Source organism: Callorhinchus milii, unplaced genomic scaffold, assembly GCF_018977255.1.
Source record: "Callorhinchus milii isolate IMCB2004 unplaced genomic scaffold, IMCB_Cmil_1.0 Scaffold26, whole genome shotgun sequence".
In the NCBI taxonomy this organism is placed as follows: domain Eukaryota; kingdom Metazoa; phylum Chordata; class Chondrichthyes; order Chimaeriformes; family Callorhinchidae; genus Callorhinchus; species Callorhinchus milii.
This window is the reverse complement of record NW_024704767.1, coordinates 2,947,305-3,019,393: the sequence shown is the minus strand read 5'-3', so window position 1 is coordinate 3,019,393 and position 72,089 is coordinate 2,947,305. Positions and strand designations below refer to the sequence as shown.

General features: G+C 38.8%; 1 protein-coding gene and 1 long non-coding RNA gene across 2 annotated transcripts; both read left to right on the top strand.

Annotated features, from left to right (window-relative positions):
* Window positions 1-42,283: 42,283 nt before the first annotated feature.
* LOC103187337 (arrestin domain-containing protein 4) lies at window positions 42,284-49,850 on the top strand. Its single transcript, XM_042344102.1, has 8 exons — window positions 42,284-42,569; window positions 44,410-44,482; window positions 44,571-44,718; window positions 45,373-45,475; window positions 45,561-45,817; window positions 46,049-46,211; window positions 46,995-47,149; window positions 47,355-49,850. Exons 1-8 carry the CDS (start codon window positions 42,299-42,301, stop codon window positions 47,412-47,414), a joined length of 1,230 nt encoding a protein of 409 aa, XP_042200036.1. The 5' UTR covers window positions 42,284-42,298; the 3' UTR covers window positions 47,415-49,850.
* Window positions 49,851-50,460: 610 nt separating this feature from the next.
* On the top strand, window positions 50,461-58,569 carry LOC103187333. The gene is made up of 3 exons (XR_488878.2): window positions 50,461-50,983; window positions 56,150-56,230; window positions 57,961-58,569. It is a non-coding gene; the product is annotated as an uncharacterized LOC103187333 (long non-coding RNA).
* Window positions 58,570-72,089: the final 13,520 nt, after the last annotated feature.

Genomic DNA, 72,089 nt, shown 5'->3' with positions numbered 1-72,089 from the left:
AATCCTGAGACATTCTACACATAACCACATATTTGCAGTAAATGAATTAAGATAATAATAATCCTTGCATTTGGAATAGCGCCTTTCATGTCAGGAGGGTGTCTCAAAGCTCTTCACAGCACATACTGTAGAGTGGAGTAACTGTATTTGTAGGCAAATGTGGCAGCCAATTTGGCACAGCAAAGTCCCACAAACAGCCATGATGTGAGTGACCAATCTTAATTGGGGATTTTTGACCCTAAGAGAAACTCCCTTTTCTTTTCGAAAGTTGCTGCAGGATCTTTAACATCCCCCTGCACAGGCAGGCAGCATTTCGGTTAAAGTCTCCGCACAAGAGTATGGAAATGCAGCACGTACTTTGTATGACAGCACAGAGAGTTATTATTGAAGTAGAAGTAAACTTCATCCATGCAACCAAACAATAACTAGCAATGCCTGCTAAATTTAGTCACAATGCAGCTCTGAATCTTAGGCTACTAGTTCATTACACAATAAATCTTCAAGCACTGTGCATTTTAAATGAAGTGCTACTGTAAAATAAGAGGAGCAGATGTTTTGCCACAAGAACTGCCCTGTAACTAAGACCTATCTGTGAAAAGCCTGAAACAATATATGTCTGTTCGAATCAGTACAAAAACAGGCTGCAAGTCACACATTTCTTGCCACAGAGAATTTAAATGACCTACAGGACATCACTAAATATTATGTACAGTTCGTGCCAGAGACAGAAATCCGGAAACCACGGCAACTTGGAGTTTGAAACTATTCAGAATCAGAATTGCCTCATCAAGTTGTTTTAACAAAAGTGTAAATTTCATACCGGATGATAATTCCGCTGCTTTTATGAGTTGTTTACTCTCCGCATTCTCTTTTCACATAATGACGTGGGATCTTTAACGTCCACCTGAACAGACAAAGGGGATCTCAGTTTAATGTCTCATCTGAAGGATGGCACTCTAACAATGCAGTGCTCCCCCAACACTGCACTGGAATGACAGGCTGGATGATGAGTTCAAAGTTACTTTCTGACCCAGAGACAAGAGTGCTACCAACTGATAGTTTAAAAAAAAGAGTAAAGTCTGTTCAAGAAACATTTTGAAGCACAGATAATAAAATACACTAGGAATCCCCTGCATGCCCTCAATTATGGAAACAATATGTGAAAAGGGACTGAGAAGTTCATAAAACAGCCTGAACAATATGGAAGTTCATCACCTCAGAAAGGCTTTTCCAAAAATGCAACCCACGTCAATGCATCGATCTGTTTAATGCATCTTTCAGTCTATTATCTCTAATGTAAAGCATCATCGGTGCAAAGGCAAAACAAACAAAAGACGTGTAATGCACATGATAAAGTAAACAGGGATATCAAATAGCAATATCATAGCTGTAAATACATTCATGTGAAAATAATGGTGCATAACTGAAGCACGCAATGGAACAACTGAGCAATTAGACCCTCTGGCAACTGTCTCCCTGCCTACAGAGGCTAGTCTGCCACCAGTAGCCATTGAGGTACATGGTAGAGTTAGATTCTGCCAGGCATAGTTCAGCTACCATCTTTATTCATTATTTTTGCCGTGCCACAATGCAAAGCGATAAGCACATCTGTAAAGTGACAAAGAAAAATACAGGACAGAGAGGTGTACTAATTCAGTTGAGGGGGAAAATCCAACAGCGAAATTGTACAACATTGAATGGTTCAGCAATTTAGTGCTGTTTCTGGCATGCTCTGCACAATCACAGTCTTGTCGAGCTCTATGGATCGAGGTTCTGATTTCCAGCACTCCACGTGTATCAAACTCTGCTGCTGCAGTTCATTTGCATGTCAATAAAGTCTGGTGCAAGCATGTATTAAACTGGAGCAGAGGTTTGGGAATGAACAGCCATTTGTGGCATTCGACAAACTGCTGAATTCAGCCTCAACTTTGAAGTTGATTTTCTGTAGTTCTTGAAAGAAAGGGAAGCGAGAAAGGGAATGATTAACAGCAGCTTTGAACTGGGATTAGTGGTGTTAACTACAGCAAAGTCTCACCATGAGCAGTCAGGAAACAAAGAAAGAAGCAAAACAAATCAAGAATATAAGAAATCTTTGTTATTATCCCAGGGGCAATGTAATAATTTAACACAGTTGAGCATCATACAGTTATACAGCGTGACATTTTCTAAAGATTCCTTAGATGCTATCTGAAAATTAGTGAATAAATGTCGATGTGCAACTTGAAAGATTTTGCGCCTTTTAGGTAGAATCAGCTCATCAAATTAATTACTTGGTTAAGATTTATATTACTTAAAAGTGTTCTTGATACAGCCATTATATGGAACAGGAAATCTGGACCCTGTTGGGACCTTTTTGAGGACACCAGCAAGATATTAATCACTAAATATTTGCAGAAAGACACACAAACCTGCAGGTGTCCTGAAGCAGATATTTAAGGCTAGGCAATTAAAGAGCTAATGATAGTTTGCAGGAATTTCAAGCCTACCAGCATATTGATTCCCATAGTAAATCTACCGTATGTATCGGAGAAAGGAAACCTAACTCTTCCATTGTAAATTCCAGTGCTCTCTGGTATTTATAGGATTTTTAGAATGGTCGTGAGTCAGTTTGTATGAGTAACTTTACGAGTGACTGCAGTAACTTGTTCGGCAACTTTGAAACCAACGTAAGAATCGTTGAGGAAGAAAATGATCTGTCATTAGGATCAAAAAAGGGTTAAGCGAGTGCGCTCAATAGCTTAGCATGTAAATGCACTATACAAACCAGGAAGATTCTGTGGGTTTGATCAACACATTCAAAAACCTGACTGTGAGCATATGTACTCCTGCAGCTTGTTCACAATATTGTAAAGAGTAAAGAGCATTTCTCTTTAAAGCCAGGTAAAATATAGCTATGTTTAACTGATACGGTCCACAATACTTGCAGAAAATTAGTATCTGATATTTTGATACTGTACATTGAACAGTTCACATTTCTCCAGCAAGTACACTGAGCAATCTCACCGATACCTTCCCTGAAATGAATAAAGTAGCACAAGGTGAAAGTGTGTGGTTGAGGTTAGTACAAAGTGGCAATTTTCCATTTTCTTTTCACTGCCTTTAAAAATCAGCCAGGTTCAGCCAACAAATGTGAGCTGAGAGTGAACACTTTGACATTATTTTAATAGCAGAAACTTACTTCCATCACTGAAAGAAACAATACAGAACATTACCTCAATTACCCAGGCTTGGCTGCCTTATCCGTCCGTCTCATTCAGACTAAAGCACTTAACCTTCTATAGAGAATTTTCATGCTTCATTTTCCATTCCATCAGGAATGAGATGAGAGTAAACGAAGTGCGTTTCTGTATGAACGCTGTCATCTTCAGCAATATGCACCCATCTGGCAAGAATGGTGAAATATAATAATTGATTTCAACGGAGCAGGTGGGTCTCAAGTTAATCACAGAATTAAAAAAGAAAAATTGTCCACCATCAGCGAGCAACGATATCCAGTTGCAAATTCCAGAGCAGGTAAAATCTTCACCAATATTTATGCTCAAAGCAGTCGCTTTGTAGTATTCTCTTTTTCTCTTTTATTAATTTGATGTGGCTGAGAGGCAAAAACGCATAGAGCAAGAACTTAATTAAATAAGGAGAATGCAAGCAAAAGCTCGATTCATAACATTTGTGGATTTGTAAATGACTTAGACAAATTATCAAATGCATCTAACTAAGCTGATGAAACCTGAGGTGTCCAATTCGATATGATGTATACAGTGTCCTATTGCCTTCTTCCCCCGTTTAATCACATAAATAAATATGCACTGTCCTACCCTATTTCTGCATTGTTCTCTGGGCCTTTTGTAGCAGGACTCAGCTATGAAAGTATCGTTATACCCCATTCTCAGTCCTGAACCAACCTCTGTTCCTTGATGCATGTACCTTTTTTTTGGCATATTACATAACACAACCAGCCATTTCTGCTTCACCTAAAATTATGATTGTAGTTTGTGCTATTTTAAATTGTGAAAGGAAGCCGGTCTTGGTATTAATATTAACTTGCATTCTCCCCACTTTGGCGTTTCCTTAAATCTCAAATCAGTCCTTGTTGCCTTGTTTGTAATACACCAAAGCAAATCACGTTGCCTTTAGTCACATTTGCATGTAACAAATCTGATATACCAGTAGTGTAGCGGAATCTTCACTAAAAGCAACAGGCTGTTCTGTCGCTGTCTTGCAGGCAAATAAGTATTGTATATGTATTCATCTGTCACTAGTTCATTGTCAATAAATCTACAATAACAAAGAGTTTAAACAAGATAATGTCTGCAAGGAATAAAATATAACTGAATGACTTCCATTTGTTATTATGAAAAGACTAAGAGATAAATTATAAAGAACAGGTATATTTGGCAAACGTTAGGTCAATTTCATGCTCAGGAGATTGATTTGCTAAATATTAGGCTATATTGTAATCACAGGTTAGTATATTTTAAAAGCAGCAATAATAAGCTTATATTAAATATCATGTATGTAATATTCATGGATAGGGGCACTGGCAGGGCTAGTATTTATTGCCGATCCTGAGAAGGTGGCTGAGTTTCTCTTTAAACCACAGCAATTCGAACGACTGCTTAAAAAGCGAAGGGAATAAAAGTACCTAACTAACATGCCTTCCATCAACATATGGCTCAAAAAAAATACGTGTTGGATAACACTGCCAGTTAACGGTATTCATGGTGAAGATTGTGGTAACCTGCTCAAGACTAATCACTGCATATTTCATTGTTGCTCATGATACATTTCCTATTTCTGTTCCACTTGAGTCAATTACTGAATAGCCTTATAACTGCTTCCCACATCACAGCTGTGTTATTCAATGGAGCAATTCTATTCTTTTCCGGGATGCCTCTCAGTTGTCTTTCCAGCACAATAATGATGTTTTACATTTTAGCACCAGGTTTTTAGATGGGTAGTCATAAGGAAGTGGATGTCCCCATGACGTGAAAGACGCTATAAAATATAATTTGTTGTTGTTATTGGGTATGAAAAGTCTGAAATTTCATCCACTTTTAACCTATCAAACCATTTTGTCTTTAGATCTAAGGTAGAGCAGAATTGTCTTATATATTCTTAACCTTGGTCTTAATTTGGAAAGCGTAATTTCCGCAGTACTTAAAAAGATCTGGTTTCCAAATTCAAAATGGATTCTAAAATTTTGCGCAAAGACCAAGTGGAATGTCAGCCCTGCGATTTTGCACTCAATTGCTGTGCAGGACATGAATCGTCTCATGTTTAAAATCAAAACTTCTAGTTATTATCAGAGCAAGAATAATATTGGAAAGGACACAATCTGATGTTATAACTGATCATGGACTTTGTAGCTTAAGCATGGTGTTATAGCATCAGAGCCTTCTTTTATTAAAACCGTATTTAAAGAAAGGACAGAAAGTAATTCACATCTGACCCAAGTGAGCCTTTGGATTTGTTTCGAAATGAAGAGTGTGCAAAGTACAGACTTTGTACAGTATATTGTGATCAGCCATCGATCCCAGCTAGCTTGCTGGAAAATAGTACTAGCAATGTGAGAGCGGGAATAAAATAATTCACTACATTAAATATTTACAGGGTGCCATGAGGCAAAGGACCACAAGTGAATATTAAAATAAAAATTCAGGCTATCAACAGAATTTTATTTCAACATTACGCAAGTTTAGGCATCAGCAGTGAACACAAAGTCAAGCCCGACAAGTTTAATGGAGGCTTTTCATCCATTATGTAAGAACTGTTGATGATCTGTATTGACTTATACGGATGGGTTGGTAGAGTTGTAGCAGATCGTAGAGGTAGGGTATGGCATCACAAGGGGTATATCACTATCCTGTGTGCTTAAAAAAATTATTGTGGAACTTTATATAAAGCAACGCAAAGAGATTTCAAGCAGGAGTTTGGAGACCAAATGCTGATTTAAGCTTGAGATTAATTATCTAAGTTTGGTCTGGTGCAGTTTTTATAACTAATCCAAAAATTGTTTTCAAAATACAAGTGCTCAACCATATTCTGTTGTTCCAATGCACTGTATAAGCTGCCTGAGAAGTTGATGGATTATTATTAAAACATTAAAATACAATTCAACCTCTCATCCTGATTGCTTGGGGACAAATATGCAACAGTATTCCTCAGAGGAGTCAATTTCTCTATTTATTGACTCAGCCTGTCAGTGCTATTGAAAGTCAAGCATGTGTCTTGGCAATGAAATTTCCCTGGCAATCTTCCACAGCCCCACGTAACCATGCCACACGATGGGACATGACCCAGACATCGGTCTAACCTGAGGGTCAGAGGGCATTCAGGCGTACCAAGCAACTGGGTGCATTTCTCTGCATCCATGACTTCCTGATTTCTCATCAAAAGCTTGACAGGAGCAATGGCCCAATGGCTACCCCTGCAGCACCTGTCTGCTCATCAATACAGAGTCACAATGCAACAGACCCCAGAGCACGCGCCAAGTTGCCGTCCCAAGCATGCTCTGTAATGAGACACCTGCACATCATCTCATACTGTGAATCAAGAAACGCAGCAAAAACAAATCTTACAAACTTCACATTTGTCTGACTATTAGGACCAGTTCGTACCTGAACCTGCATTGGTAGAAAATTGCTGACATGTGTGCATCATAGACTGTTCTATGACTTCACTCGTTCCTGCTTATTGCGTTTTCAAATGAACTTGTGTTCATTACCAAACAATTTGGTAACCTCATGCCCTTATCTACCATCTTTCCCTTCACCCACAACAAGGTTAGGATTAAATAAGCTTTAGCCAGCAATGCAACCCATTTATACAAGCAATATTATTAATGATCTATGTTGTATCTGGAGAACACATGTCAGAGAATTGTGCTTCATGGAGAATAAATCATTCCCACCATTGAGGCATAACTATCTTGTCCCTGAAGTCCTGAAGGTTCTGCAGTCAGCACTGCTCAGTGATATTTTTTACCCTGATGCGTTTTCCTTATTCAGAAAATTAAGGTGGAGAGATTTTCTTTGAGATTTTGATTTTTTTAAAAAAAAACTCTTTGTGATAACTTCAATTTCAAATCCATCTTTGGATTTCAAATGTTTAAAAAAATAACAGTTCACAAGTGCAACTTGCAGCTCTTGGCTGTAACATTACAGTGGCAATGCACTTTCTCCTGCTTCGCAGTGCACATCAAACACTTTGCAATAAAATGTACGCTGCAAATGATGCTTTTGTTTTTTTTGCACTGTGTATCGCATGGATGTGAATGCAATAAATCCCATTATCTCTCTGGTTATACCTGGCAGCTCTTTGCTTGCATTGTGTTTTTTTCCTTAATATCTGTCTAATTGTTGTAGATTTTGGTTGGGATGTTTTGCTCGAATGTTGCATTTGACATGTCGGGTAATATTATTAATAATAATTTTTGCATTTGATGCACCTTCTATAATATCAATATGACTCAAAGCCCTTCACAAATAATTGCTGTATAATGTTGCGGCTAATTTGAGCAAACAAATCTTGCACAAACAGCCAAAAGAAGGACAAATTTATTATCTGGATAATTTTGGCCAACAACACCAGTGCCTTCTCTTCTGAAATTGTCTTACTGGATCTTTAACATTCACCTGATCAGGCGGAGGAGACCTCAGTTTATAGTTTGATCAAAGTACAGCACCTCTCACAGTGCAGTACTCCATTGCAATACCAGCCTAGATTACGAGCTTAAAGTTATGGGCTTGAACTCGCAACTTTCTGACCCAGAGATGAGAGCGCTACCAACTGAGCCAAGCTGACACTTGCAATGTGATTAGTAAGCTTGTTTCAGGCAGAGAGTTGCGCTCTTTTTATGAGCGTAAGATAATAACTCAATTACACAAATGGCTTGCTCAACACTGAGGAATACAATGTCAGGGTAGAACAAACATATTTTATGTTTCCTAGAACTTCAGAAACTGGTACACATAATCACTATGAACACGCCGAGACTACATCGGTGCAGGTCTGACTCTGCCACCATCACTCTCCACCACTATCCTGGCATTCCTGTTAACTCCCATTTTAGAAGGTATCATATAAGAGCACAATAACATTGATTTATAAAACACAGAGGCTTTGATATTCCCTATAAAATTCAGTAAAATAAATCCCAATTGCACAGCTTGTCAACTTGCATAGCACAATACCACTGGTTGACAAATCGCATGGCATACAAGTGCAAGGCTGCTGCCTATTGCAAACAACCGTATCTCTGTGCTTATTATTGCACTGGCTAAATCCTTCAATGTGTTACAATCAACATACTGTGAACTGTGCGTTATCCTGTCTATACTATGATTTTAGTTCATCAAGTACGTGAAAGGTTTTCAATGATTATATCACATCCAGTAAGTCTTCTTATTACCCCTCAGTCAAATTACATAATTTCTTATCCTTTAAAGCTACATATCCCACCCAGTCAAGATAAAGGAATCCTTAAAAAAAACAATAAGCACTTCTAACCTAGGTGACAATATATTGTAAAGAGAGAGTGAACATATGGAAGCAATCTTGAAGCAGTACTTTCATCTCACGGCTCAAATGATGGTTGTAAACCAAATCATGCTTCATGCTCATGGTTTATAGGTTCAGCAAAACCCTTCAATAAGATGAATGCTGTATAATCATTCCAGAGAATAGAACTTGCCAAAGGTTTAGAAAGATAAAAGGGACATTGGAGAATCAGATGACTGTTTGCTCACCCCTGACTATCCAGTGCCCTGGGACGTCTTTCTGACGTGAAAGGCCCTATACAAGTGTAGTTTGTTGTTGTTGACACAGAAGATAATCAGCAGCTGGATCAGGTTGTCGGGAAGAGTAGTTCATACTTGGAAAATGGACTCATTTAAGCAACCATTTGAGATGCTGTGATGGAAAACTGGTGGGTTTGGCATCTGTGTGCTCTGAAATAGTATGTAAATAGAATGCAGTAGGTACAATTTCTACCGAAGTGTACGAAATTCGTCACCTAGATGAGTCCAGATTGGTTAGGAGCATGTCTGCTTCCATTAAGACATGGACAATATATTGTGAGAATCCAAGGAATTACTGAAATTAGCAAACTTCAAGGATTTACTGGATCTACACCTTGACTGTACTCTGGGTTGAGTTCTTGCATCACACATGCAGAATATATATTCAAGAGAATAGTGTTGTTTTTAGTGCAAGCAGTGATGTAACATAAAATAGGTATTTAAATCCTCCTTAGCTGTTTTTGTGGTTTCAATAGGATAGTGCAGGAACTTCAATTCTATCATCTCTGATCTCCAATCTTGCCAACTGCTGTTGAAGGAAATCCTTTTGTTTAAAAATAGTTAAGCACTCCACATAAAAGCACATAGTAAAGGTGTGTTTCTACAATTTTCATTCATAGCAAATAAAAATATTTCTTGCTTCTTGGGCCAAAACGGGTGTGGATAAAAATAGTTTCAAAATAGAAATAAAAGAATCCTTTAACAGGCATCAACAATGGAGCCAAGTCATTTACAGTGTTTCTATCCAATTAAACAAGAATGCCCTCTGCAGATATAGTGCATTCATTATTAACCTATCAGCTATTTAAAAAAACATTATAAATTAAATTTTGAAAGAAAAGTCTTCCATTCGTTGGGCTAATGGTACTCTCTATTGTTGAGTCCCACAAAAGAAAAACTGGATTTTTTTTGTACCTTTTGGCTTTAGCTGAGGAACTTTGTTGACCTTAAATACCAATCAAAAATCTACAGACACTTTCTACAGGAGGAATTTTCATCATATGCTGAAATAAATAATACTTTTAGTCTTTTTGCCTAATTATTCAAACCAGTTCCATATGGCACTTATCTACAGCTTTTTCAAAAATGCCTGCTAAATACCAGCCATTGAATTGAGTAGAAAAGACTAAGTCAATTGTGCCTTTTCTTGGGTAGTAACAGAACCTTTATTGAGTTGAAAAATCTGTGATTTTGTTTTTCATTTTCAATATTTTACCATGAGAAGAAAAGACTTCATTTGAGTGTAAGATGGAGTGCGATTTGAGCAAATTCTCTGTATCTGTGGAATGTCTAGCCCAAGTCATAGATAGTTCTTCCGCCTGTTAATTCTTCTGAGATTTTATTCACATCCAGGAAGTAGCAAGAGTTCATTTACAGAATGCTAACAATCTCCACGAGTACAATTCATAGATGTGGTAACAGCAATTACATCCAAATAGAGAGCATGTCTTTTCATCAGAATCCTAAAACAGCTGTGATAACAGCAGAACACCAGAACAAATGAAAAATCATTGGAAGTGAATGCTGTAATGCTCTTTATATATTGCACTGTTAATTCACGTACATTTTCCACTTGTAAATAAATTACATTCAACATTCATTTTTTTCCTCATTCTTCTACAAATGGTGGCTCACATTGGAATATGAACCTCCTGTCCCTCATCCAAGGAACCATTCAACATGTCTACTTGGAAGAGGGATGTTTAAGGCTACTTGACTATAGAAGCCAAATAATGGAGGAGCGGGGTGGGGAGGATTCACCCCATTGACTTGGACTGGAAGATTAACCTTCATGTACACAAATTATTATTTCCAAAGGATGAGAGGAGTGGGGGGGTGATTGAGTAGTGGGACACTTTTCGCTAGATAATTTTCGCCTGAGATCACAAATATATATATAGATCACAAATTGAACCCCGGATGATCATGCTCTCTATTGCTCAGTCCCAATGTCATGTCTCCTCATGGAGTCATATCTCCTCTGCAATACAAAACTCAATCATTTTATGCATACAGTAGTTCTGCTTGATTTGGATGAGATGTTGTTCTAAAGCTGCAGTCGCATTATGTTTATTTTATGCTATGTTACATTGAACATTTTGCGGTAAATCCCTATGAAAGAAGAATATAAATGGGAGTTAAGCTGAAAGTGAATTACACCAGAGCCCAGCTGCTGAGACCACCTTGAAAAGGTAGTTATTGGTACAAATAGATTTGCACTGGAGGCACGGAGGATTGACTTGGGCTATCTTGCCTGTCAATTAGATGAGCCAATTTGAAGGGACTACTTTTTTAATATTATTAAAACGAGGTTATGCGATATCAGCTCACATCCAGCACTATGAATACGGTATTATTAACACCCAGGGTCAAATATGAGAGAAGTAATTTCCATTGAGATTGGAATGAAGCTTTAACTGTGGATGCCAAACTAAAGTTGGTTAATTTTACATCAAAGTTCAGCTCCAAGGAAAACTTCAGCTAAATTTCAGTACAATGCAAAATACATAATGACAACATGAGATATCTTAAAAGCACAGATTCAACCTTATGTTAATGTAGTGAAATGGCATTATGTTAATGTAGTGAAATGTCACAAAGATAGTTATCAGTAATTCTGTGTGATTGAGCTTTGCGTTTGAATTTATCAATGAAGGTATCACTCAGGATTTCCTTATTGAACTATAAAATTTACAGTACAGAAGAAGGCCATTTTGCCCATCATCTCTATCCTGGCTTTTTTTTTAAAAAAGAGCATTCCTTTTAGTCCAATTTGACTGCTTTTCCCCAAACCTACTCCTGTAGTTTACATGTTTATGGGTTTAAGAATTACATCAATTTTGTTGAAGTATAGCTATAATTTCAACCAAGCTTGGGGGTTGAGGGTATATGTTCAAATTGAGAAATTGCACAACTTGAAACAATCTTGAAAGGTAAGTGGGATAAAGCGAAGTTAACATTGTGTAACATTTTTGGAAAGCCAGTTAGTACCCTTTGGGCTCATGATTGATCTGTGCTACCTGCCATTCAAAACACCTAGCAAAATATCACAGTTTTTGATTCAACAGTGTCTCGAGATTGTTATAATCAATTTAGCTGGAGTTGGATTACTGTATATTCAGGAGTTGGGATATATGTTGACTCCATTATTCTGATGCTACCTACCAGATAGTCTTTGTTATGTTTCGTTTGGTATAAGGAATTGATAACAGTGAAAATGTGCTCCTTTGGTATCAATGTTCTGTTCTGTATATGTCACGAATGTTATGAAATTATACAAACATCTAGATTTTTTTCTGGAAATTGCAAAGAATAAGTGTCTCTAAAGAACAGATTCAATCAGCCTCCCCTTATTTGTATTTTGCTTCAAATTATTTACTATATCAATACAGAGTTGGAGAGGATCAAATGCAATGACTGTATCAATAATCATATCAGTCTGCTTTTGGATAAGGGACTTGGGATATCACTATGAAGTGGAATTGGGGATACAGGGTAATGGAAAACAAAGATTGGTCTGTTTTTTTCCCTATTAACCCAGGAAAAAATGACAGAAACATAACGCTATGTCTGAGATTAACTAACTCAAGACAGATAAAGATTCAGATCTGCGACTTGCCTGATGCACACAGTTCAGCAGAAGATCCTGAGGCACATTTACTCTCTGAGCCCTGGGGATCCCCATCAAACTCAGCAAGTTTAAGTTCAGCAATAATCTGTCCAGCAATAATAATACCTTGTGATCTGGGTTCAATTTTATCCAGAATATTAAGTGCATTAATAACTGCCTGATCCCTTAATATCCTAAAACACAGAAGTAACTCAAATCCCTATCTAACACCACTGTTGATGTTAAACTGTTCTGATAGCTGCCCTTCTGTTTCTAAATTCCCATTGGGATTGATCATACATGTTGTTAATGGTGAATGCAATATTCTTAGAAATCATATAAAGGCAGAGCATCTTTACCATTGGACCACTGTCCATTGAGTTGAAAACAGCTTCAAAATCAATAAATCTGTTCGAATATGACATCTGAAGTTTTGGTCTAGTTTATTGTGACTAAAATATCTTCTGAAAAGTTAACTTGCGTTTTCCGAATCCTACTCTGTCTCATTCAACTTGCCCAGAATAGCAAAATGCAGGTATGGGACAACAGTATTTAATTTGAAATATTCGCCAACTGGATTTCTTGTATAAATTGGGAAATTCATCAATGTATTTAAGAGGAAACATAATGGATACATGAGGGAGAAGTTAATAGAGGAGTAGATGAGAGGGGATTTTGAGGGGTGGAAGTTCGTGAGCCCAGCACAAATAATTGGGCAGAATGGCCTGTTTCTGTGCTGTAATATAATTCTATATAATTCGTGGCAAAATTTGCAGCACGCAATTTGCAAAGTCCAAAAAAATTAAGAGGCTGGAGAGCCAAAGCACAGTTTGAGAATATCACCTGTTAGACCCCAGGCATTTGGTTTGTTACTTCCTCAGGACAGTTTTGTCTCCTTTCATCGCAGTGAACTTTGCAATGGCAAGTCTTGTTCTGTACCAACTGCTGATGATAATCCTAATTAAGAATGAATCCCTTTTCAGGTTATCTGTTGTGATATTATCTGGACTCCAGGATCTCTCCCACCTCAGTTGTTTCACTGAATTTCTCACCTCAGGATCATCAGGGTTGATTTCCAACTCAAAGCTAAATGCTTTAACTATGCTTACCGCTATTTCTGATATATTGTAGTTTAAAAATTAATTGCCCCTTCTCTGAATTAATAATAATCCTTGCATTTGATATAGCATCTTATCACATTGTCAGAATTTACTGCAAAGTGTATTGACTGTATATTTGCAGACAACATGACAGACAATTTACATACAGCAATGTCCCACAAACAGCCATGCAGTGAATGACCAACTTATTTGGGGGATTGTTGGCCAGAATCCTGGGAGAAATGCCCTTCTGTTTTCAAACAGCGCCATGGAATCTTTAACATCTCCCTGAACAGGCAGACAGGATCATGGTTCAACATTTCATCCAAAGAACACACATGACAATATATATTTATAATAATAATAATCAAAACTGGAGCCACATAACCCTTCCTTATCACTTATTTATTGGTGGCAATGTTACAATGTTGTAATATAAAGTCGATATACTTTTTAAATTGCTAAATGAGCATCTGCAAGCAAAAAGAGTTTCAGTATGTTCGCAGTACATAATCAGCTATGTGGGAGCATCCTGTTAGGTAATCAAACATGTTGCACTTTTGGTACAAATGCAAAGACCTAATGACTAATGCATTGTCTCTAAAAGTTAGAAAACAGCTGTTATATTCTGCCACTTTTTTTGAATAATAAACATTTTCATTCCTTTAACGTTCATGGGAGATCGTTCATGTCATTAAGGATGCCATGTAAAAGTTTGGTGACACTTTTTCTCCATCTGCTTTAACTGCTACTCCATGGTGTCAGCGTCACTTAGTTTGTAGCAATCATGCCCTTTGGGTCAGCAAGTTGGAGGTTCAATTCCTGTCTCGGGCAGCTTTGAGCCGTGTAGTGTTGGGGAGAGTGCTGCATTTTAATAGTTTTCGCACCTTTTTTGTGCCTTCCCTCACAATAGAGGATGTATGTTCTGTGCAATCCTCTGCTCAGATAGTAATGCATTCACAGTATCAGATTAAAATAACAGCAGCCCAAGGAAAAAACTTCTCTGGAAAAGCAGTAGGAGCTTCTAATAGAGTGAACCTGCTCAACAGCTGAAGCATTGGGAGGCTGCAACTCAGACACAATCAATTCAGGCACCACAAGTTGTTAACTGAATTAGAGAGGATGGAAAATGGGAGGGCTTCAGGTGATGCTGGAACGGTCCTATTAATGCCCCCTAAACGCTCATAAAGTACTAAAGGTTCTTTGGATCTTTCCCTGAGAGTTTTTTTCTTTTTGTTCTGTCGTGTGTAATTATTATTGACCATTTTCACATTGAAGTGGCTGGTCAAGGTTCAGGAAAGTTGTTTCATAAAAGCCATCAAAAGCAACTTACATGAGGCGGTATTGAGAGGTCCAGAGTAACGAGAAGCAACCACCACTCAGCTTCAATGGCGATGCTTTGAGCTATTTAAGTATCTGCCTAGGGTTACTGTAATACCATTGCTAAGCATTAGTAAAGACATAACACAAATACGAATGCCCATTATCACTGAAATGAAATTAAAAAGAAAGAGCTGCCGTTAACTAATAAAATGATAGAGTAGTCAAACAGTTGAGTCGTCATTTACTACAATTTTCTCTTTCAACATAAAATTCAATTGGTTATCTAATTTCTAAAGTTAGTCCTTAATAAAATTCATCCAACTGGGAGCAGGGATTTCTCTCATTCAGCCCCTGTTCACCCCGGAAGGCAAAGCCATTTAATGGGCAGCATGGTCCCAACCGGACAAGCAGTGGGAAGCATGCCAGACAGTGCTCTCTATGGCAAGCTATGGAATTTTTAGCTTGTTAATTTCCAGCAGTATCCCAGCGCAAACTCTGGGGTCCCCAACCCTTGGCTCTCCAGAATTAAGTAAGCAGCGAGCGTCCCTCTGGTGGAGAGAATGCACATTCCATTCCAGACAAAGGGAATGTGCACGTGTTTCTGGCATGTGTACGTGTAACTCTTGGTTTGGATACTCTTAAGCGTGGTGATGGGTGTCCACATGTATCAGACACCAAACTGACCACCCCCCCTCCCCCCACCACCATAAAATCCTTAATAACTCCATTGTTAAATCCACTAGTGTGAAGCTGAGCATTAGAGACCTGGACGATTTCAAGTAGTGGTAAGAATGTTCCATTTGGGCTCAACACCCCTGTGTTATAAAAGTGAAAAATCAAAGTTCCCTCCTGGAAAGTGCTTGTATTAAATAACTGCCCATAAAGATGGATAGGATATAGAAAATCATTTTTGTATCTTCAAGCTTACAAATGAACAAAAAAAATCAGCTATAATAACTTTACAGTGATGAAAATTTTAAGTGGTCCAGCGAGTGGGGGATGTCAATCCAGCAACTCTATGTGACTGCTACCTATTTTTCTAAGACAATCCTCTTTTATTTATCCTATTCCCCCAACTCTTTCCCTGTATCCCTGTAGATAGAAACAGGTGGAAACTAAAACATTGAACGCCTACACGAGTTGAGGTGATTAAACAAGGTAAGAATAGCTTCAGTGTTTGCTACAGCAAGTTCACTTGCTGATGAGCCCTGAGCATATATAACTGCTAATGTCCTGGAATTCATTAGTTTTAATATCCTCTATATTTGGAGTTTTGCGGCAATTTAATTTGTTTTTCTCTCCTTAAAATTGAATGAAACTGGAAGAAGTGTGTAGTAATTATCACAAAGTGCATTACTGGCTGAAAATGGATAGTGAGACTGGACACAAGGGGAACAATAAGTGTACCTGGCATGGATTCATTTTAGAAAATGTACAGTAAATGTGCATTTGTTGTAATTTTTTTTAATTACAATAACATTAAAGTGAAAATCCAACACAAACACTGTTTAGACCCAGTATATTGTTGAATATGCACAGTACTTAGTGGAAATAGGTTACAGTATTAAAGGGGCATTGTTAGCAATTTCTGGCTTGCAAAAATCAAATTCCTGATATACAGATCACATTGATTAAAAACGATTTGAATATGAAGGTGATGAAGATTGAATATATCATGATATGTGCAATCCCAATATAAACCTTTGATAAAGCACGTCAGGAGGACATCCCAATGTGCTTCACAGGATTTACTATAAAGTGCAGTGACTGTGTGTTTTGTAGGTGAACGCCCACGATACAGTCAAATGCTTTAGAAATGTCTTAATCTCTTACTTCCAATGACGAACATTACATGCCACTGATATAATACTCTACACTACATGCTGTTTAGGTGCAGCAATCTCCTAAATTGGAGATTTAAATTTGAGTCATAATTGCTTCTTACTTCTTCTCTCTCTATACCTTGTCACCCCAGTTGCATATCCAATATCTTATGGATCAAATACACGTATTTTAATTTTACTCTAATATTTCAGCTTTAGAAAGACACAGATTAAGCATTTTTTTTGTTTTTTATTATTGTTTCAATTCAACGCTATTAATCGATGATGTCCAACTTTGTCATTGTCATCCCTTTTCTCTCATTTGCTTTATTTTTATTTCTGTGAACCAGGGAAGACGAAATATAATAATTATTTTTCCTTACTTTGCATGACTGGGTGGCATTTGGGCTTTTTATTTACTTTCTCTCCTCCACATAACAATTTACAACACTTAATTGTAATATTATTATAAAATGTAACTCCTAAACTGACAATTGTAAATTGTCATTTTAGAAGCCACTAACAATTTGAAAAGGTCAAATAGCAGGGAGATAATGCTTCTGCTATTTATCAACAGGTAAATAATTTTGGTAAAGTTATACAGACATTTTGTGTCTTGAATTTAGAAAGTGTAATTGTTCACCAATCATTACCAGGTTTGGAAAGTGTGCCCTGAAACCCTTCCTGAGGAATTAAGGTAGTAAACTGAAGCTGGAAGCCAATTAAGGCACTGAAAGTCCGATTTATTGCTGTGACTATCTGAACATGCAGTATTTAATCATGCTCTGAGTACCCAGTAAATTGACAAACTGTGTGCAGAGTACCAAGGCTTTGCGATTGCTTTTGATCCATTGCTTGGGAGGTGGATTTGACCATATAGTGGCAACTGTTGTATTGTTAGGGGTAGAGAGAGATACATGGGAGGTACGGCTCCACTGGCAGAGGTATCTTTGAAGGAGACTGCATCCAACTGAGTGAGGTCTTCAGGCATAGTCTTGTGCAATGCAGCTATGGCAGATCTATGTCATTTAGTGGCAGAGACTTGAAGATGCTCTCAGTAATAATGGTCAGTAATATGGACCAGTGAATTGTATCGAATCATTGATGTGCACTGACACCTTACTAATTGAGATTTGTTTGTCCAGAAACAACTGCAGAACTGTAGTTTGCCTACTTAGTGTTGGTCATTGATGATTCCCGTTGGGTTCATTTGTTGACTCTCTTGCCTCTGAGTCAGAAGGTTGTGGGTTCAAGCCCTATGATGAGTCATTAAAGTAAGATGTGTTAAAAATCTCATGTTCGAAAGAAAAAGGAGTTTCTCACAGTGTTTTAGCCAATAATTCTCCCAATAAAACTGCTCATTCACTTCATGGCTGTATGTGGGATATTGCTGTGTGCAAATTGGCTGCCACATTTGCGTACAAAATATACAGTGACCATGCTTTACAGTAAATCCAGTGAAGCGCTTTGAGACATCCTCCCAATATGAAAGGCATTCTATCAAATGCAAGGATGTTTATTTATTATCTAATAGTGAAGTTCACCATTTGTACATTTACCTCCATGTTCATGTGCCATGTGAGAAAATCCTACTATTGTGTATATTTCAGTCTTGTGAACATAGTTACTGTATTACTTTACGAATCATCAAAAATTGCTGAATAAGTGTATTCAACTTTTTTTTATTACTATGATGATAAATCACCTAAGTATGTGTGTTTTTTCTGCACAAAAAGAAAATAGTATCAAAAGACAAGGAAGAACTATCTTTGTGGGACTCGCGACTTGACAGATTAATTTTATAGCACAATAAAGAAAAGAATTTAAATTTTATTGCGGTATAAAATATGGGGAGATAACTGCTTTTTTGTTGAGCCTGTTATGGGTTTTATTGCTCTTTCTGCCTCAGGACACTGTTGCTGTGATAGTTGTTTCTGGGAAAGCTGTCTGTTCTACTGTAAGCTGCTTCAGCATTTCAGTGTGTTGTTTACTGTTAAAATACAGCAACTGTTGTAAGTTCTTTACAGGAAAACAGAGTATGTCAAATTATTTGTTGAGAAAAGTTGACGTTTAAAAGTGTGAGACTAAAACTTCAGCACACTGAAGTCCCCTTCCCCCGGCTTCGCGCCATGCTCCAACACTGTCAAGTTTTTGGGACACTACCCTGCATGAGGGGTGCTTTATATATGCAAGTTGTTGTTGAACGTTTTAACCTTCCTCTTTTAATAGTAATGTTGGCTGTATTTTGCTTATAAAATATACAGTCACTGTACTTTACAGCAAATCCTGCAAAGCGCTTTGAGACATCCTCCTGACTTTAAATGCTATATCATGACTGTATCATATGACACTCCTAGAAAACCAACACCAGCGACATTAAGCAAATCCAAACCAAACTATGAGAATTGCAATTATACACTGAAACTTCTATTTGTCTGGAATGAAAGGTGCACTCTCTCCCCAGAAGTATGCATCCTGCTTGTACATGTTGCCAGAAAATATTTAATGTGAGCTGACAAGATTTGAGGACCACAGTTATGCAGCATCTAACCACTTAAAACCACTTAACTTGCCATTACAAATACAAGCTTCTCGCTGCTTGTCCCTTGAATTCCGCATATTTAAGCAATGAACAGATTCTTCTTTACATGGGTTACATTTTCAGACTATAGCAATAGATGCAATTGATTCAAATTCATCACTTAGTAGCAATGCTGTCTGCTGAATCCCTTCAGAGGTCCATCGTCTTCAAGAAGGGATAGCCAAAAGCACCAATGCCTAATAACTTTTGCTCTTTGATATCACAATAAAAATGATGGCTCTCTAAGGTCCTCATAGACTGGTTGAAGTGCCGGTGCACTATATAACTTTAGACAAGAGTTTACAATAAATGTATGCTTACATATGAGTAGAAAGAGCAATAAGACTGAGGCCTACAACATCACCACAAATCATGCAGTTTGTGGATTTCTTGCAAACTCCTCACAATGAATTACAACTTTATGTTCGCTCTCCAACATCGATCCTATCATACCATACAAAGCCTCAAAATAAAAAGCAGTGTCAATGACAGGCACAGGTAATTCCAAAATTACACTGCTAAAAGAGTGAGAGAGTAGTAAGATGTCATTATTGTAGAATTGTATTCCCACGTGATTCACACAAGGGACTAAACAATGAAATGCTCCAAAGGGCAGTGTTACCTTGTTGCAAAAATCTTTCGGTGTACACAAGAGTGGATAGGAAGCGGAGTAATCCTCCGTTTCATTTCCACTCCTGCCATGTTAAGTTTATTATTATGACTGTAGTAAGTGCCAAGATGCCAGAAGTTTAAATACCAAAGCGTTTACAATTCTCACTGGGGGAGTGCGGAGTCCCAAAATTCAATATGCAAACTCTTAAGCTTAGCATGTTCATGCGTTTGAAGTAATCCTGGCATATTGATTTTTCATATTCAAGTCTGGAACAACATTTAAACCTCCTAAGGGAGCACCTCAAAAAATGTGTACAACTGTTCATTGTTTAGCTGCACTCCTAATCTGAAGAGCCCGAACAGAGGGAAGCAATGGGGATAGTGAACAGAATGTAGGAAATCAGATATTCATTTATTGCTTATTAGTTTTTTGCTAGTTTGAGAAAGCAACCTTCTTACTTTCTGTATGAAATTTATTCCACACTTTTTTTCCCCCCAATTTCCCTTGATTTTAAAATGGGCTTCAGCTTTTCCGTAAATTCTGACCTTTCTAACGACAGTATTATAATTGTAGATGAGCCCATGCTTCGCATATCCTTTCCTCTGCTGGAAGTTGCGTTAACCAATTAATGCCTGAAATATAAGCCATAGCTTGTAATCGTTTTTCTATGGAACACCTGAAAACAATATATTATTCTCAGGGAGCAGAGGGATTTAATTAGCTCTCAATAGGTCAAATGATGATCAGTTTAATAAACACTGTTCTAGTGGTGAGAGCATTATATATCAAAAATTGAAGAGAAAACTTCCTTCTATCTGCAAGTGGAACAGATAGTTCAATTTGCAGCATTTTATTAACAAATTATTCATAATTGCATGTTTTACATCTTGGAAACTATCCAGTGAACTGAAGCAATGCATAATTTATTGTCGCATCTCCATCAAAGTTACATTTTAGAGAATAATGGCTGACTATTGAAGCAACCGTTTAATCATCTATGGATTCTGACAATTAAAACAATCCTTTGAATAATTGAGGAATCCCAGGCAGAATGCTGGGCCTTAAACAGAAATGAACCTTTTCCAAGTGGGGTTATGTTAGTGAAGTTTTCTGTCTTTGAATCACCTACCTGTGTGACATGCAGAGCTCAGTGACAGACACATTAAAACGCCATTAAACTGTGAAATAGAAAACAGCTTGAGAATAGGTTCAACCTTCACAGCTTATTGATTTTTCTTTCCGTGCTTGATTTCTTGGACAACTGTTTTATAATAGGTTTTACTTATTTTCCTGTTGCTTTCCAACTTCATCAGAAGCTGCTGTTATTTCTAAGAGCTATTGACAGTCTGAGCAAGCTGTTTCTCCACAATCATTCAGCTTAGGAATGTTTTTGCCAGTGATTCAGTAAACAGGAACCAGTTTCCTGAAACTGTGGAATTACTTTTTGTGTCAGTCACAGTAGAACTGGGAAATCTCTTTCTTTTGAAAACGTGCATTAACTCTTTTAGGACCATAGTAGCAATACAGTCTGCATTGTATTATTGGGACTATATTTTAATTGATTTAAAATGCACCTTAAAATACATTTTTCAAAATCAACATTTTGCATTCAGTATAATTGATCAGTTCCATTCCATTATAAGAACATAAGAATTTGTTCGACGAAAGAAGGTCTATCAGGTTCGCCTTCCACCATCTGGCAGTCGCTTGACATGTTGTGTCCCAAACTATATACTGTATCTCGATATTATTTTTCTACCAGAAATCCATCTAATTTGTTCTCAAAATAAACAACACTTTCTGCTTCCACAGTCTCCCAGGGAGCCTGTTCCATACATATACTACTCGCTCGCTGAAGTAGTGTAGATTTGTTCCGAATTTACCCCACTTCAATCGCAGGCCATGTCCTCTGGTTCTACTGTTCAGTACAAGATAATATGCTTTTCAGTACAAATACTTATTAATGATCCTCTTTATTAATCTTAATCCAGTTATACATAATCTCTGGGTCATGTTTCCTGCTGTTCTTAATCATAATCTTTGCAATTGATGCAGTGCCTGTAACATCGAGAACATCCCATAGTTTTTCCTATTTTGACCGTGCCTACAGTCACCTCCCCCTCCTACCGGCTCAGAGTTGTGCTCCGCCACTGTCAAGTGCTCTGGGACTCTACCCTGTGTGAGAGGCGCTATATAAGTGCAAGTAGTTGTTGTTGTTGTAAAGGGTAGAGGTTGTATTTGTAGGCAAATATAGTTGCTAATTTGTAGGCTGCAACTACTACAACTTGCATTTATGTAGCACCCGTCATGCAGAGTAGAGTCCCAGGATACTTGGCAGTGACGCTGAGCTGAGGGGAGGGAGGAGATCACTGTCATCCTGGTCGAAGAGAAAGGTCTTTAGGCTCGACCTGAAAATGGGGAAGGAGGGGGCAAGGCGAAGGGCTAGAGGAAGGCAGGCAGTATGAAAAAGATAGACAGCAAAGTCACGCAAACAGGCATGAATGTTTGACCAATGTTACCTGGAGGATTGTTGGCCAGAACTTCAGGAGAAACCCATTCTCTTTTACGACAAAGTGTCGCAGGATCTTTAATGTCCCCGAGTTTGGTTTACTATCTCATCTGAAGGACGGGACCTCTGACAAGGCAGCTCTCACCTGGTACTGCAATGGAATGTCAGACTCTGATCTCCACCAGCATATGACCTTACACCAGCAAAACTCCATAAATTAAACTCTTCCTCAGGCTGAAAATAATGTCATATAAAAGGCAGTATCTACAAACTACCTGTCCGCTAGGACACACTAAAATGAGCACCTTGGATTACATAAACATTTAATGCATCAGATGCAGTATATTAAAGATGCATTGTGTGATATTCAGTGAAACAGCATCATTTATCTTCCATCCTTTTTTTAGGCAGTAGAGAGAACTGTTTGTGCGTGAAGGATTTTTTGCCAGTCTCAGTTAGGTGGATCTTCTAACCCAGCATTGCACTGAGAAAATGCACAATGCTCTTGTTCGTCGTTTACAAGGGTTCTGAAATTACATTTGCAAGTTATCTAATAAAACATGCCTGTGCGCTAACCGACAATCCCAATTTGAAAGATTTTTTTTTACTTTGTTCAACCATAAAACAGCACGTTGTAAAGAAACTGCCCTCGGTAACTGAGCCAAATATTAATGACTTGACTTTTGAAAAGAATATATAAAAGCTGCTGCTGTTCTGTATACATGTTGAGTACAAAATAATCAATACCTGGAAGTGATTATAATTCTGGAATCTAATTGAGGTTTGGAATGATCTAATAAATCATCATGAGCAAGAACCTCTAACCACCTGAACCACCCTTCGCCGATTAAATTACAATCTGGTAATCACTTCCAAGTATCTGCTATTATTTGTAATATATGTTTTAATTTTGCATGTGCGGGGGTGAAATGTTATCCTGCATTTTGTCACTTTTTTTGCTGGTCATGGATGACATTTACACAAAAGAATTTGTGATAATGATTTATTGCCCCAAGCTTCATTGTGAAATAATTTAAAGTTGATTATCAAGAATTTCTGTGTCAAATAAGTGGCATTTAATTTAAATTTCATTAACACTTTCACCAGCATATTTTGATTTCACATAACAGGCTCAAGGCGGCATCGATCCATATATCGCTTTGAACGGATTTTTTTGTTTTCTTTTGTGTATTCAAGGATATTTATCTGAAAATCATTCTGTGAGCAAAAGGTGCAATAAATAAATGTGACTTCGGGGTGAGGAGGGGGAGAAACATGATACGAGTGGAAGTCATACCATTAATATCTACAACAGATAGAAAACCGTCAAATGTCACAAGGAATTCTTTAATAGAAATTTACTATCTATAATTATTGATACAGTAGATTCCACTAGTAGTAGACAAAGGTTACCTGGAATATTTGAGAATACTGGATAAACCAGGTCTGGTGAATCCAAACACTTTAACACAGAATTGCTCTCAAAGCTCTTCAGCGCTTTGGGACATCCTCCCGACGTGAAAAGTGCTCTATAAATGTAATTTTGTTGTTGTAAAGGAGCTGACACAGACGTGATGGGCCAAATGGCATTCTTCCTTGCTGTAAATGTCTCTGATCCTGTATGGAAGACTCACTGGTTTGTCTGGACATGATTAATGGTTTGGCCAAAAAAACAGGAATCCCAAAGTGACCCTATAGGCTTCTCTAGTACAACCTCGACACATCAAATTGTGTTATTCTATGATCAGTGGAAATACCAGACCAAATTGGGATAGCATATCATATTGGAATGGAGTTCCTGTGAATCGGAATGACATACATCTGACAATCAAAACAAGTCTCCTTTTGTGATTCATGATAAAACATTTCTTAATTCAGAGTTGAACGTTTTTGTCAGAATTATAATATAATCAGGAAGCAAGAAAACAGAAAGCTTTGTTTCCTTTGTTAGACAAGGAGAAACCAAGCAGTTTCTTAGGATGCCCAGTTTTATGTATATTCGTTTTCTTTAATGTTTATCTGCCATTAGTTGCTGATAGTACCTAATAAATCTTTCCTTTCAGAGGAACATTCATTAGTTAATAGAACAGTGTTGGAGAATGATAGGACTTTTTATGTTGTGCATTCAGTGATGATTCAAGCATTAAGTCTTGTGTGGCACAGCAGTAATGGGATTCCACTGTATTGCCCCTACAATCTTAGCTCAACATCAATCTTAGGAGAGAGAGAGAGAGAGTGCCTTCACTATCCAACCTCATTCACCAACTATTGCACCAGTTGACATCTCTATTCCTCAGAAGCATGATTTAACCCATTACCCTACTAAATACTCTGAGCATAAAATAACTAATGCTGTAACAACAAGCACTCTTCACTGTTTATACTAGTGCAACGTCTTAATCTACTTGTTATAGCTGACTTAATAACATCAACATTTCTTCACATCTCACCCAAAAAAGTATTTCCATTGAGCTTGTGTATTTCCTTGTTTCACTGCCTCAGGAAACAGGTATTGTATAGTCTAGAGAATGATTCTCTTATCACATTAACATTCCTTTAGAGAGCAGCAGATGAATGGCTTACTATTCTTTGAGAATAGTGGTAGTAAGCCGTTCATCTGCTGCTATTCTCCAATTCATTTATCTTCAACTTTTCGCGTAAGAGTCAATGTGCTATCAAAGCACAGTCACATCTTCAACAGAACAATACTAAAGAATGATACTAAAGCAATATTTATAAACAATTTTACAGTTGTAGAACCAGGAATTACGATTTGAAATGCAGCAGAGTAACAGTTGAATAAGTTCATTGATATCCTCAGAAACTAATCAATAAGCATTTCGCCCAAAATTAACTGCTGGTCAGAAAGCAACAAAAGCTTTCTTTCAGCCTTTTCCAACAACAAAGCCTGTGGACCAATATGTGACTGTTTCAATACCTCCTTTGTAACAAAAGAGAAGGTATATCAAAATGCAATAAGAAATAATAGCATTTCGCTAATATTGTGTTCAGTAGCGGTGGGAATAGTCAGCTGAAGAAAACCAGATGACAGCAGTTACTCACTACTTCACAACTTTGAAAAGTTCAATTGTTTATTCCTTAGGGCCTATTGAGAATTTTTCCCCTCTGATCTATAAATCAATCATAACCAAAAAGTAAAACCACAATTACTTAGAGGAAACAGCAACATGTGTTGGTATTTTGTCAGATTCAGTCCATTGGAAAATTTGTTAAATGTTCAATTTACATAAAGAATGATTGAATAAATGCAATTAAATAGGATATAGCTATTGGTAAGTGTGTGCTGGATTTCGGAGACTTCTTGCTATATGATTCTTTCTTTGAAGTTCTTTAGAAGCCTGAAGAGCAGTTAAGGTAATCAGTCTGTTCTTCATGGGTGTTTCAGAATTTCATTAAACACCAAAGAACCACAAAGCATATTTATTTTGAGGTCTTGATGCATATGGGTTCAGCTGACAATATCAATGGGTAATTGTTAGCCAGTTTGAATTTGAGGTAAACTTCCTGGCTTGATGAATACGCTTGATAAGGTGTTATTCTGGAAATAAGATAACATTCCAAAATCACTTGAAAGTTTGCAACTATAAATAAGTCAACATCAGGTTAGTCAACAAACTACCCTGCGTGAAGGGCGCTATATAAATGCAAGTTGTTCCAGGATCTAAAACTCTTCAAGAACTCCTCAGAAAGATGTCAGTATATCATTATTAGTGTTTTATAAATTATTTGTGACAAAACCTAACCAAGTCATGTCCTTGTCCTAAAATCCAAACCTCTTAGTGATCAGGAAAAGCAAGAAAAACTTTCCAGTTTTATTTCTACTGTCTTTGAGAAAGTTTCTAATTGAGCAACAGGATTGAGTCACTGAGCAGAAACTATCAATTCCCATTATACGGGACTGTGCTCTCCACCGCAGATCCATGGGTTTTAAGATTTCATGAAGAAATATTGTGTTCTAAATATAGTGGTTTAACGTCCCATTAAAAAGCGGAAAAGTTTCGAACCCAAGAAGAGCATAAAACATATCCACTCCATATACACATCACAGAAACCTGTCTACTGTAAAACAGCACAAAGCAAACATATACAGATGGTCTGTGTTGAAGTAATGGCTGTGTATTTGGTCTATTCTGGTTTGAGGAGAGAATTGTATACCAGTGAGGGACTTCCAGACATCTGCAATCCATCTCTTAGCGAGATGCTATTTTGTATGATATATACACAGCCCTTTTTTTATTCTTTTATTTCTGTTCATGAGAAATGGGCCGCGTCGTGTGAGGGTGAGTCAGTGAAAGCTATCAGTAATGAAGAGTGATGGGTATGTGACTGCACACTACAGCAGCACAATATACATCCGGCATCAGGCAAATAATCAACAGCTCTGGCAGAAAAACGTACTGTGGTTGCAGGAATATCATTTTCAAAAAGTAAAAGGAATATTATATATAATCCATTATTTATTTTCACAGTTCTTACTATTGATATTTTGCAGCAGTAAAAGTGAGTACATTACATCCCTGTAAGACTGCCACTCAATGTCCCCACCAAGTGCAAATTGCATTCTCTAGACGCCCCGCAGTATTCACTCAACAGCTAAAACACTTCAAGCCTCACACTCCATGCAAAACCTTCTTTCACTTGAAAATCCTTCACAGCACAAAAGAAAAAAAAATGGAAAATACAATAAATCTCAGAAAAAAATATAACTTGAGAGCATATGCTGCAGTGAGTATTAAACTCATTTGTCTTAGGTTATAGGCAGTAACACTAGCTCAGGTGCAAATTAAATATTTGTAACTGTTATACTAGGTATTCCTTACAACCACAGGACGTCAATGCATATTCTCTTGATAATGAAAGATTTGTAATAACTAAAGACTATTATAAACAGGTGAGAGAGATTATCCAATACAATGTAAATTTACAAAGATATTGCACTTTATGACTAGATTATTAATTATATCCTTGCTTATACTGTTCGGTGACACATCTACTGCATATCCACCAGTTCAAGTTCCACTAAGCATCATAAGGCACTACATCAAATGCAGAGAACTATTTGAAAAGTGTAAAGCTATTTTAAAAGTAATTGATTTAATTCAAAGAAACTGAACATGTGCATTGTGTTATGTGCAGAAGCTGGAAACTATCTCAATTAATGCTGTATACCTCCTATAACCCCACAGTACTCTAAATGCAATGGGGACTATCCATATTGATTTAAGGAATACATTAACAGACTCCTGCTGCTTAACTCAGCAGAAAAATTGCTTCTTGTGATGAGATACCATTAATTAAATGACAATCACTATTAATGCACATCTTACATCAAAACGTACAGCAAGGTTCCATCAGTATTTAATCACATGACAATAACCTGCAATAAAGCTGTTCCATGAAAAGAATGTCTGTGCAGTGTACAAACAGAATTTATTAGGTACTTTTGCAATCGGATCAGGTGGATGTTAAAGATCCCATGGCACTATTGGAAAGGAGAAGGGAGTTTCTCTCAGTGTCTTGATCAACAATCCTCCAGATAAAATCGGCCATTTACTTCATGGCTGTTTGTCAGATATTATTGTGTTGGCAAATTGACTGCGACGTTTGCTTACAAATACAGTCACTACACTTTACGGTAAATCCTGTGAAGCGCTTTTAGACATTTCAATGACGTGATAAGGTTTCATTATCAAATGCGGGGGTTATTACTCGTAATCAACTTTTATTCTTTTCATTACGTTTCACAAACTCCATTTTTAAGATTAAAAATGGCTTTTGTAAAACAGGATGCAAATATAAAAATAATCAAACTGACCATTGATTGTAACTTCATGCATGTCACAAGCAGTTTGAAATTGTTCATCAATGGATGAATAGATGAATAAACATACACTATTATCTTCTTCATTGTTAATTAAGTTACATCAGCAAAATTGCTCAGGCAAAAGAGTTTTTTCTTAGAAGTTGTAACAAATTTTTTACCACTTTTTCTTCTTGTTTTTATTCCTAATTTGAGATTCAATCCATAACTGTTTGTGGCCCACTACTGTGTGCTGCATTCGCTTGACAGCATATTCTGTGAAACGTCTTAAAGACATGATAAGGTGCTATATCAAATGCAAAGATTTTTATTGTTATTATTATTTACCCACTGAGCCACTGGAAGAAAGTATTTCCCACAATTGAGACTTGATAGTGAAACGTTTGGTAAACCGTATCTGTGTCAAGCATTTCAATGCAATTGTATAGCACCTTTTGTGTAACACTTCAAATGATTGAAAAGTCTAGTAGTGTACATAGAGGAGACAACTCAGGCTGCAGAGATCTAAATTGGTTAAAGCTGGGGATGAGGCAAGGATAGGGGTTTCAGCGGCCTTGTTGATGAGTTAGAGGAGTAAGTGGGCAATATTCTGGGGAAGCTTCCTGATATTCTTTTAATAATTTGGTGCTAATTGTTCTCTGCTGGCAGAAGGTGGCATTGGAGATGTAAGAGAAGGTAACATTAGAGGCAATAGAAGCAGGTGGCAATGGAGACATAGGAGGCATTTCACGCAGTTAATATGCACTGACAGACTCTTTTTCGGATTAATTATTGTGATATAATGACTGTAAATGCATTCAATGCTAATCTATTTAGTTATCAATATGATGAGGAAATAATGCAATCAGTAAACCTGCAATGATCTTTGATGCAGGCTACAGCAGGTACAATGTCATATTGATTCATCGGTAAAGATCTGGGTCGGAATTATTTTCGGACTTCAAATTCAGATTCACTTGATGCAATGCGTGTTTGCCAAAAATAACAATCTTATATTGTTGCATTTCAAAAGGTCAAAAACTGGGTTCACCACTGTCACTTCATGTTGTTGCACTCTTCACCACACTGACAATAATGCAAAATGCTGATGATGGTCACAGCGCTGCAATACCTGAAAATTAATATGATATCAACTGGTCCTGGTTCAACCCCTGCAGCCCTCGCTCGAAAAGTTAATAATCATTGTCAGCAGCGAGCGGTTCCTTCATTTAAATTTCTTTCTCATCATTGAGGAACGGGCTTGTAGCACCGTGATCTACATCGCAGAAAACAAAACCTGCTCAAAAGTCTTCTTTTTCTCTTTCGAGGCCCACAATTTACAGCAAAGGACAATGGCATCAAAGAGATACTAATAATGAATCTATTGAACAATCTTACAGCATAGCTCTCAGCTCCTTCCCCGTTGCAAATATGCCACTTTCTACTTTGCTGCAAATGCATCTCAGCCGTACACTGCCTCTGATAATTCAACTTGTCTATTATTTCTGCATCAGACTTGCTGGTTGCCACCGCCACCCACCTGAATATGATTTATCTTCTGGTAGGAAGGGAAATGACTTTTCAACCTGATTCCCAATCGCTAGACTGTTCCAGAGCATAATTTCCTTCTCCTTACCCCACTGATGCTAGGTACATTGCCAAGAATGTGCGTCAGCTGGCACAGTGGTAGCACTCTCGCCTCTGAGTCAGAAGTTTGTGGGTTCAAGCCCTATGTAACATATCTAAGCTGACAGTCCAAAGCAGTGCTGGGAGGGAGGGGGGAGTGGTGTTGCATTGTCGCATGTGCTGTCCTTTGGATGAGATGATAAACTGAGGACCTGTCTGCCTGATCAGGTGGATGTTAAAGATCCCATGGGACTATTCAGAAAGAGAAAGGAGTTTATCCCACTGTCCTGGCCAGCAAGTCCCCCAAAATAAAATTGGTCTTTCTCGTCATGGCTGTTTGTGGGACACTGTTGTGCACAGACTGGCTGCTGCATTTTTCTCACAAAATATACAGTCAAAAAATACTTTACAGTATATCCTGGGAAGCGTTTTGAGACCTCTCAACGACATAATAAGGCGCTATATCAAATACATTTATTATTATTATAAGAATAAAAAGTAACTGAGGTTCGACTTAAGGATGGGCTCTGAAATGAATATATTGGTTGCTATTTTAGAAAATATCGATAGAGACAGAACATGTGAGCATTTGAGACCACTCTTAAACTTTTGCATGTAAAGTTAACCCACAGGGCCTATTGTTGGGCACATTGATGGTGTACGCTTGTACAACTAGAACTGGCACCATAGAACCATCAGAATTTACAGCACAGATAGCAATTTGGCCTATTGTGTCTGTAGTGCAGTCATCTCAAGCTTCAAGCTAAGAATTTGGGGCTGTAAAGTGTGATGATCGGAAACTGTATTTTGTTGTGTTACAGTTTCTGGTTTGTGATCATCCAGTTGCAAAATTGGCAGCAAGATACACAAACAAGGAATCCCAAACCGACAAAGCGGGAAGCAGGCTGGTGAGCAAAGTGGCCGGCAAGTCGATGTACCACTCATCACACAGGGTCTGGAACTTTCCATTTAACCTCTCATTTAAACGCTTACATTTGTTTTCTAGCTCAGGTAACTTCGCTTGTATCACCATGGTTACAAGAACCTAAAGCTGTGCGCCTGGTAAATACCAGAACATTTACAAGTCATAAAATGTAATGACCCTGGCACTTAAGGACTATTTAATACAGTTTTCAACTCCTTAAATGTTGAACATTGTAACAGCTCCTCACAGCCCATAAACTGTTCTGAAAACCTTTTTAACCTTCCTCACCTTTGGAGTAATAGATATCTTTAATACTCATCTCGGTGTTATAACACAGACACAATTATCTTCATCTGTTGTTTCAAGAGAACAGCTCTTTACCAGGTCTTAACAGAAATGTCAGGTTACTCAGGGCTGTCCTGTCATGAATGGTGGGTTGGGGAAAGACACAGTTGTCATGAATTTGGGCAGGTTAGCTATTTACAACACACTGTTTTTAAATCAACTCTGAGGCTTTCACTGTTGAAAAGGCTTGCAAATAATAATTTATCTTTTGTAAAGCCTTGATGTATTCATTGAATAGCTCAATAAGGTAAACTAAACTGAGAGAGACAGAGACACAGATAAGGTGAAACACCAACAGTATGCATTATGTCCCATCTGTTTCAGTCTTATTATCAGATTCTACCTACTGTCTGTTTCATCTCTCACCTTTTCTACTGCATAGACTGGTACTGAACCAGCTTGTCTATTGCCCGTCTTGATCAATTTTACTCCCTCCGCAGAAACGTCTGGATAGTTTACGTCCATGAAACAACAAGTAGACGATTTGCTAACAAACATAGAGAAAGTTTGTTTTCCTCTCCAGAAGGAATAGTAAAATAGGGCATTGACAGCAAACCTAGCATAATCACCCAGTCTTTACAAGGTAAATACAGCAAGACTATCTGCAAATGAAAATATATGCCAAATCACCTAATTTTTCTTCATCCAATTTTATACAGTAATTAAATAAACAGGATGTAGAGAGCAGTACATGGCTGTGGTAATCAGCTGTGAACTTCCCACGGCCTTTTTTACACAGTTAATGTTACAAATTATTGATGAAAGATTAATACATTGCAATGAGACACCGATCTGAAATACTACCCTTTCTCCTCAATAACTCAGGTTCAAATCAGGTTGAGGGCCAGGACAGGAAACTCTTAGCAAAGTGCAATTTGGTTTTATTATAATCCTCACATTTGATATTGTGCCTCATCACTTCATCGAGATTTTACAGAAAAGGAAACATTGCCCTGAAACTCTAAACACCTGCCAGCGCTTTGGGACATCCTCCCGATGTGAAAGGCACTCTATAAATGTAATTTTGTTGTTGTTGTTGTAAACGGAATACAGAGAAACAGGGCTCGATACAAGATACCTTATTTATCCAAACGTGAGAGAGATGTCAATTTCTCTCAAAGATGAAGTTACAGATGCTCAAGAGGGAGCATAACTCAAGTAAGCCATCAGAGTTATGTTCTAACCAGTCAGAACAAGAATTGACTTGACCTTCCGACTCGGAAAAAAAAACCTTTTGATTTCTGCCTCTTGAGAGCCATGTCCCATTTTGACCGCACTTTTAGTAACAATGCAACATAATTTTCACATCAAATGATGTTTCGATGCACTGATTCAAGAGATGAGTTCAAAATGGAATCTGTTCCATTGGCTGCCACAATACGAATCCAACTATAGAGTAGCTTGTTTCAATTAAACTTTAAATTTAGGGCAATGAGTGCTCCTCAACGAGAGTGATGTAGGAAATATAAATCTGATTTCCCACTCCCTATACCATCAGAAATCACTCCAGCAATATGAATGGGGCCCAGTCAGGGTGATGTGTACATTCATTCATTGATGTTGAGCATGCATAAAGTCACGCAATTAATTCAAAAAGTACATCATAATATTCTAACAGTATAAGGTGTATATCCTGTGAAGTGCTTTAAGACGTCTCAAAGGCGTGATAAGGCGCTAGATCAAATGCAAGGATTATTATTATAAGGTGTCAGATTCAATCCTCTGATTGAGGCTGTGTTAACTGATTTAAACCACGGCTTGACTGGTTTTAGCACCTTTGTGTTGGGAAGCAGAAACTCATTGCTGGCTATAGCTCCTGGTCATTGTGGAGAGTGCCCAAGTGCGGAAGTTGGAAGAGAATTGGGTAGGTTCACCTATAATAACTTCCATGGTTAAAATACCCTGCTTTAATTGATTGATTGTCTAGGTTCACACATGCAGAATGGAGATTGGCAGAGGTACTGTGGGTGGCTGGAATCACATCCAGCAATAGGCACTTTCGGGAGAGGAAGAGGTAAGGAACTTTTTGCCAACAAAGGAAAATTACAAACGATCAAAGAGTTCATTAATTGTAATAACCCTTACCGCATTACACCATAATGGACCTCAACATCGTTAACGTACAAGTGGAATGGCTAGAACAATTCTCTCTTTAGGTCTCTTTAGTTTTACGGACTACCTAATGGCAGTGAAATAATTTTTAAAAAACTATTAAACTGCTGTACGAGATGATCTGATGCAATGTGTGAGACTTTGCACCTATAATTAACTAGATATTAATAGTTTTTAGCCAACATTTAGTTGCCTTACAGGAGGGAAATAGTTCTCTTTGAATCTCATCTAATTAAGCATAAAATATTTAAATTCTTTGAATTTTTTTGACTTTACTGCAAACTAAATGTAACATTTGTGATACAGTACAAGCCAATTAATGGATATCCTTTTGATGTGGATGGTTTATTAAATCAAACAATTGTTCAGGCGCAAGTTCATTCTCTACATATTGTAATGGAAAACAGCTAGGTCAAGCACAGCACTTAGGCAGTACAACTACTGATCTATTACTGAATTAGCAATGAGTCCGAACACATTTCACTTTATTTTTCTCCTTCCAACAGAAGACTCTTGCAAGACAGCCAAATCTTACCCTCTAGGAAAAGCCTCAGTGCAAATGTTAGTCAAGACTGCTATGTGAACTCAGGCCTTCTATTCAGTTCAATGCTCTAATATTTTAGCCGCTGGGCAAGCAGTTATTTGACTAAAATAAACAATGTTCACATCAAAGTACTCCATTAAAAGGCACCTTTAATAGATATTTTGCATTTATGTTTAGCTGAAATATTTAAATAAGGAGTTAACTGCAGGGCAAATCTAAGTTTTTTTTAAATTTTCTTTAAAAATATTGAAAAATGTATTTGATTATTTGTAAATTTGTGATTATTTGCAGTCAAAATATTTTGACTGCAAATTTATACTCTACTAGTTGAACTCTACTGCTGAAGTTTGGATTGTATTTAACAAAGCAAAATAATCAGGAATGGCAAAGATAATATTTATAATACTAGCTACAAAGAATCATATAATCCAAATTGTTTACCCCCTGAGAATGTACGGCTATAAACGTAATAGAAACTGCCACCCCCAGCAAATAATTTCAAATGACAATTCTTTTCCACAGGTTACAATGAACATCAAGTCCTTCTGTTCATTCAGGTGGAGAGTAGAGCTTAACAAAAAGCTGTATTCGGGATAAGTTGCGGTTCACATACTGGTAGGTTGATGAGGCAATTCTGTCAAGAGATTACAATACTTTGCACAAACATGAGGTGGCACAAGAGAGTTGCTTCATGAAAACAGGATAATTCAAGAGCCACTAGATGGCACATTGTCGTAAGCAAGCAGAAACCTTTCAGCTTCCCAAACACTAATAGAGAAATTCCACCTGGCTCTAGATTTACTCTTGTTAGCATTTCAAAGCATCCAGAATTTAGCAAATGAATGAATTCAGTCCTAACGTCAAAGCTATAGTTCTTATATGGAACTATAATTCTTATAAGCATCACCACTCTCTCCTGCAACAATATATATATATATATATATATATAACTATTGTAACTGGGAAATTGAACTTGTGTACTTTCAACACCCTGCTGTGCACAGTCAGGATCAGTAAACATAGGAAAGATTCAGAGTAAAACTCCCTCTCCTGGCACCAACATGTACCTCAGTAAAGTATCTCTTGCCATTACACGACCACTACCCAAACCAGCCCTGTGCTATCTGAGTGAGATTGCCCAATCAGTGCTGAATTGTGAGGTATTACTTATGGGCTCACACCGATAAAGAACAGAGTTGAAACTGCACATTCTCAATAGCTTCTGCACCAGAAAAATTGCCAGAGAGAAAAGTCCTGTTAATTTTGCCTAAGTTCATTCCCAGATGCTGTAAGCGGGGTTTTACCTTCCCCGTCACCTGCAAATTCAATTAAATTGTCTTGAAATACCGAAACATCAAAACTCTGTAACATGACAGTACTGTGAAGAGCCAGGAATTCTAGGGAAAAAAATATCTAATCAATGCAGTGTTCCCTTGTTATGTAGATCAAAGACATCCAATTAGCCTTTTGTTTCACTTTAAACCTAATGGCGCATTTTTAAATTGAACAACAGAATTAGCATAGACTACCTCTAGCCTGGTTACAGGGAACTTGTGGCATAGGTGCTAATTGTACAATCATGATGAATCAATCTGTTTAAAAATCCTGTTAAGAATCAAAATGACACACTGACTTCAAAGAGAAAACCCCTTTGCGCCGTTGGCTTCTCATTTTAATGCAAAGTGCTTCAGTATTCCACTTATTATTTGTCATAGCTTATCACCCAAGCTCAATCACCAAACATATGTACATACAGGAAAAGAGTTGTACATCTATTGCTATCTCAGTACATGGATCTATTGCAGTGGAACTTCTGACAACATTCTCCTGTTATTTTCCTGTTAATCCTGTAAGGCAAAACCCTCATAGTTTGCCAGATTGTGCTTTCAATAGCAAGCTACGTGCTTTTAGCTGTTTAGACTCCAGCAGTACCCCAACCCAACTATTAGGGGTCACCAAGCCTTGAGTCTTACCAACCTGTGCCTCCAGGGAGAGAGTGCACATTCCATTCCAATAAATATCTTGGGAAATTCCATGTATAGGTGAGATGTATGGTACGGTTTGGATACCCTTCGGCATTGGATGAGTTTCCATGTGTCAGGCACCCAGCTGACCAAGAAAAAACATAGACTGATCCAGAATGAAAATGTGGCAGCCTTTCATGAATATTAACAGCTGCCATCACTGACCTTCAAAATAAGATTTAGCAATTTGCAGCTACAACATGTTCTAGGTATCCCTACCCCTGATCTTTGAAAGTGCAGATAAAATGCAATAGTTTGTGAACAACAACCACAAAATTAGATATGTAAAGCGCCTTTCACGTCGGGAAGACGTCCCAAGGCGCTGGACAGTCAGTGTTTCAGATCGAAGAGGAGGGTCTTGAGATGGGTCTTTAAGGAGACAACGGAGGGGCGAGGCGGAGGGAATGTGGGAGTTCCAGAGGGTGGGAACAGAGTGGCAGAAGGCCCACCCGCCAATGGTGGGGAGGGTGAGGTGGGGGACATGAAGCAGGCCGAAGCCCACTGAGTGGAGGGAGTGGGCATGATGGTATGGGGTTAGGAGGTCACAGGGGGGTGGGGGGGGGCGGGGGGTGAGGCCATGGAGGGTTTTGAAGGTGAGGACCCGGATCTTGAACTGTATCCTCTGCATGATGGGAAGCCAGTGGAGTCGGGCGGGATGAGGGTGATAGGGTCAAAGAGCCTGGTGCGGGAGAGGTCATGGGGTGCAGAGTTTTGGGTGATTTGCAGCCTATGGAGGGAGGAGTTGGGGAGGCCAACAAGGAAGGAGTTTGCATAATCAAGCCTCAGTGTTATGAATGTGTGTATGAGTGTTTCGACAGCCTGCAGTGTGAGACAATGGCAGAGCCGGGCAATGTTGCGGAGGTGGGGGAAGGCAGAGCGGGTCATGGCGCAGATGTGGGGTAGAAAGGATAGTTGAGAGTCAAACAAGACTCCAAGGTTCCGGATTGGCTTAGTAAGGTGGAGTGAACAAGCATATTTACTGCTTAATTAATGCAATATCACAGTAAGTTGTGTCATATAATGTTATTTCTTTGTTGCTTCTTTGACTAGGGGTATATAAACTGTAATGTAGGGGTAAGATTTGTGATTTTTAAGAATTACTTGTGTTAGTTTACGCCAGGGGAAATGTCCACTCGGTGGCAGCACAACCCTCTTTCTGAGTGGTTTCTGTCTCTTTCAGACTAGGTCACTGCCATCTTTGATACCAAAGCCAAGTAATTGTAAATTGCAAGCCCTAGAAGGCTTCTAATTACGATTTTTACTGTCAAGGAGAAGCAAAAGACGCAGTTTCCACAGAATATCTAGTCTTACCATATTATTTGAGTTTCCTCTGGCCTTAGGAAAGAGGTTCCCACAGGTCAATGTGAAGGAATTCGGTAAGGAATCCTATTGATAATGATATTGGAAATCAATGAGCATTGGACATCATTGTATCAGGTTATCATAAACCAATTGCTGAAAAATAGAGGTATCCATGGACACTTATGGTATTTTGATATCATTTAGAACTCATTATTTCACATATAAACTAGCAATAATAGAATATGAAATTATAAATATAACTTACCTACTTTGGTAGAGGTTCAAAATGTCAATTCATCAGTCAAGTTTAACAATGTGCACGATTTGTGTGCTATTTTTCAGTCACAGTATTTAATATTCCTATAACGTTAAAGCACATGGCTCATCACGTAACCATGGAGAGGTGCCAAAAACAAGGTCCAGTCCCTGAACGGCTAATCTACTTTGCATTTGTTTCATGGACCATAATATTCTATGTGAGTTGTTTGCACTAAAAAATCGTAAAACCGAACATATTTAATTGTTGACTGACCAAGTAATTATAATTGTAATGCTAGCTTGCATTTATCAATTTATACACTTCATATCACTCAATCTCACGATTGGTGATGTTTTCCAAAAACTGAGCTACTTATGGACAGGCAAAAGACTGAAAATTCTAATGTTCAATTAATACATTGCCTTGATTAACAATGATTAACCATGCATAATGTCAACAATTGTTGTAATATTAATAGTGTCAGCTTGGCTAAAACAGTAACTCTGGTTCAAAAGGTTTGGGTTAAAGTCCATGTTTGGAGTTAAGATCAAAATTTAGGCTTTTGTGCCTGGGTAACACTATGGGAGTGCTGCATTGTCAAGAGGTGTTTCCATTAGGGTGTTGAACAGGAATCCTGTCTGTATATGCATTACACTATTCAAAAAGGGAACAGAGTTTCTCACAACATCCTAGCCAACAATGCCACCAGATATAGACGTCATCCACTTCATGCCTGTTTCTGGGACATTGCTGTGCATAAATTAGCTGCCACATTTGCCTATATTTACAGTAAAAGTGACTGTAAACGTCTGTACAAAATACAGATTGTCTATTAACAGATATGAAGATATTTCTGAGTAGAGTTCCAGAAACCAGGTTCTTGAACTGTTGATTCATCAAAGCTTAGCAGCTACTGCTTTAGAAATCAACAAATCATTTAGGACGGCACAATTGCTTTGAGTAGTGAACTTGAACTGCTCCGGAACTGCAAACACATTTTATTTATTTAAAACAGAAATATAAAGATAAGCATGTGGGTGTTACAGTACACATTAACATATACTTGTAATATTTATCCTGTCCTTGAAGAGGCATATTTTTCCCATTTCGGATGTTGTGTCTTTTCTCACGCTCCGTGCCAGCTTATTCCGTCCCTTTCCACATTTGAAACCTCCTCGTGTTGCCTTTTCATCCTCTTGATTCAAGGTTACAGTTTTTGGAATGTTCAGACACATATGCCGCTAATTATAATTACAATAGTTTGTTTCCTCCATGTAAATACTGCAGTGAAAATAAGCTAATTGTACTGTATTATTGGCTCATGCTGGTCATGGATAATAGGGTATGGCCCAAGTGTGACCTAAAATTTGTATGTTATTTCAGTAAATTGGATCTGCACCCATCCTGCAGTAATTCGCTTAATTAGTGTTTTTAACCCACCAGCATAACATATTTCATGTTGTGTTAAATTTACAATGAAATATGCAAACTGGCATTAATATTGCCAAAAGTAGCATTAGCATCTGGACTGCTAACTTACAAGGTTGTAAGTTGACATGTAAATTCTCAACAGCCCAAAATAGATCCCATAGGTTTTCTTAAAAAAAATTGGATTTGTAAAGTAAAAGCACAAAAGATTTACACTGAGCACATGGATATTGGAAGAGCAGTTATCAGCATTATTAATGATACCTGAGGAAGTCCACAGATTTTTTTTTATCTTGACTTACTGTATGTTTGCAAGCTCAATTTGGGATGTCCTCCCGACGTGAAAGGCGCTATACAAATGTAATCTTGTTGTTGTTGTTTGGGGAGTTATATACTGTAAATTCATAAAGGATTCATACATTTATGATTTTTGTCAGCAGAATATACAACCATACATTCAAATGCTGCAATATGTTGAAGGAGAGCTTTTTAGCTGGGCAAATGTTACAACAACAACAAGAAGATTCCATTTATAAAGCGCCTTTCACGTCAGGAGGACGTCCCAAGGCGCTGCACAGTTGGGTCATGACCCGAGCAGGGGGAAATGGTCAGGGTGAGGGGAGGGAAGGGAGGGAGCGAGGAGGGGGGAAATGGTCAGGGTGAGGGGAGGGAAGGGAGGGAGCGAGGAGGGGGAAGAGTCGAGAGGGGAGCTGAAGGCTCGGTCAAAGAGAAAGGTTTTGAGACCGGCCTTGAAGGAGGAAAGGGAGGAAGCGGCGAAGGCACTGGGGGATAGAGTTCCAGAGCCTAGGGGCTGAGAGGCTGAAAGCCCGACCACCGATGGTAGGGCGATTGGGGCGGGGGACGTGGAGCAGACCGGAGCCAGAGGAACGGAGGGGAGGGTACGGGCAGGTAGGTAAGGGGATAGTAGGTTGGAGAGGTAGGAGGGAGCAAGGCCGTGAATGGCCTTGTAGGTGAGGATGCTTTTTGTCATTTTGTCCACCAAAATTATAGTATGATGTGTTAACCATATATCAATGTAATTAGAAATCTTTAAAAATTATTAATGTGTTAAGTTCAGATGAACTGATTTAATATTTTTACCTGATTTTTGATGAAGTAAGCAACATGGGATTATCAAATTGCACAGGTTTCCACTTGCATTCAAAATGTTGGTATGTACAGTACATGTAATCTTATATGAATGGCAAATATTAATAGATTAATTATTCATTTCTAGTTTCCAGTTATCAAGGATTGTCTTTCTTTTCTGTTCCATTATGTCCGTTTATCATTTTCATATCATCATCAATATCCTTGCTCATCTGTGAAACAAAAGGAAAAACAACAGACGTGAAAAAGCAGGAACTCACACCTTTGTGTCTATTTAAATATTCATATTTTCTAATATATAATTTAAAACGAGGAATGAAATATATTTAAATCTGTTGTACAAATTGTATTTCAGTTATCAATGTGGTGCTAACTACAATGTGGTACTTAAGAAATGAAAATCTGATCCGTCAGAGGTGCCATCCTTCGAATAAGATGTCACACTGGGGTCTGTCTACCCGTTCACTCGAGCAAGTGAAAATGTCTGGATCTTCTGTTCGACCCGGGCAAGCCCAGTCTGAGCCTGGGTAGCTCCTTGTTCCACCTTCTCTACTCCTCCAAATGAGGGTTAATCGATCTCCTCAGAATGGGCAGTGTGGCAATACCGATCCCAGCCAAGAGAGGGGCTGAGCTGGAGCCTGGCATTCCCAGTGCTCCCAGCGGTAAGTATTACTCCCATGAATAAATCACTGGGAAGCTCAGAGCAACGGGCAGCTACTCCGATCCAAGACTTCAGCAACGACATTACATTTGTACAGCGCCTTTCACGTCAGGAGGACGTCCCAAGGCGCTGGACAGTCAGCGTTTCGGGCTTCGCAGGCGGAGCTCACTGCCAGGAACGGCATAGCGCGAGGAGTAATGGATAGAGAAGTGTTTTTTTTTGTGGATAAGAACAGATACGACACTCGACCTTAGCCAAACAGGAGGCATTTCTTTCTGACGTCGGTCCTCGCAGCTCTGCTGCGACTGTCATGGCTGAGGATGACCAGGCGTCCTAACCCTTTGTCGCATCCTTCATGGCTCCTTCCTTTCTTTTTTTTGCAGTCGGGCTGACTGCGCATCCCCGATTTCCAGGGACAATGAGGTTATCGCGTCCCTGAGGCCAAATTTGTCCGGTCTCGAAGTTGACCAACCAACCGAGCGACAACGGTACAATCCTCAGTGGTAGATAATTATTCGGGGGAGGACACGCTCGCGGGGCGGAGGGGCGGAGGGGCGAAGGGGGGCGAGGGGAGTGGGATTGGTTTGGACAGCTCTTGTCGAAGAGCCGGCGCAGGCACGGGATCGCCCATCAGAGGGAATACCAGCCATGAAACCCGACCGGCTTCCCCAGTGGCTCCCAAGATCATTGAGCGAGTTCAATGAGAGAGAGAGATATATATATATATATCCATGTGTGCGCGCGCGTGGGTCGGTTTACAAAAATAGGGTCACCCTAAAGTTTAGCGGGAGCGACACGACACGGTGTGAGATGGAGAAAGTCAGGCGAAGATCATCCTCAAGAGGACCTGCCAGACATTAAACTAGTGGGTAGCCCAAAGGCCTCGGGGAGTAGCCCAAAAGTAGCCCCAATGCTCATCAAGTTGCCCCCAAAGTGGAGGGGAGGGGTAAGCAATTCCAGTGACCGATCCAGGTTTTGAAACTAAACACTCCACCCCCCCCACCCACCCCACCACAAATAAACATTAAAATTAATTTTGCGCACCCCGCCCAAAGCTGGCGCGCAATAAAAAAAAACACCCCCCCCGAAAAAAAAACGCCCGATTGGGCTCGAACCCGTCCAACCTGCCAGCGCTGAGCATTCCCGCTGAGCACGCGCCGCTCTCCAACGGCCGCCGCGTGTGTTCACGTGCGCTCGCTCCTCGCCCATTGGCTGCCGGACGCCGATCAGGCGCCGGAGCATCCACCACCCGCGCGCGCGCGCGCGCGCGCGCGCGCGCGCGCGCGCGCGCGGCGCCAACCTCACCTGACCTGACCTGACCCCCCCCTCCCCCCCCCCCCCGCTTTTGCGCTCCGCCCAGAGGAGCCAATCGGAAAGTCCGGAGCGGTGCACGGGGGGCGTGATCGGGTGAGAGCGGACCAATCGGACGTGCAAACCGCGAGCCTTGTCCCGCCCCCCCCTCCTTCGCCGCCAGGTTAGGTTGCGCCGTAGTATAGTGAACGACATAAGCTGAGGGAGGAGGGGGGGGCGGGGGCGTGGCGGTGAGTCAAGTCAAGTCCAGTCAGTGAGGTTGAGGAGCCGCCACCGGCAGCACCCGAGGGAATACCCCGCGCGGTTCACACGAAACCGGACTCAAATGTCGACGTTTCGTCCCGGAATCCACTCGTGTCCGACGCTTTTCCCTCGAGAGACACGGCCCCAAAAGCGCATCGAATAAGATAGACACCGTCTCTCTCTCTCTCTCTCTCTCCTCTCCCGCCCTCCCCTCACGATAACCCACCGACATGGTGGTGCGGGCGGTGAAGACCTTCGGCGTCGTCTTCGACGACGAGCCGAAGAGCAGCTACTCGAGCGGCGAGACCCTGTCCGGTCAGGTGCTGCTGGAGCTGAACGAGGCGCTGAAGGTGAAGGGTCTGAGGGCGGAGGCGAGGGGCTGCGCCCGCGTCCACTGGTGCGAGAGCCCCGCCGCCGCCGCGCCTGCGTCAGCGCGCAGCTACAGGGACGAGGTGGTGTATGTCCACCAGCGGCAGAGCCTGTGGCAGCCAACGGCAGCAGGTGGGTGCTCCGACCCCCCCCCCACACACACACACACTGTACCCCCCACACACACACTGTACCCCCCACACACAACCACACAGTACACCCCCCCCACACACAACCACACTGTACACCCCCCCCACACACAACCACACTGTACACCCCCCACACACACACTATACACCCCCCCCACACACACACTGTACCCCCCACACACACACTGTACAATACCCCCCCCCCCACACACACACACTATACACACCCCCCCACACACACACACACTATACACCATACAGCCCCCACACACACACTGTACACCCCCCCCACACACAACCACACTGTACACCCCCCACACACACACTATACACCACACACACACTATACACCCCCCCCACACACACACACACACACACTATACACCCCCCCCACACACACTGTACCCCCCCCCCCACACACACTGTACCCCCCACACACACTGTACCCCACACACACACACTGTACCCCCCACACACACTGTACCCCACACACACACACTGTACACCCCCCCCCCACACACACACTATACTCCCCCCACACACACACTATACACCCCACACACACACCCCCTGTACACCCCCCCCACACACACACTATACACCCCCCCCACACACACACTGTTCACCCCCTCTCACACACACTATAGACCGCCCCACACACACTGTACACCCCCTCACACACACACACACACACACACACACACACACACACGATACACCCCCCCACATACACACACTACACCCCCCCACACAAACACTACAACCCCCACACACACACAGACTGTACACTCTCCCCCCACACACAGTATACACCCCCCACACACACTATACCCTCCCCACACACACATACACCAGCCCACCATTAACAGCCATGGACTGAATGCACCTGGGGGGGGGATTGTGCCCTTACCTTTCCAAGAGGTATCTTGTGATCTTTAATGTGTACCTGAACAGGTAGATGGCACCTCAGACAATTCTCTCTAGCTCTCTCTCCCCCTCCCCCCCCCCCCCCCCCCCCCCGCTCTCTTATGGTATCTTAGCTCTCTGCGTGCAAGCACACTGATAAGCGCAAGTGCTCTTGATATAAAAGGTCTTGGAAGATCCAAATGGTTTTTGATGAGATCTTAGAACAAAAGAGAAAAAAAAATAATGTTCATATTAAGGGATGTAAGATGAATTCTGGAGATGTAAAGTGAAAAAGAAACTGAAAATGTTGGGCATCCATTGGTTTCATTCACCTATCCGAAACAGAAAAATAGGTAAAGGTTTGGGGGCATTTTGCTTGCGAAATACATTTGTCGGCACACTTTACAGTATTTCCTGGAGCTTTGAGATGTTTCAACCGTGTGATAAGGCGCTATATCAAATACAAGGAGTGTTATTATTATAGCCTTTCATCAACATTGAAATAGTGGAGTGGGGAACCCCTTAGGTAGGTAGGCAAGTCAAGAAAAAATATATGGATGAAGTTCATGATTAAAAGAGGAAGTTTATTGGCATTGACAGTTTCTTCTTCATTAACATGTATGTATTAAAGCATAATTCTGGCACTATTCTTATCCATTTGTTCTCTGTTAAACCTGAACCCTAATTAAACAGAGTCAAGGATTGGGGAGAAACTTGTACCAACTCTTAAGGGTTTTGATAATTTATTTATTTTACCTCAGTTTAACATGGTTATTTGTGAAAAATCTCAAGACTTTGAATTTTTAAAGTCATGTATGCAATGGATAGTTTTCGCACAGGAAGGAGAATCTTTAGTGCATTGAAAATACAATAAAGTTGAATTAATTGCAAATATTTATTGGGTTTTTTTTTTGCAGATGGCGAAGAGTGTTTTGTCACATTGCAACCTGGCAAACATGAATTTCCATTCAGATTTCAACTTCCACAAGAGTAAGAAACTAATCAGTGTGCTCATTATTTATTTAATTTTTTTAAAAATGAAATTATTCTTTGAGTAACACATTCGTTTCTATTTCAGACCTTTGGTCACATCCTTCAATGGAAAGTATGGTAGTGTTCAATACTGGGTGACTGCTATCGTGGATCAACCCAGTGTACCAAGCCTAAGTGTAAAGAGAGAATTCAATGTGACGGGTCATATTGATGTTAATGCACCAGCTCTGCTGGTAAGTGGATTTATTTTGTTCTCCAATGCCAAACTATCAACATTGTTAAGACTATGTGACTGACTTCACTTCATGACTGTTTGTGAGACACAAGAGAACATACATGATGTAGTATCCATGTCAGTTTATCACATGCACCATAGAAGGAATAGCTGGATAGATACCAGCAATTCATTTCTGAGCTATCCTTTGCAAATATTAAACCATAATTGGTTGGAATGTTCCTCAATGTACTTTCCTCTATGATGTGTTTATTTTGTTTTGGGAAGTTGGTGGTGTTGACTGACCTTCAAGTAATTGAAGTTTGAGGAATTTACTACTAAAAGTTAATTATAAAATTCATTATTTTCCCCTTTCACCGCTTATTACTTCTAGTTTTACTTTGTACTGTATATATCTGGCTCCTAAAATATTCCTATAAAAAAATTAGTCAAGCTTTAATGGGTCCTGTAAATGTAACAACTTTAGCAAATATGTTTTAAACCTATTTAAGTTTATTTTGCTTACGGATTTGACCAATCCTAGGGCTTTAAACCTGTTGATGTCATAATAAATTTGACCATAATTCCAACTACTTTAACTTGGAAGTTCTAAAGTATATTTCACCATTCCTTGTGGCATTTTACCCATTTACTTTTTTTTGTTTCTTTTCAGTCTCCCATTTCGAAAAACCGAGAGAAGACAGTGAGTTGCTGGTTTTTTACCTCTGGACCAATATCTGTGAATGCCAAAATAGAAAGAAGGGGGTTTTGCAACGGTGAGTTAAATCAATGTCTAAAATTTTGAGTTTTTTTTTAAAAGTAGTCTTTAAGATATGTAAACACGGGATTATCTTTCAACAGGTGAAGCGATACCAATTTATGCAGAGTTTGAGAATTGTTCTTCCCGCCTTATTGTTCCAAAAGCTGCTATTTATCAAACTCAGACTTATTTGGTAAATGAGAAAACCAGGACTTTCAAACAAATGATTGCTAATGTTCGTGGGAACCACATTGCTTCTGGTAGTACAGACTCATGGAATGGAAAAGCCCTCAAGATTCCACCAGTAACTCCATCCATCCTGGACTGTTCTGTAATCAGGGTGGAATATTCTTTAGCTGTAAGTATCAATTATGCACTGAGGTACGAGCTAATGAGATGTTTTGTTAAATTTTAAAAATGGTGCTGAAGACGTTTTTAGTCCTTCTATATATAAAAAAAATCACTTTGCCCTTTCGTCTTAAAAATATAAGTGACACAAATTTGTATTTCAAAATTTTGAAAAGGGTGAATGTGTATCCATAATATTTTCAGTTTGGTATATTTTAACAATTTTGTTGTGGTTTTACAGGTGTATGTACACATTCCAGGTGCTAAGAGGCTAATGCTGGAGCTTCCCTTAGTGATTGGTACAATCCCATATAACAGCTTTGGGAGCAGAACATCTAGCATTTGCAGCCAGTTCAGTATGGACCTGACCTGGCTTCAGTTTGCCTTGCCTGAACATCCTGAAGGTAGTGTTGTTTTCCTCTTTATGATTTATGATTATCATGGCCTGAAATGGGATTGTAGCAGTTTTCTGACAGTAATTGAAAGTGTCATGCTTACTTGCCGAAACACTGATCCGGAAGTGGATTATGTTGGATTCCAGAAGCGAATCGTGTACTAGGTTGGCCATTATGCCCCGAGGCTCTGGAATTCCCTTCCTCATTCCCTTCGCCTTGCCCCTTCTCTTCCTACTTTCAGGTCCCTTCTGAAGACCTTTCTTTTCGACCACGCCTTAGGTCACCTTCCTCGCTCGGCCCCGGGATTTGTTACTGTGAAGCGCTCCGAGACGCCGTCCGGCGTGGAGGGCGCTATATAAATCCAAGTTGTTGTTGTTGCTGTGATAAATATCCAGTTGCTGTTCCAGAATTTGGTGCTTGTGATTCCAACTAGAAATATAATTGATGATGATAATAATAATCCTTTCATGCAATAATGCATGTGATTCCAAGTTCCAACATGGGGACTGAACCCACATCGTGTGACTCGGAGGTGAGTGTGCTACCATTGAGTCAGGCTGATTTAGAGGAAAAATCAGCCTGGTTCAGTGGTAGCAGACTTGCCCAGGAGTCAAGAGACAACCATGTCTTAACTTGTGTTTATATAAAAAGTACCCTTTGCAAAAAAGGGATCCAAATGAATTATATCAACTTTTTTAAAAAAAATCTTGTTTATAGTTTCTTTTGTCTGATAATAGCACTTGGTGGCGAGTTCCGGTTTTACAATTTGCACAATTTTTGTTCTTTCCACAGCTCCACCTAACTACGCTGATATTGTCTCTGAAGAAGAACTTGCAAGACCAATTCCATATTTTACACAACCTGACAATCTGGAGTGTGAATTTGGGGGCCCCATCTTTGCTTACATTCAGGAATTCCGATTTCAGCCTCCACCACTTTACTCAGAGGTTTGAGCACAATTTGTTTTTATGTGTTAAATTTTTGTGGGGAAAGCAAACTCCTTCTGCAATACTAGTTAAACAATGATTCAACATGAGTTAAATTATGACTAAACAATGCTTTGATTTAATTGGGTTGTATACGCTGAATCTGTTATTGTGCAGATTTGCTAGGATTTTAAAATAAATGTGACTTTTTTTCTGCTACAAATAGATTGACCCCTACCCTACAACCACAGACGACATGCACAGTGAAGTGACATTTGAAATTTGATGCGGATCGTTCAACGCATATTGTGCTTTTCATAAATAGTTTACACTCCAATTTCGTTGATCCAAAGTGAAGATTGTTGGAGTATTGAGAGCTGTGAAGTGATGGTGAAAAGAGAAGGCTTGAAACCAATTGAACGAGAGCCTGTGGAGGGATTGAACAAAAAGGAGACTGGATCATACAAGCAAAAATTGCTTGGAATGAGAAGGAGCCATTCTGCAGACCAGAGTTTTGTGAATGGTTAGGAGGAAAGTTTTTGCCTTGAGAAGAGTGGGAATGAAATAGAAAATTCCAGTGTAAACACACACTATAGACAAGTAAAAAGGCAAAACTCCAAAATCTGAATCTGATATCAAGGCTAAACTTTACCTCTACTGTTCAACGAGTGGAGCAAAAGATTACGCTTTTGTTAACCAAAATGCTAAATTAAAGGGACGTTTGTGATCACAAGTTCCAGTTGTAGGTATAATAATGGGCAAAAAAAAACAACACTAAGAGCATTATTTTAAGATGAAAACATCCTCGTGCTAGTGGCTTAATATCTCCAAAGATCAGGAGAAAATAACTGAGGATTCATGTTTACATTTGATGCTATGCACTCTCTTGAACAAAACGCTGATACATATTGTCCTTTCAAAGAGGGTAGAATTCTGTAGTCTACAAATTTATTACTGCCAATGATATTTTGATTACTGAAAAAATATCTAGAGAAAGAATTGCCAAGACTATGTAACTTGCCAAAGAGTGGAATTGTTCACTTCCAGCCCATAAATTAGTTTTATTCCTCCTTAAAGGGTATACTATGCATATTTTGATGAATGCTGGCCATCAAAGATGTTTTCTAACTAAGTTTGTTTTTTGTTTGAAAAACATTACTTTCATTTAAGGGGAGAAAAAATGAATGTGTTCACTGTAAGTGCAAAAAATCCAATTTGAATGTATTGTCTCTATTGAAACATTGCATTTGTTTCATTTTTTGGAGTGGGTTAAACATGTTAGCAATTGCAGTTAGTAACAAACAAAAAATGGTTGAAACTGAAACGGAAAGCAAAATTCAAAGTGGTTCCCTCAAGTTAATGATCAACTTGGTAAATTCAGACAATAAAAAGAAAATGTTCAAATATTTGAAATTCTAAATATTCTCTTGTCATTACCTGGAGTCTGTTGAGGATTGGAACAAATTACCTTAATATTCAGGTTGGCCTCATAAGCTGGAACTGTACTTCACATAAAAGAAGAGTGACTGGTTGTCTGAATTTTACAAGTGCATAAATTGCTGTATGGAGGGTCACATATTTTCAAAGCACTTTTGTGAGTGACAAATGCACTTGTATTAAAGTATCTGTTAAATGCACTATAGCAGGATGCCGTTAAAGGGAATAATTGTAACTCCCTATTTGCCACTTAATTGCTTCTCTTTTGTTAGCATGCAACAAAATTCTGCTTCTGGAATTATAATTTATAGTCAGATTTGGTGTTTAGTGGTGCAATATATGTGTTTCTCAGGGTATAAAATTAGTGCACTTTTGTTTTGCCTGCAAAAAAAATGTAAAGGGACTTTTAACTGCTCAAGAATCTTGGTGCTCTTTCTTCGCCTTCCATTTTCAGATGTTATCATAGCGTGACAGTTTACTTAATTAATAGCGCACTAATTGCCTTCTTGGCCAATCAGGAAATGGAAACTCACAATAGAAATATTCAGGGATCTTCATCAGTCGTGTGTTTTTTAGCTGCAAGTTTGATCTCTGGCTTGTGCTGATTTAACTGATCTCCCCCTAAATCTGATTGCTATTCTGTGATCCTGTGTTGGAGGTGCAGGTATATCCATATGTGGACAAATCAAGACACTTTCTGTCAATATGAGTGTATCAATACTAGCCACTTGGGCAAGGTGGGCATCTGCAAACCATATCCTGGTCCAAGTGTTGTCAGGAAAGGAAGGGAGATGATCTTTACTCTTGAATATTGTGAATTTCTGGTGGTATGTTTTTTGCACAGAAATCTTGCATTTAAATGTTCCTTCATGTATCAATGCAGAATGTCTTAAATTTATATTACACTTGCCTTTTGTAATGTCACTAAATATTTTGCAGTCAACATCAACAATAATTTATTACTTTTTTCCAGACAAAACTGAGTATGATTGCCAGTCTTGGCTAATGTCATTTAAAGTGGCCTTTGCTTATTTTGTTAGCTGCTAAGAAATGAGGAGCATTATACGTGGAATGAGAAATTTGAAGCACAATTATTACTTGAATGTGAAAGTATAACTATAAGCTAAGTATCCTATATTCAATTTGATGCCAGTTAAAACTTAACAAATTTGACTTTTCCAAAAAATGCTTTGAACGTTATGTTGTAAAGAGCAGTCTACAGTACTGTATTTTGTATTTACTTTCGATTAGGTTCTTTTATCTCAATAAACAATTTGTGGAAAAACGTACTAATTGTGTGTATTTTGTTAGCAAATGAACTTGAGCTGCAGATTCTAAAGGCTACCACATGAAAGAAGTATTTCTTCTGTTTTGATCCTTCTGATAGCAATGGCAATATAAGAATACAATTCTATCCCAAGTATCGTAACACAAAAGTTTTGATCAACTACGTTTACTGAATATCCAGATGTTGAACAATTTGATTGTAACTATATATGTGTGCTCAAAAATGTATGATTATCCTAATTAAAGGTAACAGATCAAAATGTTTGAAGCTATTAGGTAGCCAACATACTTTAATTGGTTAAAAAGTCATCTTCGATTTAAACATACTAAACTAGTGGTGCTAGTGAATTTTTGGCAAATATTTCCGCACTTTTCTATTGACCCAGTTGGTTGTAGTTAATTGTAAAACAAGTTAAGAAAAGTAGGCTCCACGTGTAACACACTACCTTGCCGCTTCAGATGTTCGCTGTTGATATGAGTTCAATTTCTATTACGCTGCAGTTTCATGCCTATTTGTTGTTGTCTTGAGCTTGGGGATAGCTCTACTTGCCAGGGTCATGAACAAGTCATGATCCCTATATTTCTGCTGCTGTGAAACAGACGAGGCAGATAGAATTTCTAGGAGTAGCGAAGGAAGGTTGATCAGTAATGTAAAAACAGAAAAAGATGACTGAAAAGGTCAGAGCAATCAGTATGGAGAGAGGCAAGAAATGACAGGCCAACCGACTAACTTAAGATTGCATTGCAGTTAGACTGGAAGAGAGATGACTAAGCCCAGAAACATCGGATAGTTTAGCTGTTTGAGAAATAGAAGATACATTGAGAGATACAGAGCGTTTTGAATATTGAGTGTAAGGTGGAAATATTGTAGATAGTGGAAGAATCTGCAAGGATAGTCCATGATAATACTTGCATCTGATACATCCCAAAGCGCTTCACCAGATTTTCTGTAAATTGGTTTGGGTGATTTTCCACTGTGATAGACTGAATGCGAGGATAACCATTGGCTGATACTCCAGTGCAGTGGGTGTATTATTGGACATAACATCCTTCGATGAGGCATTAAACCAAGATCGCATATTTGGAAAGTGAAGGAAGTTTCTCCTGCTATCCCGATCGATATTCCCACAGGTAAAATTTGTTATTCACTTTATGGCTGTTTGTGGTTTATTTCTGTGCGCAAATTGGCTGCTGTGTTTGCCAACAAAATACACAATCACTACATTTATAGTAAATGCTGTGAAGCACTTCGAGGTTTCCTCCTGACATGAAAAAAATGAGGAATTATTCAATGCTGCAGAAATGCTTGAACTAGGGAAATGTTCTGAAATGCACGTCGAAGCAAATGGTATTTGTGTTGCAGCTACTTTCATTTCACTGTGGCAGGACAGAAATACTTACCAGATAAAGTTTCTAACAGCTTCTAACAGCAGTAATAAACAAAGCTGTCCATCTTGTGGCCAAAAGTCAACTACATTAATGACTGCTAAGACAATTTTTTCAATGTACCTAACAGATCCTTTAATGCTTCTTTTATCATGTGGATGCATACAACATTTAAAATGTATATTTGCAATCTTTGCTGACATAATAATAATAATAATAATAGTAGAAAACAAGTGGTGCACCTGAGTATCAGATGTCTTCTCCCGTTTTTTCCTATTTTCAACCGATTCATTATCGTTTTTTAAGACAACAGAGTTTTAACACTTCTTTGATTTCAATCAACAAGGAAACAAAACCATCTGCCTGATTGATGAGCCATATAATGATCCTGACTCATCATTTTTCCCTTTTCTCATGTTCTTAGTACTTCAGACTGGTTTGTAAGCAGGAAATAAATCAAAATTGGTAATATCGTGATACACGCCTGAGTATGCTGTACTATCTCCTGCAGTTTTACAAATATGTATATTCTCTGATGCAGATTATATGAAACTGGTACAATCTTCACTGCCACAAAGTGAGGGACCCCTGCAATGCTCTCATCTGCAGCTAATGATTGTTGATTATTCGATCGTGGTTAAAATCCCAGACCTTCATCTTAACTAGGCAAGTTTTATCAAAAGGACAAACTGTAGGCTTTATTTTTGGGAGTCGGTGGTGGTTGAACATGCGGCAATTCATTAACACGAGTCGCTTATAGTGATCTGAGTCACAGAGAGTAGCTGCTGCCATGATCGGAGGTGCATGGCATCAAATTGAAATTGGCTTCAGTCGTATTTCTGGTTACTAGCAGGAGTAGTTATTTCAGCTGAAACTCATCATTGCATATTTGCCAAATAATAGGAGCTTTGATCCTAGTTGAACTGAACCTGATCCTGTTTGGATATTTATAATTTGATGAATATTATGAAGTCAAGCAGACCTTTGATAAACGAAAAGTTTGTTGCTACATTGTGTACAACAGCAACAACAACAACTTACATTTATATAGCTCCCTCGGGCAGGCCAGTGTCCCAGAGCGATTGAGTGTCAGTAGATGCTTGTAAAAATAACTGGTTATTTTCCAAGGTAACAGGCATGCTAAGAGCTAAGAAAACATATACAGCAAATGCAGTCATAATCACTTAAAAACTGATTAATCCCCACAAAAAAATTCATCAGTATTTAGCAACTTGTTACTGATTTACTTTCATAAACACGTCAAGTTTGATTATTTTTGTTCAGCAATGAAAAAAGAAAATCTAGCTGTGGCATAGTCCCAAGTTTTGATGAATTCACCCACGTCACAAATTCCAGGATATGACGTCGGGAATGTTAAGGTCCATTGAAAATGCTTTAACCTACCTCTGTGATTCATGGTTTGAAAATAAGCACTGCTGGAAATGTTCCAAACTGATATCTAGCAGCATTAGTGGTCTCCTACATAACATAGCATCACAAGAATTATTGTTCCATAGCAAACAAAGGCTCAGATGGTTTGTTTTCACAAGTTCATTTGACCAGAAACCGAGACCTCTCAAGGTTATTACTTTGATACAGAGGGTAATTAACTGATGGAATGGATCATCAAGGAAGGATGCAAGAGACTATGAAAAAGGCTACAGAAAAGCCTCAGTTAAGAAACAGCTTGAGTGTTTTCGTAGGAAGAAATACGGTACTGGAAGGATGGGATCAATATGTCAGTCTTGCTAAGTTGGTAACACTCTCACCTCTGAGACAGAGGCTGTGGGTTCACAGAAGAACCTTCTACATCCACATCAGAATAACTTTGTTTGCAGCATTTGGCAAAGATTGATATAAGATTTTTACAGAAGTTAGATGGAATTAATAGTTTGTTGTATATCTTATATCAGGGATTATTTCTGTCAAGTTAAAACAATTAAGGATGTTCTCAGACGGGGAGAACGTGTTCGAAACAGAAAGCAATGTGTCATTTTCCAGGCAGCAATAGGTAGCAAAAATATCACAAGTTTGAAATTTGCTTAGTCTTCAGTGTTGATCTTTCAAATCTCGGCATTTTACTAAATTGCTTTCAAATTGCATCTATTTTACTTTATAGCAGACTTGTGAGTACTTCCTACTGAGAATGGGTCCATGGAGAACAAAGAAGCTCTGATTTAAACCGTTTTAACTCGTTATGTTATTAGCATGAAACCACTCAACAAATATATGAATGAAACATATATTGGATTTGCTGTGCACTGTGTATAAATATGCCACTAAACTCCCAGCCATTCTAACAGTCCATTAGCATATAATCATTCTATAATAATATGTGCACCTTAATAGTAATCTGGTGCTTAAAAAAAACTGATTATTAAATTCTGATTATGAAGACTTCTGAGACTTTTTGATGAACTGTGGAAAACGGAATTGTGCACAATCTCATATCATTACCTATAGTTTCAAGGATAAGATCATGAAAAATGATTTGTTTCAGATTTTTCATATTAGCTGAATTATGTGACGGACTGTTTAATAACATTAATAAATGGTTCCTTAAACTCCTCAAGAGAACTTTTAAGAGAACGTTTGAGTGGATCTCAAATTGATTTGTGCTGACAGCATTTCTACAGTAGCAGTGAATCGATGTGCCATCTTTTTTGGGTAGTTTTAGCAACCTGGCTCCACCGCAATTTACCTTCAGGTTGTGAACCAAATCATTGTGAAATACTCATAGTCGGTGTGATTGTGAATTTTCTTCAGTTCAGAAGCTCTTATGAGTCATACTGTGCTTCCCCAGTCCAAACACCAAAATTATAAAAGTTTTCAAATTCGGCACTCTTGTGTTGACTCATCCGTTAAGCAAATATTTCAAAACTGCTGGCCCCAGAATTATCTGCTTGTGTGCGATAAAGCTTTGACTCTTATGATTCAAGTTAACATTCTGAAGTAACCCTCAAGTAGAGAGAAAGAGAAACAGTGTGATTAAAAGTATTCGAACTACATTCTGATGTGCTGGTGGGCCAGTAAAACATAGTTTGTGCACAGCTAGGTGGATGTGTTGCGATATAGTTGGAATATGATGAGTTACTGCAATATCAAGTGCTCAATACTGAAACTCTTGTAATCCGAGACTTGTGGCATGTGGTGGTAGCACTACATCAACATTGTTAAACCACAGCTATAAAAAGAACGCAAGTTAACCAGTTCTGTAATGTCACGTGAACAATGTGAAAGTTGTGAAACAATGTTTAATGGTATCAGTTCAAAATTGATGTTGACTTTACTCAAAGCAAATGTGTTTCTAATAATGGCTGGTCCCTTTTTAAAAAAAAGTAGTTTTTTTTTGACGGCAGAATTTGGCATTGGAACTGCCATTAATTACAAGCAAATCAGACCCATTACTTTGTTTAAAGGGACAGTGCTAAAAGGTAATGCTATTTCTTGGAATCAGACTGCTTCGGGACATCAGCAGCTGCTGTGTTTACCAGTGTCAGTACTGTCTCACATCCATTCCCATCTGCTCGATCAATTTATATTGAGCTACACATCAAGTTAACATTTCCTACCCATATTACTACCCTTCTCTCCATTCCACACCAGTGCATAAGATTTGATTGAAAGGGGGAAGGTGCAGTGTATGTAAAATGTAGCAATAATCTGTTTTGTAGTTTGCCATTTACGGAACAGTACATTGCTGTATTGTTCAGTATATGTTTCCATTGTTTTCAATGCACCGCATTACGCAGTGCTTTGTTGGCGGCACTTACTAAAGCACAATTGTATCATGCGCATGTCTGTCAATTGTAAATGGGAATCTACTCGAGCACCCCCAAACATAACAGTTACATAGAGCAATACGGCATGGAAACAGGTTATTTGGCTCAACTATTCCATGCTGGTGTTTATACTCCACATAATCCTGCATTCATCCTATTCCCCTCACCTGGTCCCCTTTTGTCCCTTCTCCCACATGGAAGGATCACTTTGTCTCTCAAATGCACTAATGTTTTTTTGCTTTGTCAACGAGAGAAATAATTATTATTTGCATTTGGTGTAGCATCTTTCACGTCAGGAGGATGTCTCAAAGTACGTCACAGAATATATTGTAAAGTGTAGTGACTGTATTCATAGGTGAAAGTGGCAGCCCATTGACACATGGTAATAAAACAACCATAAAGTGAATGACCAATTCTATTAGAGGGATTGTTGGCATGGACACCGCATTTAAGATAAGACTTATCTTTTGATACTATTGGAAATTTCCAGGACTTTGTACTGTCACTGAGCGGTACAGTACATTTACCAACCTGATATGGATTGAATTGGAGAGTAACGTGTGGCTGAGTTTGCACCACTATAGATGGATACGATTAAATCTATTTTTAATTACAGCACATACAGTATTTTCATGCACAAGGAAAATAAAGCAATCAAAGCATAACCATTATGTTACCTAGGATTAGACATCAATTTGGCAAGCAAAGTTAGATATGTGATTGTCTATGTGCTTATATTTTTAAAACTCTTTCTATGATTCATTTCCCCACAAAACCACAAAATAATAAATGATAGTACATAAATAACCCGGGCATTTTGGAATTTCTGTTTATGAATCAAGACTGCATTTTCTCCCACTCAATCTCAATAACCCAAAACATAGTGATGAAGTAACTGCAACTTTTAAAACTAACAAACGTCTTCATAAATATATTTCTTTGAAACAAGGGAGCATTTAATAAATAAAATGCATTTGTTTTTCCCTTCTGATTACGGAGATGAAATACTATGTGACTTATATTTATCTGAAAGTTGTCTGAAAACATAATCCTTATAACCTAACAAATTAGATGATAATATCATGTTTTTGCTTTATTCCCATCATTATCCATGCTTTATCTCTTTCAGCCTGAATAGAAATCATAATTGACCAGATGTACTGTGAGCAATCATCATTTCCTGCCACGGTATTAACTTGCAACGGCAATGGTAAAGTGTTTCATTTTGCAGAAATATAATCCTAAACAACACCTCTGATTGTTTACAATGAGCTCTTTGGGCCAATAATCCAAAATGTGTCATACTGTTTTCAACATGTATGATACATTGTATTTCATCTGTAATAATAATCCTTGCATTTGATATAACATTTTTCACGTCGTCTAGACTTCTCCAAGTGCTTCACAGAATATATTGAAAAGTGAATTGGAGTATATTTGTGGGCAAAACGCGGCAGCCAATTGTGCACAGCAGTGTCCCACAAACAGTCGTGGATTCAAGTGACCAATTTATTATTGTTTTATTTTTTTTCTTGAGGGATTATTATCAGGCGTGTGGAGTAAGGAAACTTGCCCAAGGTTTCGCCCTGCTATTCCTAACGCTATGCTGGAGTCTTAAATGCGATATTCACAAACGGGTTTCATTGATTTAATTGCAAATTTGCTGAAACCTCGGCTCCAGAGGTAAAAGAGCAGCATGCTGAAGCACTGCACTAACCAAACTCCCAGCTGGTATAATATAAAGTGGTACCATCTTCATGACAAGCATTTAATCATGTTTTTTTTCACCCCATGTAATCAAAAATACAGAGCAAAGTGTTACAAATAGCAACTTTCCCATCATTGGAGCGCAAGTCCTTTTTTTGCGAAACAAAAAAAAATTAGCCATACACCTTATTTATAAAGCTGTGAAAAGTACACTTATAATAACTAGCGAAGTGTTTGTCCAACTGGTATTTGATACTAAGGGAGGTCAAAACATCAAGCAAATGTCAAATGCAGAAATTTGTATTATGGTTATTATAAAATGATAAGAATATCTGGAGTGAAATTCCTTTTGTTGCCAAGTGCAAAACAAAGGAATCCCATTTGAATCACTTAAATTCAGTTTCTATACTTAGTTGCAAGGAATATTTCACTCCATTGTGTTCTTACCATTGAAACCAGAAGGATTTTAGCAATTGAATGGATTTTTATATCCTAAACAAGGAAAGGGAGAAAGAGTCTAAAACAACCAGTTGCGATATGTATTCAAAGTTTTGCAAAAATCCACCAATTTTACTGGAAATGCACAGGCACAATGACTATTAGATTCGAAAGATGTAATTTACAGGACATTTGTGAGAAACAGGTCTAATTCTATACCAAATATATCTTGACAGTACTTGAGAACATAGAAACATAGGATGTGAGGACTGGAAAAGAAATTGTATCTGGTTCCCCCACCTCCACCCCCGCCAAAATTATCAACAACAACAACTTGCATTTATAAAGAACCCTTCAGGCACTGGAGCATATCACAGCACTGAATTGCCCTACTTTGTTCTATGATTAGTACCTCATTTCTTTACCAAATAGCTATCCTAGCACCTCTTGAATTTGCTGTCAAACTATATGTCCTTGCACCCCATTATTTGTCACAACATCACAAGATTATGTTATTATATTATCTATATTATATTATTATTTTATAGTAAATTATTATTATATTATTTATAAGAATGGTTTGGATAAAGAAAGCCCTTCAATCCATCCAATCTCATACTTCCAGAACATGCATCCCCCCACCCCTTCCCTCTCCCCCGCCCCCCTCATCATAGCACGCACCAAGCTGCTTTTTAAATGATTCCAGTAACTCATGTTCCATTGTATTTGTAAATGTTTTAGATTCTACTGTGAACCACCTCTGCCATGCTTTAATCTGTCTCGTCCCTGTTGTAGGTTTGGAATATTAAAGCCAAATATCCGACAATAGTTGCTTCCAAGCCCTTTACAGCCTAAGGACGATTCAGAAACATGAGATATGCGACACCATTTGTAGGGATGACTGATGTTTAGTCTCAGTTTCTGTTCAGCCAGTAGAGATGGACCAACCCACGCGGATGAGTCACTCACTCTGTGTTCTTCTGAGATTCATTACCGTGCTCCAAGATGATGTGGGAACATGCAGCTGAGCTCCATTTCTGATAGGCTGACTTGCATTATCATCCACACAGCCACGCACAAGGTGCATGATCAGGGATTCTCCTCTGTGCTGTGCAGTGTATGGTAACAGTAAACCTTCTCCTTTCCAAGAAGCTTGCACAACAGGCAGAGCAAGCTTCTAACTTGGACACTCAAAAAACACCACGTGATTGCACATCAATTACCCTGAGGGTTTACTTTGCTCCTGCTGAAGTGGATGTTTTTCTGTTTTTATTTAACATGTTTTAGGCTGCTGTGGACGGATTTCAAAAGCCATCAAACACCCAAGGATTCGTACAGTTGTAGTAAAATGATTGGGGAGTGTTAGGGTTGCAGTGAGTTGTACTGTAGAGTTTGTAATAATAATAAAACAACAACAAAATTACATTTATAGAGCGCCTTTTACGTCGGGAGGATGCCCCAAAGCCTGAATAGTCAGGTGTTGGGGCCCGAGCATGGGGGAGGGGTGGTATAGGGGTGAGGGAAGGCAGAGAGGTGGGAGGGCGACCAAAGACGCGGTCGAAGAGAAGGGTCTTGAGACCGGCCTTGAAAAAGGTAAGGGAGGAAGTGAGGCAAAGGGACTGTGGGATGGAGTTCCAGAGTGTAGGGGCAGAGATATAAAAAGGGAGACAAATAAAATTAGCTTACAAGTAGGTGTAGATTCATATAATTCTGAATTAGATTCCATCAAGTCCTTAAGGGCCTTTATTTTGTGCTCAATATTCAGATCTGGTTTGGTCCACCCTAGCCTCTGGTGATACTGTGTGCAAAGGTCTGAAGTGTTCTGTCACGTTTGTTATCCTGACTAATGAAACATGCTCGGACGGTTTTCACAGGGAAAAACCCCCCTTTGGGTCTCTGTTTACCCGGTGCTAAGAAGGGCGGGTCTGGCAGAAACTGACTCGAAACATTCCACACAGTTGGAGCGTGCTAAACCACCTATCCTATGTTGAGAAATTCCTGAAGAACACCATCCCAGATCCCCGCGCAATCACCGAGTGGTCCACGCGGCAGGCGGTCGAAACAACCATCAGGACATGGCGTGGCTGGCGATAAAAGGGACCCTCCCCCTCATGACTTTCATGCACGGTCAGGGTCTGGGCCAGTCAGCGCGTTGCCCCCGGGCCGGCTGCAGAGGCCTGGAGACCGTGGACCACCTCTTCCTAGAGTGTTGTTTCGCAAAGGCAGTTTGGAAACGGTGAAATGGATTCTCTCGTGGGTTCGGCACTCGGTGCTGTACGGTCTCTTCCTGGGAACTCACAGCGAAACCCACATCGAGTGCGGCTGGAGGATCATAAACTCGGAAAAGGAGGCACTTTGGTCCACCCAAAACCAGGTGTTTCTTTTCGGGTCGCAGCACCTTGGGACGTCCTCCCGACGTGAAAGGCGCTCTATAAATGGAATCTTGTTGTTGTTGTTCTTCTGGCAGAACCAGGGGACGGTGAGAGGCTGCCTCAGGCTCGCGCACGCTAGGATCAGGGACTGTATAACTGAGGGACAAGCTGAAGTTCGGCTCAACCATGGCAAAGGCCAGATGGGGCCTGACCCCCAGCAGGAGCCGTTCTGGCACAACCCACTCAGGGCCGCACCCACCGGGTAGCCCACCAGCGCACCCCAATCTGACCCGAAAAGAGCGTCCCAAAAATTGTACGTACGTAAACACGTGCCCGTAAGGTGTACATCGGGGTGTCTTCCGAAATCAGCGAGCGCGCCTTATCAGGGTGTGCGCGGGCGCGCACAAGGATGTGGTGCAAACAGGGATGACTCCCGACTGTGTTAAGGGGAGCGTCTTAAAAAAAACGTGCGCGCAGCCGACGCGGGTTGAAGGAATGCACCGTAAGCAACAGAATATTTTTTGTATCGGGAGAAAAGGAAAAAATTGTAACAGAAGATTTTGTGTTTGTTTTGGCTTTGTTTTGGCTCTAAATATTATATTCAGAAATAAACACATATTTTCAACAACAAAAAAAGGCTATCTCAATGGTAACAAGTGTATTCCAACTCAATCCCCCTCCAGGCATGTCGGAGTTAAGTCCCCACAGGATCAGGCATACATACAGTCACTGGTTAATTGCTTATCAATATTTACAAATTATTTTAGAATCCTGTTGCAGAAATCGCATTTTAGCTCCCACTGTGTCTAAAAGTCGTTGCTCCCATTAGGCTATTTCACTGCTCCCTAGCACAACCTAATGGTACCAAGTAAGCATTCACTTTTAGTGCACATCTCTGCACTTCACAGTAGAAATCCTTTAAGGCCTCAAGCTAAGAAGAGGGACGATCGAGAGGAGATATGATCAGGGTCTTTAAAATGCTGAATGGAATGGATAATGTTAGCGGCAGGAGGGCAATTTAGATAATCCGCATAGAATTACATGAGAATTCAATGAACAAACTTCATGCAAGACTTCAGAACAGAATGGTTCAACCCACCCTCCCACTAAATGTGAATGTACGGTGTAGTTTCCCAGATAGAGAGGATAATTGTGTACCTTAAAATCATAATAATAATCCTTATATTTGATATTAGTGTCATGACTGTATTTGTGGTCAAACACAGCAGTTAATTTGCACACAGCAATGTCCCACAAACAGCCATGAAGTGAATGTTGGCCAGAACACTGGGTGGAGAAATTCCCTTCTCTTTCCAGATTGTGCTATGCAATCTCTAACATCCACCAGAACAGGCAGATGGGATTGCGATTTAACATCTCGATTAAAGGACGGCACCTCTGATTTACTTAAAACTTATTCCAATACTGAGTACGTAAATGATAGACTATATTTACTGTGAGAAAAGTATTTACAATGCATGAAAAAAAACTTTCATTAGGTTACAAAGATTAGGCTATGCTGCAATTCAATACTGTATGCAGCTCTCTGATTCAGGTGCGAATAGTTGAACTGATTCTAGTTGTAAGGCTCCATAATCTCACACAATAATCTTCATTTTGAATTTGTTCTTTGTACAGCAGTTAAGAAAGCAGCCATGCTCAAAACAATGTCCCAAACATTTATTAATTATTAACCCTACTGACAGGAATCAAAGTACTTCAGGTACTGAAAGATGCAAAGTAGAATTTGTTCCATTGTTATATAATTAAATGTTCGATGATGAAATGTCACAAGAATTGACTTCTGAAAGGAGAACATATTTAATTATAAAATACAAAATAATCCCTGCATTTGGCAAAGCACCTTTCTCGTAAGGTGGATTTCTCAAAGCACTTGACAGGATTTATTGTAAAGTGCAGTCACTGCAGCTCTATGGGACACTGCAGCTCATTTGAAACAGCCATAAAGTGAATCAATTATTTTATCTGGGGGATTGTTGGCCGGGACACCAGGAGAGAGAAACTCCCTTCTCCTCTCAAGTGGTGCCATGGGATCTTTAACGTCCACCTGAATAGCCAGACATGACCTCACTTTAATGGGTTAATAAGGTTGATCTCTTGAAGTCTTGCTGGAGAAAACACTGTCTACCTGTAGTTTTTGGATGGAATTATTCTATCTCTTAGTTTTAAGGCAATTTTCACACTAACTATGTTCTTGTTAAATATCCTTCATTCCAGATTATTAGATGGCCATTTTCCATTTTGTCTCATAGTAATTTAACACCAACTAAGAAACATAAAATCTAATAATGCAAATTGTGAACGACATGTTTAACAGTCGAATTGGCCCACTTGACCTTTGGTAATGGACAACTCTGAAGTTTCTACTGAGAGCAAATGCAGGGAAAAGGCAGATAACACAAAACGCCCTGAAACCACATCTCGAGGAGCAGGAATTTTAAATACTTACACAACAATTTACTGGAAAGAAATAATGAGGTCAAAGCACCAGCTAGCCATTATGAGTCAGGATACCTTTCCTAGATTCTACAGGGATTCATTCCTGTACCACAGGAAAGTCCTGGTTGAATTGGTTTTCTACAGTGCCTCTGTCCTCCTCTAGATAATAATCATTCTTACATTTGATGTAGCACCTTATCATGCCTTTGAGATGTCTCAAAGAGCTTCACAGAATATACTGTAAGTGAATTGATGGATCATCATCAGTTGTGAGCTCTTACATGTCGGAGCAACATGGCTGCTCATTTTTTTTAAGATTTACATTGAAATTGAATGATATATTACCATGTGTGAAAAGGTGGCCCACAGAAGCCTTTTTTTTAAGTGGATAACCCCTTTAAGGGATTGGAGTGAAGTTGAGCAGGGCAGGGCACAGGTGTAACAAATAGATATGTCAGGTTGGAGGGTAAAAGCCAACAGGGAAGGTTAGATGAAAGTCAGAGAAAAGGTGAGTGGGAGACTATAAGTTTATATTACTACAAACTGGGTAAGATATCTGTTGCGATTGCTAAGCTTGGGATTTGCGGATGTTTTGAGATGAGTTCAGTTTGTTTAATTTAATTTTTATGTTTGATGCAGTGTTATGTTGTCGAAATGTCTCAAAGTGCTTCACAGGACCTTTCTTCAAACTGTGAAGTGTGGTGACTGTATTTGCAGGGAATGATTGGGGCAGTTTTGAAGTGAATGTCCCACTAACAGTTGTGCAGTGAATGGCCATTCCTAGTGGATTGTTAGCCAGGACACCAGTAGAAATTCCTTCTCTTTTTAACTAGTGCCATGGGAAGTTTAATGTGCACTTGATGAGACAGGTGGGACCTTAGTTTAATGTCTCATCGAAAGGACAGCACCTCCAATAATATAGTGCAAACTGACTGAACTTTCATTTCAATAAACATTAATGGCAGCATTAATGGTTTGTTAGTGATGTGTTAAACATGAGCTATTGGTTTTGGTGAATGTAGAACAAGAGATCATCCGGGGAATATAACTCCAGCAGCATTGCATAGGTCAAGAGTGAATAAGTTAAGGCATGTGGCTTGCACCAGGCATGATGATGATAGCTGGTGCACCTTCCAACTATTCAGAAGAGCCAGCTTTTGCCACACACAATTTAAAATATTAATTATATATATATATTAAAAATGGTTCTTTATGAATGTTTTACATTGGGATTGCTGTGTTCAAAGGACAACCAATTAAAAATTAATTTATTGTTTCATTACTAGGATGACTTGAGATTATCCTTAAACCAGTATTGTCAGGGTCAGGTGTCCTTCCTTTAGGTCTTCTAATTTTTGTTCTATTTGAAAGAGTCTTCAGGGTAGACCTGGCTGTGGCCCTCAGCCACACATCACTGAAAGATAATAAAAATGTTAACATTGTCATGTTTTATATTTATGGTGATTCATCTTGTCCTTTGCAGTGAAGTAGGAATCTGCTTATGCCTTTATTACCAGTGGAGGTTCAAATTCTGGTGTGTTCATACTGCGATTTGAATTGAACTGAAAAAAATAAGCTGATAATTCAGCTCTTTACATTCTTTCAAAATCTAGCTAAGGAGTGATGTGTTTTATCGTTCGTGCCCCCATGCGCACTAGTTTACAAATTGGAAACCAAAGTTACACTGTAAAAGTTACTGCATGTTGATCTAGGATGCACCTTTGCACTGTATGCCTCTCATACATATTGCATGTACGCTCCTTAATATATTATGCGCAAAAATATACCTGCTTTACACATACTGTTTGCTGCTTATGCCCTGGAATAGGGGAGGGTGCATTCCTCATCTTGTAAATGGAAGCCTCTCCTCAAATTACCTTAGTGACTACAGTCTGCTAATGAATACTGTTGGAGGATTTCTATTTATCATTTTGCTTATGTTACAATTCAATCATATTAAGCTGCTAAATGACTGATAAGTTAACATTTTGGTGACTGGAAATGAACAGAAAGATTATCGAATAGAATTACTCAAACAGCAGTTCTGTTCAGCAGAAGACAAGTTTTATAGCACCACCTAGTGAGAGTTATAAACACAATCTATCCTGCACTTTCTGCCATTATGTCTTACCTGTACACTTACAAACGTTAAATTAGCAAGTTGTTTAAGAATACACACTTGTGCAAACTTTACATGATTGGATCCCTACAGAGTTGTTGCTGATGCAAAATGTACACACAATCAGGGTTTAAAAAAGACCCGTTTGGTGTAATATACATTGCAATCATTGCATTTTTTCGAATCAGTAACTTTGTTGGTAAAATTGACTTTTTTTGGCAGGGCACCAACTGTGCATATGCAGTTAACAATCCTTTCTTTACCTTTAAGGAAAAGTTAACCTTTCTTAGCATTAGTGACCTGAGAAACCAATGCGCATCAAACGCTATTTTTTTTCAAACATATAAAATCGTTAAATCTTTTTACCTAATTATTGATTTTAGAATGATGGAAAATGCTGAGTAACTTTTACGTCAAGCTATTCTATGGAATAGTGATGGGCTTTTTTTTCCCATTGAACGTTTCGCCTGGAAGATCTCATCACGCATTTCATTCTATTTTTTCAATATTTCTATCAATATCTCTCATTTCTTGAACATGATGTGGAAAGGACCAGTAATTGAGACTGCATAATTGATGAGCCAGACTACAAGCACAAAACAGGGTTGTATTAACCAGGTCCCGTTATTTGCCTCAATTACATTCACTAACAGTGCTCTCCTCACCTTGCTTATTAATAGGAAAAAGTGTGCCACTGGCTTAACAATGCCTTGAGAAAAAAAAACACAAGATTGACAGGTAAAGTGACCTTTCAGAAGCAGTTTCCATACATTTTTGCACTCATAATAAATTCCGGATCATGAGCTGGTCTTCTACAAGAGGTGAAGCACCTGTTAGAGGATTTTATTTAAAATACTTGTGGTGGGGTCCATATGTGAGGTCTCTGCCATTCTCTTTCATTAGGTACAAATGGACTGCAATAATCTCTCCATAAAGCAGAGAGGATGAGGAATTGAAGCTTGTGTGTGAACAAATAGTTGGAGCTCTTTGTCTTTCACTCCATCAGAATGATTGACATCTTTGACTGAACCCAGGCATAATGTTTTATATTCCGCATTTGTTTTAAAAAACAATTATTACTGCAACTTTTTTCTAAAAATGTAAAAATTGGGTAAATGAAATAACGTGGGGGTGGACGGGGGAGGAAAGATAGGTTAAATGATCTAAATTCTATACCTTACCAAGTCGATCAACTAGAGATGAATTTGAGCTGACAAAAATTCTTAAAATAAGTATGGCTTTTACATAAATATTATATTGCACTGCTAATGTGCACTGTGACTTGCTTATTCCAGTTCACTTGATTGTTGAAAAATGCACTTGAATATCCTAATGTGCAATTAATTATTAATTGGTTAATCAGATCTTTCTCTTATTTAAATACAGGTTATGTGTTTCATGTGGCATTAATAATATTTCTTTTTCGTTCTGCTATATAGTTAATATAGTAACAATAGTGAGTTTATCTAGCACCATGGTATGTGTATGGACATTCATAATAGTCACTCTTTTTGGAGTAGTGAAGGGCTATGAGCGTGGACTGGTTGAAAAGATGTTGGCGTTGAGACTTAAACTATGTAGTTTACCAGTTTACAGTGAAATCCCAGGATTTAATTCTTCGTATTTTAATAGGATAAAATAATTTCAGGGAGGGTGGAACAAATGTCTTCACGCTGCTCGTAGTAAAACAATTGCTTCCTTAGGCATCAGACATTAGCCTTACTTTCTCACAAGCTTTATTTAAACGTACAGTTAGTGGCGACCAGCATGATTGGGTAAGTTTTTCCTTTTGTTTGTAGTAAGGCAAGTTTGCAGGACCAAAGGACTATCAACCACAGGATTGAGGAGACCAAGAGCACAAGTATTATGGATTTGCCGTTAAGTTTATATCCAATAAGTTGCTTAGTTTTTTTTATATGACAATAAGTTTGTTTTATATACAATCTCTTTGATAACGAAATTGGCATTTTTAGAAGAATCTGAGGTAAGGAAACTCTCTGAATTTCATACATCTCACTCAGAATACCACTTGCCCTACATTCCTGCTTTTTAATCTGAAGTAATATTTGGATTTTCACCTACCGATGTTTAATATTCTATGCAGCTCTATGAGGTTCCATCATCGACCACTTTTTTATCTGCAGAGAATAAGACTCTCAAAGTGTTTGTTCAACCTCCTCACCCTGGGATCAGTCTTGAAAATGAAACCATGGAGAAGCGTTATAGCTAAGGTTCATTAAATTCTTGGAATTAAAATCATTTTGTATAAATTGTTATTCATAGTTTGAGTATACATAGTTTGAATTCATATTTGTTCAAGTTTTTAAATCCTTCAGTCAGTTTTAATCCCTCCCCCACCACCCCCATGATATACTGCTGGTGCAGCCACATTTGAGTGAAATTATGGATTAATAAAGAGCGAGAAGGAGAATAAATTCAGGTTCCAAGTTCCTATTACTGTCTGTTAGTATTAGTGACTGTCACCCAGTGCCTGCATGTCAGAAATATAAGGCAGAAACGTCATTTTCCATGTGTAATTGAAGTTGAAATAAATGAAGTGGAAAGATGCTGTCTAATCTGATCAACACGTCAAATGATATTTTGACATGTAAATTACACACTTCCTGTGTATTTTTTTTCCAAATTACACTCTCTCCTGTCATGTTTTTGCTTCACTTTAAATCACATCTTAATCTCCCATCTCACAATAATTATGCCATCATTCTCCTGCTCCTAACACTGTATAATGGTATTTTATATGATGTGCCATTCATTATTAACTAAACTCTCTAAAGTGGTATTATTTTCATGGTATTTAAATATTCATCGTGTCTACTGTGTAGATTTTTTTTAATATAAAATATTCCATTTGCGCTTCGATAAATATTGTGGAACGTCATACATACACTGACAAGAGATGTAGGGTGCTAATTTTGCAGCGCAAAGACCTTAAGTTTAAATTGCAACGGTATCAAATGATCCTGTTTAACTGCTTAATATACAATGAGTTTTACAAATGATAGAAATTGGCCTCATTTCAGGAGAGACTAGAGGCTTGTCTCTCTCGTATGTTAGCAGCAAAATCCTATGCGTTACAGCATCCACTTCCAGTATGAATGGTCTAAAACGGGGTACAATGGCTTTTGGCTCTTGCATCTGCAAACCAGTATCTTCAGCAAAGACCAAGAGCAGCCAATTGGCTTGCCAACCTGCCCTCCCAATGGATGCGGAGGATTTCTGGAAGCCCAGCGTGCTCCAACCGAGGAAAAAGAAAACCGAGAAACAGAAGTGAAAACGTTACAATTATAATATGCGGAGTTATTCAACTCTGCATCCATTAATGAGCAAAAGATTAGGCAATAATGAGCATTTAACAAGATTATTAGAGTGCGAGTGAATTCTTGGTACAGTAACGGGTGAAGCTAAATGCTGATACCGTACCCTGGCGAATTAAAACCCAAATACTTGTCTTTGTGATTATTATTTCTATTAGGTTATAGATACATGTAGTTTTTAATTAAAATATTAAGACTGAATATGTTCCTCCACATTTGCTAATAGCAAAAATGCAGTGGAACTAAAGGTATTTAGATTGGCTGACAATGTGATTCTAGTTTAGATATATGCATATAAAGGATCTTATTTTTTGAACTGTTAGATAATACTTTTACAAGTGTGCTTATTGTGATTCACGTGCACGTTAAATCTGGATTTAACATAGAAATCTAGTTAGACAGCAAACTATTTTTGTGTTGTAGTTGGAAGCCGTTTTTTGAACGTTTTAGAGTAGACTGTGGATGAACTGATTTTTTATAATTAAGCCTGTACTTAATCAGAGCATCAAAACTCTTAGGTTGCTGTTCCAATTCATGACATACTAAAACCTTTTTTTTAAAAAATAAGATTTTTTTAAGGAAAAGGCATGGGGAGAAGGTTTGTAACTTTAAATGTTACCTTGTTCCCTTTCACTGTGGTCAACTATTTGCCTACAATTTATTTTTAGTGATCTCCTTTTTACAGCTTTACAGTTGCGTCCCCTTTATTCCCCAAAGAGAACTGTCCAACTTCCTTCACTTTTCCTTATAGCGTACATTGCCGCTGATACCTATTACCTAGAGCAATCTGAGTAGCTTGCTTCTATCTTCTCAAGATTGGGTGACCAGAGCTGCAAGATGATCTCTGTTGACTTGTGTTCTGTACCTTTCCAAATGCGAGCTCCAGTAACTTATTTGCTTTTCTAACCTGAAGTCAAATACCGAGTTTAGGATTTATCCAGAAACTCTAGAGTTCCATTTTCAAATAGTTTTTTTTAATATAAGGCCTTTTTGAGCGCTGAACCAACACAAGACGAAATCTTGTAGCAGAACACTTGAGGAATGGCCCAAAAATTCCACACTAGTTTCTCATAAGCACCGATTAAATCTGTTGCTCTGTTTACATCGCACTCAATTTGTGTTGCCCGCTAAAAACTATAAGTTCACTTATTAGTCAGTAACTTGATATTACTGCTCCAGGCAACTGGCTCCTGAATATACTTGGAGTGATCCGTCATTGCTCCCAGTGGGATATGATGCCAATCACCATAAAATGCCGTCTTCTTCAATAAAATAGAAGACTGCCAAAACAACACTAAATAGCTAACAGCAGTATATAACCCTACTGCTTGGCCTTTGATGCATGATTGTTCACACTGCATCCATAATCCATTGTCCTAGTTGTAGTTTATTGCCCACGTTAGTTTATTTTCACTTAATTTTTTTTGCACTTGTGCGATACATCACGCAGCCTGCTAAACTTGTCCCGAAGTACGTAAAATAAAAAGGTCCTCAGCAATAAATGGTTCCGCGTAATGCTCTGTGCTTGCGCTGTGGGGTTCAAGCTCCATGGCAGTACACCCAGTGACTTAATAATAATAAAATAATAATAATAATAAAAAAGACTTGGCAGAATCCCCACTTGGTACACTTAAGTACGGCAGGTGACCAGCTCTGGTGTGATTGTACTCTGTGCCTTCAGGAGAGGAAGGAAGAAGTTTGGAAAGCGATTTTTTCTAGGAAATAAAGTGTTGCACTATCATGCCTTTTGTTTGTCTCTTCCTCCCACACTGATGCAGCAAATCTTTGTTTAATATACACACATAAATGTAATGGCTACATTTTAACCTAAAAGATACAGTAAATACTGTGAAGCATTTTAAGGCAACTTCTCATCAAAGGCACTCGATACAACACAAATTTACATTTGTATAGCTCCTTTCACATCTTAAGGGAGGACATCCTAAAGTGCTTAACAATTCTGGACTGGCAATAGTGCAAGGATTATTTTATGGCATGTGTGCAAAAGCATATACATGTGTATTTGTGCATACCAACCACGAGAGGCCTCAGATTCCACCCAGTCTTAATCTATAAGGCAATTTTTAGATTTTAGATCTATTTAAGATCTATTTTTCTTAAATAGAATTTAACATAAAGCAGAATTGTAAAACATTGTTAAATTCAGCCATAATTTAGCAGCCAGTTTTCTAGGGGGGGGGGGCAGGGAGAACTGCAATGGAGACATTGCTGAATCTACACCACTCTTGAATTTTGAGATGAAATGGTCTTGCAGGCTTTGAATAAAAGAAATTTCGGGTTTGCGATTTGTGCCTATTAAATCCTGAGGTGTTCAATTGGAATCCTGTTAACTTTAGAACTTCAATTACTACATCTTCTGAATGGAATGTATATAGTTTTTTTTAAATCTTCCAAGTTCTTCAGTATAATCGAGGAAAATAGTCCATTACCCCCGTACCTAATTCAGCCTGAACCTGTCACGATCGTTTGACATTGACGTGTCTAGTTTCCTTTTTCCCCCGCGATAAAGCTATACATTTTTAAATTAATTTCTCGCCTTCTGCTATCGACATTAATTGGATTAGTGTTTCCTGCTACAGTACTCATTGTCCAAATAACAGTGATTACTTCCCACAATCCCCACCTGTGGATCTGCAAACATTCTGTGAAATTGAACATTGACAGTTTTGAACTCTCTTTTTGCCGGCGCAGGGGTCATCAATTATAATCTGATTTCCAAATCATCCAGTCCTTCTGTCTTCGTGTCAGCTTCCAAAAATGTGAGGCATAATTCAATTTCTTGCTGTCTTTCTTACAAAGGGGCCTGCAGTCTGACACCCGCGGTCCCTTCTTTATCAATTTAGCAAGATAATTCAAATTGTATTCAAGAGCACTTCACTGAATTTGCTGTCTCTAATGGGTGGCATTTCATTTCAAAGCCGCATTGCGTGCAGAATGTGTGTACATGTTCAGAACTGCTTCTTAACACGATTATTCTGAAGAATAAAAAGATATGTCCCAAGGTAAAATTACAATCTCTCTGTTCGAAATGCTGCTCTGTTTCTCCTGACCTATCCACGTGGCACTTCAACATTAAGATCTGTCAAGTAAGCTTTTCATATGTCATAGACTCTTCTGAACTTTCAGCGTGCTATTGATTTTATGGTTGCAACAAATATTGTGCATCTGTGTAAAGATTGTCCTTTTAATGTGATGTGACTCATGGATGTAAAACTTGCTTTCATGAGACAGCAATAGGGCAAATGAGATGTTGGGTTATATTGTCAGTTGTTCTCTTGCTGTGTAGTACTCTGGTCACTTGGACTAGTGCATACTTTTTTGGGCAATGTGACACAAGGGTGCTGCCTAGAGCTTGTGCCGAGCAAAGGAGGTAAGGATGATTCTCAGCGTTAGTGGAACGAGCTACGAGCAGTATTTCCTGTACATGAGAGGAAAGGCAGTGAAAATAAGGCAAAGAAAAGATCTTGTGTGTATGGGTCATATTACATGGGTCTGTTGCCTTGCACTGTGATCTGATGGTATGTTTCATTTGCGTTCACGCAGATGGCACTTTTTAAATGAATCTGTAAAAAATATTACAATTCTCTATCAGTTGATTTGATGTCTGCTATCCCATCGAAGGGAGTCCTTCAAAACATGGAGTCCTGTAGCTCAGTGGTTAAAGCACTCGCCTCGCAAGCGAGACACCTGGGTTCAATTCCCGGCAGGGCGAAATGTTGGACAAGTTTCCTTACTCAACCCACCTCTGATTACCTAGCAGTAAGCAGGAACCCGGTTGTTAGTCAATTACCAGATCGCGTTTCCGGGGATAATAATCCCTCAAAAAAACAATAATAATTTGATCACTTAATTCACGACTGTTTGTGGGACACTGCTGTGCGTGATTGATTGTTGCGTTTCACCCATAAAATATACAATCAATTCACTTTACAGTATATTCTGTGAAGTGCTTTCAGACGTCTAGCAGACATGAAAAGCGCTATTTTATATTATTATACATTATATATATTTCTCTTCACATAAAGTGTTTAAAACCATAGATGTAAACTGTTGTGTCGCTGCTTATTTAATTGTTGCACTTTATCTTACCGGGCAGTGAAAATGGAAAATGGAAACCTGATTATACAAACCGTCTCTTTGATAGATCTGGTGGAACCTTTGCACTATTCACCATGGCTGATACTCCTTGGAAAAGTAGAAACACTTTTTTTTAGTTGAGAAAAATGGACTGAAATTTTTCTCTACTGCACCGAAACAAACTTAGTTTCTTTATTCATGCAAGGATTATTATTATTATTATTATTATTATTATTCAGACTCCCCCTACCATTCACGGGAGCTGGTGCCTGGATTATAAGAAAAGGGGGGTTACACAGAAAGATTTATCAACTTTGTAAGAGTTTTCATCGAGTGGGGGAAATATTGATTTCCAAAAATGACTGGAGTCACAATAACTAAGATTGTACCGATTGGAACAAAAAAAAGGGCAGCTTCCTTGTCTAGTATGTGAGTTGACTTTAAAGTGCATGTAGCCTATCACTGAGTTGGTTTAATGAGGTCTCCTCAGCAGTAGCTGTAGCAATCCTTGCTAGTCACAGCTGTGAAAGACATGAGAAA

Excerpts from the sequence above, each read along its gene's own strand:
- LOC103187337 (XM_042344102.1), top strand. The coding sequence starts at position 42,299 with ATGGTGGTGCGGGCGGTGAAGACCTTCGGCGTCGTCTTCGACGACGAG. Across the intron at positions 42,570-44,409 it reads GTGGCAGCCAACGGCAGCAG|ATGGCGAAGAGTGTTTTGTC; the intron begins GTGGGTGCTCCG and ends TTTTTTTTGCAG. Across the intron at positions 47,150-47,354 it reads CTCCACCACTTTACTCAGAG|ATTGACCCCTACCCTACAAC; the intron begins GTTTGAGCACAA and ends TGCTACAAATAG.